This window comes from Loxodonta africana, chromosome 26, assembly GCF_030014295.1.
Source record: "Loxodonta africana isolate mLoxAfr1 chromosome 26, mLoxAfr1.hap2, whole genome shotgun sequence".
Classification (NCBI taxonomy): Eukaryota; Metazoa; Chordata; class Mammalia; order Proboscidea; family Elephantidae; genus Loxodonta; species Loxodonta africana.
Genome location: NC_087367.1, coordinates 27443343 through 27515431, shown reverse-complemented (window position 1 = coordinate 27515431; position 72089 = coordinate 27443343). Strand labels below are relative to the sequence as shown.

At 42.6% G+C, this 72089-nt stretch overlaps 1 protein-coding gene across 1 annotated transcript; it reads left to right on the top strand.

Annotated features, from left to right (window-relative positions):
• The first annotated feature begins 24286 nt into the window (after positions 1 to 24286).
• On the top strand, positions 24287 to 69046 carry VIT (vitrin). Its single transcript, XM_023555274.2, has 6 exons — positions 24287 to 24557; positions 33211 to 33276; positions 46413 to 46569; positions 53819 to 53952; positions 59164 to 59241; positions 68847 to 69046. Exons 1-6 carry the CDS (start codon positions 24458 to 24460, stop codon positions 69044 to 69046), a joined length of 735 nt encoding a protein of 244 aa, XP_023411042.2. The 5' UTR covers positions 24287 to 24457.
• The last annotated feature ends 3043 nt before the right edge of the window (positions 69047 to 72089 follow it).

Sequence of the window (72089 nt, the reverse complement as noted above, 5' to 3'; positions counted from 1 at the left end):
AGAAACACCTATCAATCTGCTCCTGTAAAGATTGAAGAAAAAAAGAAAAAAGCCTGGGAAATCCTATTGGGTGGTTCTACTCTGTTATGTGGCCTTGCTCTGTGTTGAAAACCAACTTGAAAGCACCTAACAACAACAAAGTCATTGCCTTCTGGTAATGCTTCATTGTCTCCAGGATGTTCCCCTTATGTGTGTCCACGTGGGCAACTGCATCTCTCTTTGCTGTCTTATGGAAGAACGAACCAGTGGTTAGAGCACTGGGTGCAGGACAGTGCACCTGGTCTGTCTGTCAGTAGAAAGGCATTCTAGCTGTGTGACCTTGGGGGGGTTATTCAACATCTCTGGGTCTCCATTTCTTCATGTATGAAGTGAAGAAGTTGGACAAGATAATCTCCAAGTTTCTCTCCCAATCCTGTGGTTCTAGTGAACCGGTACCTCTCGGATGTCAAGACATGGCCAGGTCCATTTCATTTTTTAGACTCCCTGTATATTACAAAATGAAGAAGTATAAAAACAGGGTTACAGAACCTGTGGTATATTTTAAATGTTCATGCTTAACTGACTAAAGACGACTCCACACAAAAATGTAATGTAACATAATTGTACCATTAACAAGACAATTAGAGGTATTATTGAAATATTTGCCATTCCCAAATACAGAGTAGTTAATGCACTCGGCTAAAAGAAACACTGGATGTTCAAGTCCACCCAAAGGTGCGTCAGAAAAAAGGCTTGGTGATCTACTTGCAAAAAGTCAGCCATTGAAAACCCTATGGAATACAGTTCTATTCTGACACACATGGGGTTGCCATGAGTCAGGGTCAACTCAATGACAGTTTTTTTTTTAATATATGTGTATATATATATATAGATACATATATATATATATATATATATATACACACACGCACCATACTTTTACACAAATAGCATGTACCTTCTATGTTTATTTGTCAACCTCTCCCTCACTAGGTATTTTGCTTATGAAAATACCTGGGGGCCTGGGGGTGGGGAGGGAGTGGTTGGCAAACAAACATAGAAGGCATGCATTATTTCCATAAAAATATGGTGTGTGTGTATATATATATATATATATATATATATATATATATATATATACACTATGAATAAGTATATGTTGAATATATCTATTCAATAGATCATGCAAATTTCAGTCTCAAGGGAGCTGGGATTGGAGTGAGTATAATTTGCAATAATTTATATGGATATATAAATTATAGCTTGTGCTAAGACATTCAGGTTAGAACTATTTTCACCGTCTTTAAACTGGCAATATCATGGTTAAAGTAATTGAAATGTATGATATTTGTGTAGAATTTTGAACTTGGGCCACATTGAATATATGAATATACATATTGGATATATATATGTATAATATATATCCAGTTTATATATGAATAGACATGAATTGAATATATATATTCATAGTGTACTGGGAACAATGTGGCCCATGTTGTAATGACAGACTTCTTTCAATTTTGTTGGTATGTTTCTGTGGCTGTCTGTGTAATCTCATCTCGAGATAATATCTAATATTTGAATTTAAGGCCTTCCATATGAGGCCAAAGCCAAATGGCCCTTCTGTGCTATGGGTCCTGGGATTTTGTCAGGCAGATGAATCCACCACTTCTTAAATGTGTTAACTTTGGCAAGTTCGTTAAACACACAGGGCCTTAGTTTTCTCATCTGTAAAAGGGGTCTATTATCAGTGCCTCCCTCACAGGATTGTGGCAAAGAGCTTAGATCAGTACCTGGCACACTGACAGCAGCCATTTTCTTTATTATATGTGACTAGAGTAAGGAAATCAAGTCAGTTGTAAAACAAGTCATTTGTAATCCTCTTCAAACTTTTAAACATTAATTGTTTGGATGTAGTAAACCAATAGATTTGTGGATTTATGTGATATATAATTATTAATATAATTATTAGAAACTAGTTGCCATCTCTTCACCCAGAGCATCTGAGCTAATCAACCAATCAGCAAATGATAAGCAAGAGAGGCAACTTCTGTGATGTCTATAATTTGAAGAACCCCCAAACTCTCTCTTGCTGTCTAGATATACGTCTCCCTGGGGTTGCAGAAGATGGTGAAATGCCTGGTCCTTGGGCACACACAGCATGGGAAAGAAAAAGTGCAAAAGGAGCCAACTAGTTTTTACAGGCATGAAAGTCATTCTGCAAGTGGCAGCAAGCAGCTTCTGTTCTTGTAGAGAATGGGACAAGAAAGGAAGAAGAGACCAGGACAAGGTTAGGATAGGCAACAGCAGTGACTCTTTGATAGTGCTGATTGTTAAAATTTTAATTAAACACACACATACACACACACATTTGAGTCCGTCTAGGATCATCCCCCTGAGTTCCTGTTTGCTGACCAGGAGAGGAAGGGCGGAATGGCAGGCCATAGCCCCGTGGGATGCCTGGAGTCCCACATTCGCAATGGAACAAAGACTATTTCCGTTTTGTTTATTGCATTTTCCTAAGGTTACCTCATTTGTGAAACACACAGTTGTGGATACAGGATTTAGAATTTGTTTTTAATCAACTAGAAAAATGTTCTGCTTCAAAAGGCTGTAAACTTTAGAAAAATCTTAGAGACTACCTCTTTGAAATGCTCGGGGCTGCCTCAGAAGTGCACAAAGCAGGCACCAGGCAATGGTCTGAGTGGAGCCATCTATAAAAGCTGGACTTTGTGTGGCAACCTGCAAAAGACAAACCCCACAGCAGATGTTCTGACTACACTGAAGTCCATTGCCACATTCTAGTGTCCTCAGAGAGAAAGGTGAACTGAGAGAATGAATGCCAAAGTCCTTTCCTGAGTCAAAACTAGAAACCAGAGTTTTGAGACAAAAAGAAATATTACTGTGGTTTAGATTCAGTTTAGAGAATATTTTGGTGTTTGTATTTTATTCCAGTCTTATAAATTTAAAAAATATTTAGGTCCATTTCTGGTTCATATTAATTCACTAGATGTTTTTTCAATTCTTTTTAAGAATGTTAGATGTCATTCATCAGCCATTTTGTGTGTGGGTTTGTGTGTGTGACTTCTTTTACTGTGCTAAAATTATACATAACAAAACATTAGCCAATTCAGCAATTTTTACAGTTCAGTAGTGTTGATTACATTCTTCAAGTTGTGCAACCATTATCACTGTCCTTTTCCAAATTATTTCACCACCACTAACAGAAACATAGTGCCCCTAAGCAATACCTCCTCCTTTCCCCTTCCCTCCCACCATTGGTAACCACGAATAAGCTTTGGTTTCTATATATTTTCCTAATTTCCTCAGCCATTTGACTGGCCAAATTGTCCTGCAACCTATCTAGAAGATTTTCATGAGAATGGGCTAAAGATCCTGTCTTGGTCATCTAGTACTTCTATAATAGAAATATCTCAAGTGGATGGCTTTAACAAAAAGAAGTTTATTCTCTCATAGTCTAGTAGGCTAAAAGTCCAAATTGAGGGTGCTGGCTCTAGGGGAAGGCTTTCTCTCTGTCAACTCTGGAGGAAGGTCCTTGTGATGCATCAGTCTTCCCTTGGTCTGGGAGCATCTCAGCACAGGAATCTCAGGTCCAACGGACACGCTCTGCTCCTGGCACTGCTTTCTTGGTGGTATGAGGTGGTATGTCTCTCTGCTCACTTCTCTCTTTTATATCACAAAAGAGATTGGCTTAAGACATTGTCTAGTCTTGTAGATCTCATCAATATAACTGCCACTAATCCATCTCATTACCTCATAGTGATAGGATTTACAACACATAGGGAAACCATATCAGATGACAAAATGGTAGACAATCATACAATAGTGGGAATAATGACCTAGCCTAGCTAGGTATTTTTGGGAGACACAAATCAATCCATGACAGATCCTTACAAATCTCTCAGCAAAGAAAAGAAGGAACAAGATTTCAGAATTGCTCCCTACTGGGACCCTAGGTTCATTTAGCTAAAATGGCAGTCAGAAACTCATATTGTTCCTTCACCAGGAAGTCCAAAATTCAGGCCATGGCCAACTCAGGGCAGCATCTTACTGAGATCAGACTAGCTGCTTTACCTCTGTTAAGTGCTAAGCTAATGTTTAAGTGGTCACATGTTACAAGAGGAGGAGGAGGACAGTGATTAGCCACCACTCCAACACGAACAGGAGTCATTGTTAACATTTACAGAGTGATTCGTATGTGCCAGACACTCTTCTGAGTTCTTTTCATGTATTTACTCATTTAACCCCAATAGCAACCAAATGAGATGGGCTGTTACTATCCCCATTTTACCAATGAGAAAACCAAGGCATTGAGAAGCTAAGTAAGCCGTCCAAGGTCACACAGTTAGTAAGTGTTGGAGCTTAACTTTGAACCCAAGCTGTCTAGTTCCATAGATCATGCTCTCAACCTACCAGGAAATAGTTACAGATGGTCATGGTTTTTCTATCCCTGCACCAAACTAACCTTTGCCATCCCTGAAAAAGTAATCTTCAAGCCAAGTCAAATTTCTAAGAAAAATATTCTTTGCAAGTACAGACACCTTCAGTAATAATAGTGGAGGGAGCGGAGGCAAGAAATTCATGAAAGAAGGGCTGTTTGGAAGGGAGGGTTCTTATTTCTGGCTTTCTTGAATAACCTGCTGTTATAGGGATTGCTCAGCAGGTGTGTCGGGAGGATGTGCCTTGGGGAAACGCCAGGGAGCTGTGTCATCATCAAGTCCCCAAAAGGTTGTAAGCTAGCAAACAGCACATCACAGAAAGGATCTTATTTCCTCAAGACTCAGACTACTTCAGAAAATCACTTTTCATGATAAGAGTCTGTACATTGACAAGACTCTAGTAAAAATTTCTTGAATTCTTTCCCTCAATTGCCGAAAGGCTAAAGTTTTGTGTGGTCATGTGATAAAAATTCAAAAAATTGTCCTTCAGGCTATAGCAAGAAGGAAATTCTTCCTTCTCAGATTTTAAAAGACAAACAATATATATTCCTTTGGGGATACCCTACATATAGCCCCCAAGTGACTGGGTCACTGACATCTCCCTGTGAAGTGAATTTCCTCCTCCAGGTTCCTGTGTGCCCCAGACAGAGAAAACATGCTCGGGACACAACGGTGCACATCAACTTGCCCAGACTGGCCTTGCTTTTATAATAGAGTGAGTCGATCTCAGAGATAACATGCAAGGACAGCAACAACAAATATTTACTGGGAGACTGCCATGTGCCATCCACAATTTTCTCTGGGCTGGGACAGAGCAATAACAAAACGGTCTTCCTTCTCCTGATGCTGCCAACCAGGGGGCAGAGAGAAGAGAAACATAGAGATCAGGTGGTGATGTGGGTTGTCACAAACATAATAAAGTAGGGCAAGGGGGCTGGAGAGAGCAGTGAAGCGTGGGTGGCATTCTGCATTGTCTGGTCAGTGAATGTCTGATAAGGAGACCTTTAAACAGAGACACTGCCTGGGGAAAGGGCATTCCAGGCAGAAGGAAGAGCAAGCAGATGCAAAGGCCCTGAGCTGGGATGGTACCTGGGGAGGCTGGTGTGTCTGGTGCAGGTTGAGTGAGGGGGAAAGGGATGAAGTGAGATCCAGGGTATGCTTCAGACAAGGGACAGAGACAGTGCCCTCCTATGCTCCTCGGTTTCCCCTACATGCCCACTCTCACACTCTCTGGGGGACAGTTTTTGCTCATGCCCTGGATGAGATCTGAGATGATCCTTGTCTTAGTTGCCTAGTGCTGCTGTAACACAAATACCACAAGTGGACAGCTTTAAAGAACAGAAATTTGTTTTCTCACAGTTCTGGAGGCTAAAAGTCCAAATCAGGGTCTTGGCTGTGTCGATTCCTTCCTTGTCAGTAGCCCTGGATGTTCCTTGGTTCTTGACAATCCTTACACAGCATCTGTCTTCCCCAGTATATGCCTGTGTCTCTGTGTCTATTCTGCTCTTTTTATAAGTTAGGAGTGATTAAGTTTACCTACACTGGTATTGCCCCGTTAACATAGTAAAGAAAACTCTATTTCCAAACAGGATCACAGTCACAGGAGTGAGCGTTAGGATTCCAACATGTATTTTGAAGGCACGCATTCAATGTATAGCCACTCCTTCACACAAAAAAATAACAGTTACCAACAAGTTGATTCCAGCTCATGGTAACTCCATGTCTTTCAGAGTAGTACTGCACTCCATGGGGTTTCCGTGGCTATGACCTTTCAAAAACAGATTGCCAGGTCTTTCTTCTGAGCTGCCTCTAGATAGGTTCAAACCATCAACCTTTCGGTTAGTAGCCCATCGCTTAATCAGTTGTGCCATGTAGGGACTCCCTTAGTTACAGGCCACACTCAGAATTTTCTTTTTTTGAATTCAGAATATTTTTTGAAAGATGTTGGTCACATTAAACTTCAGAACAATCGCAGCTCAGACATTAATATATATATAATACTTATAAGACTTATTACGTATATATTGCTTATTTTATACATGTAATACATGCATACATATTTTAAGGTAATTCTTAAAAACTACATTCCAAGTTTAAAGTTGCATTCCCCACCTCCAGGCTTGCTTTCTGAAGTGGGAAAGGGGGCATGATTGAATTCTCCCTTTTCCTGCCTTGAGCCTTTACCCTACCTAATAGCCCCAGTCTTTCTGTCTCAAGTTGAAATGGGTGCAGAGAGGAAACGTAGGGGGCAGAAAGATTAGTGCTGTTGTGAGCTGGCATCAGGATCCCTGGGCTTGGCTTGGCATTTACAGCTGGCTCTTGCTGCCATGGGACCCTTCCAAGGGTTCTCAGAGATCCCTCAACTCACCTGCAGTTCTCTGGATGCCGTTAAATGAATCTACTCCAAAGGTGGCTTACAGTTCTTCTCTCAGTCCCTGAGAAGTTGGCGCTCCGTCTCCAGTGCTTTCTGTTACAGTCTCCTCAGGCTTGCATGCACTGTCTTGGGCAGGTTCTGAAGCAATCCCAGGCTGACTCCCTCACGCACATGGTATCTTCTTTTGCTGCGAGCTATTCCCCTTCCCTTTAGATTAGTTAATCGTAAGTAGGCCCTACTGCATCTGTGGGACCCCAGTCCACTGCGCCCCCAAGCCCGGTTGTGTCTCCGATTCAGTCATTTCAAAGGATGTTGCTGGTATCCAAGCTAGATTTCCAAAGGAAGCAACGAAGAACTCAGGTCCTTACTGCCTCCCTCCAGGTTATACAAGAGGTTGTAGAAGCTGAGAAAGGAAATGGGAAATTGAAGAGTAAGAATTTCTTTAGGAAAAGTTGTTGGTATTTTCTCTCCTTCTCTGCAGATGGAGAAGGGGAACAGATTCTCCTCCCATCCCCTCCCACTTTAGACAATAATGAGAGGAGCTTCAAGGAGTCCTCTTTGGAATATGCAAGTGGTTGGTACCTACTGTCTCTGACCTCAGCTGAAACGAAGACAAAGGATCATCCCATTTTAATATCCCATTATACAGCCAATTACAATACACTCAAATGTTTATTTAGATGGGTGTGTTATGCCTGGCTAAACTTAAAAATATGCCTGGGGCATCATTTTACCCTAAGTAACATTTGTGAGGGAGAAAGTCATGAGTTCAGGCCCAAAAATGACTCTTGAAAAACCTCTTGGCTGTATAACAAAGACAACTTTATTGCACAATGGATGCGTGACTTAACTATTGCCAAGGATGCATTTCAAACAGCTTAGGATATACACGTCCACTAAAATGGAAAGTGAAACCATCCTGCAAAGTGATGAAACAGGGCAGCCAAGTTAAGAGTTTGAGCCTGGGACGGAGTTCTGGTTCTGCTACATATTAATTCTATAACCTTGGAGGTTGTTGCTATTAGGTTTCTTCAAATCAATTTTTTGACTCATAGTGACCCCATGCGACAGTGTAGAACTACCCCCTAGGCTGTAATCTTTACGGAAGCAGATCGCCAGGTCTTTTCTCCTGTGGAGCCACTGGGTGGGTTCAAACCACCAATCTTTCAGTTAGCAGCCAAGAGCTTACCTGTTGCGCCACCAGGGCTCCTTAACTTTGGAAGAGCTTAACTTCTCGAAGATTCACTTTCCTGCTCTATAAAATGAGTGTAATAGCACTCATCTGATAGAATTACTGTGATAACTAAATAAGATTACATATGCGCAGTGTGTAGCACACAGTAAACATTCTGCAAATGATAGTTATTATTATTGGCTGCCACCTACCTCTCAGTTTGCTGAACTGTGATGACTTGTGTTTTGCTATGATGCCGGAAGCTAAGCCACTGGTATTTCAAATACCAGCAGGGACACCCCTGGTGGACAGGTTTCAGCAGAGCTTCCAGACTAGGAAAAAAGACCCAATGATCTACTTTTCAAAAATTAGCCCATGAAAACCCTGTGGATCACAACAGAATATTGTCTGACCTGGTGCTGGAAGATGAGCCTCTAGGTTGGAAGACACTCAAAATACACAGTGGCCACAACAATGGACTTGAGCGTGCCAACGATCACGAAGGTGGTGCAGGACCGGGCCACCTTTTGTTCCATCGTACACAGGGTTGCCATGAGCCGGAGTCGACTCGACAGCAACTATCAGCAACAACATTGTTATTGAAGTGGACTCTGAACTTCTAAAACTTCCCACGAAGAGAAGCAAAGGAACCAATCAATCCCATCTCATGTTAACAGGCCACTATAAGGCTAGATCAAAATTGTCAGTAGAGACATGAAGGAGGGTCTGGAAGGCTCCTTCTTAGCTAGGATAGATGGGGAGAGCCTCAGAAGTGTGAAGCTGCACGGCTCTTGGGAGAGCTGGGTCTCATGCTTCTAAATGACTCTGTTTCTGCTGCCCTCTTGCAATTTCCAGGACTTAATCCTCTGCAACCTTCAATTCCAAAGCCACAGGCACTGCCCTCCTCCACACCCTCTTTTTCATCCAAGCCTGTGGATAGTAGGACTCAAGAATGTGCTTCAACTCATAGCTCCATGCCTACCTCTGAGCAGCGTGGGGAAAGCTGGAACCCTGTCATCTGAGATGAGCCCATTCTTTATCAACAGGCAGATGGGAAGCTAGCACAGATCCTGCAGACACACCTTAATCCTCCTTCCTATCTCTTAGGAAGAACATGCCAGAGCCAAAAATGTTTTTCAGTGCCCTGGAAAGTTTAGGCAGGCCAAAAAGCACAGAGTGTTCAGGCCAATTGAGGCTCCAGGGATCACAGCTGGAAGGACGCAAATACCCAGCTCCACATGCGTAGTAGACAACCCCTTAGCAACCACAGACCTCAAAGCCCAGAGGGAGAAATTCACTGGGAGGAGGCAGAGCTAATCCACAGTGTCAAACACATTAGGTAAAGAAGTTTCTGATGAGAGAAACTTGTCTTCCAAAGGATCATTTAAACTGCACGGTTTCCAGAGTAACTAAGAGACGCCGTCATGGCCCACCTCATCTTTCCTACTGAGGCCCTCACCCCCTTCCCCCAGATTTTCTGCTTTTCGTGTCCCCTTCCATTACAGAGGAAAAATAACTCTTGGAAGGAGTTCTTTGGAGCTCATTTGGGGGCATGCCTGCAAACTGGTATTTTTTTCCCACTGGCAATATAAGATCTGAACTACCACTTCAGAAATGTAATTACTGTTTGCAGTCTCACTAGAAATCACTATTGGTCGAAGCCTTTGTGGATGTGGTAAGCATTACCATATGTCAGGTTCTTAATGAGGTACAAAACGATGGTCCGAAATACTCGCACCAAAAAAGGCTTTCCCTTTTTGGTTTCCTGAGGTTGAGAAACGTGCCACATGGATCAATGGGCCTAATGGCGTAGGCATATAGCAGTCACTGCACACATAGATTAGCTCTTTAATCCACACAACTGCCCAAGAGTGAACATTTTTGCTTTAGGATTTTCCCCAACTGTATGTGGTGATCCAAACTGATCCTGGAGAAAAGAATAAATCTATGAGCAGTTAATACCCTAGTCATCAAAAAATCACCTACAGTGCTTATGGAAGGTACTTAGACTGGAACATCAGTGACATTCTCATAAATATATTGGGAAATAAACGTTCTCATAAATCCGAGTTTCTCAGTTCTAGCACCGTGGACATGTTCGGTTGCATAATTCTTTGCAGTGGAGGGCTCTCCTGTGCACCGTAGGGTGCTGAGCAGCATCCCTGACCTCTACCCACTAGAAGCCAGGAGCAGCTGCTTTCACCTCCAGTTGAGACAACCAAAAATATCTCCAGACACTGCCAAATGTCACCTGGGGAGCCAAATTGCCCCTAGTTGTGAACCTCTGCCATAAGGACATTTTCACAGCATAGTTTCAAGGTCACCGACTCCCATTTCTTCTTCGCCGAGCATCCCAGGCAGGAAGGCTGCTTTCCTCCTTCTTAGTGGCTTCTGCAGCTCCCTGGATTCCTTGCCACCCTTCCTCCCCAAGCCTGATTCCAGGGTTGACCTCAGCTTTTCCATGGACCCCCTGTTGTGATACTACCAACAGACAATCACACGCGCCCTTTCATGTGAAGTGTTTTCATCTTGCTGCTAGTTATTTTAGAGAAACAGGACCTAACTAAAACAACAAACACGAAGAGGGTTTTTAACAGAAACCAATTCAAACTGGCTCAAGTAAACGGACCAGAAGCATCTTGGATGTCATGCACAGGAGACCAAGTCCAGCTGGATCTCCTAGGACCTGGGCAGCGGCCAGAAATGAAGGTGTCCACTCTCCATACTTCTCCCAGGCCATGGGCTTTCTCTTCACCGTCTCTGTCTGCCTCCATTTTATCCATCTTATTAGGGCCCCATGTGACCTTCAGCTTGTCTCCCACAGCTTTCAAGGTGTTTCAAGGCATTAAAATCTCAATTCCAAAATCCCAAGGGAGGCTTGATTGGACTAAGTATCTGTTTTTGCCAGACCATATGCTTTTGACCCACTGAGTCACTTTATTTCCCTGCATTTGACTATAATATCTGAGCTGCCTGCTTCAGGAATCTTGTGAAATTAAAGTAAAAGATGTAACCAGGCTTTGAATGTGAAAAGTATGCTACAAATGAAGGGTGCAATTTTTATTTTATAATAATGTTACACTAGAAATCACAGAATAGTCTGAAATTATCAGTCATGTGATGAGTTTGATATAATAGAAAGAACGTAAGCTTAAGGTAGAGAAGATCTGTGTTGTGTAATCTTGGGCTAGTCACTGAACGGCTCTCAATTATAGGAATAACAATGTCTATTCTATCTTCTCACAAGTAGGTGGTTCAAGCAATAATGGCTGAGAAAACACTTCACACAATCTGGTATAAACCTGCATTATTCCATTCTTCTCCAGTTAAAACCACTGTGCGGACAGGCATTGTGAGTTAGGAACACTTAGGAATCGTTTTGCTGCAAGCCCAGCTGAAAGGGAAATTTATCATCTCACATAACAGTTGGTCCAAAGGTGGGCTCAGCCTCCAAGCACAAGACAATCAGAGCTCTATTTTCTCAGTGACTCACTTGGCTGCCCTTCTTCTCGTGTTGGCTTTTTGCTCAGACTGGCTTCCTTCATGGGCATAACATGGCCAAGGCACACCTGGAACTACCTGCTTCCTTGTTCATTTTCAACAGGAGAGGCAACCTCCCTCTCCCCTAAAAGATTAAGGTCTTTTCTGTCTGGCCAATACAACTCAGGATACCACCCACCCTTAGGCTAGTAATGGCTACCTGGAGAGTGCCTCGTGCTGAGGGACCCAAGCTTGAGCTTCTGAAGCCATCACAGCAAAGGGGAGAATATAACCATTCCTGGCTTAGACTCAGGATCAGGATCCACCTCAGGCACTGGGGATGGACCAGGCTTCTCGGAGTTCCCTGAATGCATAGTGTGGGTTTTATTTCCTTTGTTTCTGCTAACAAAGAGGAAAAGAGGGATGTGGGTGCTCTGCTTAGGCAACCAACCATGTCCAGTCCATATGCTCAGGCTCACAGCACACCTTCAAGTTGCCTTGTAGATATTTAGGAGCTGCCATATTAAGAAAAGGCAAAATCCTCCCAGCCTTCCTTGCCTATTTGGCTTACAACTTCTGTCATCATTTCTTTAAGGAGGAATGCAAAAAGGAAGGAAATGGAAAGAGGGGAAAAGCAAAGGAAAGAAAGAAAAATGACTCCCCTGTTTGGCTCTCTATCTCTCCTCTTCACAGAATCCTGGGGAATTATCACAGTGGCCTTGAGATGGTCCCTGGGGTCATGGTAACAGGAACACTTCAGGCCTAGCCCAGAGGAATACAGTCTGTAAAAGGTTTATATACAGATTGAGGCCACCTTCACATTGGAAAGGCCCCTTGTGCCAACCCTCTTTTCCTGATTCTCCCCATATTACCCACAGCGTTGACAAGTGGCTGAGGCTTCACACTTAGGCAAAGATGGATGGACAAAGCAAGGCTGCAGGTGTGGCCTCTCACCATTCAAAGTTGTCTGTCCTCAAGGAACTTTGGCCTCTTATAAATAAAAAACTGTTTCCGGATGGGCACTGGCTCTTTCTACCTCATGGACAAAGAGTATTGTTGGGTGCACCCACCTGTTGCATCACACACCAGACAAACACCACCATTACATGTCCACATGAGCAGATTTTTTCCAAGTGAGTGGTTCAACTAAGCTTCTAGGGGGGCTTATTAAAAATGATGAAAACCCAGTGCCGTCTGCAAGAATAATTTTTAAACTTCCTTTGTCTCTCTGTTTCCTAAAGGATCAAGTCCACATTCTTTAGAAGTGACGTTCAAGGCCAACATGGCTGAACCCTTTTTTTCCTCTGTCTCTGTCTGATTCCTCTCATATCCTGGCTAAGCAACAACCATTCCTGGAGCTCCACTGCCCTGGTGTCCTCTCTTTTCCTCTCCACACATTGTTCTCCAACCTCCCAGTTAAAGCTATTCAAGTCTTTTCCAATCCCTGTTCAACAGGCCTATTTGACCATCCACCCCTTTTTGCCACCACTGTACCCGCTACAGAGCTCTGGTGGTGCAGTGGTTAAGAGTTCATCTGATAATCGAAAGGTCAACAGTTCGAATCCACCAGCTGCTCCTTGGAACTACTCTGTGCTATAGGGTCGCTATCAGTTGGAATCAGCTTGATGACAACGGGTTTGGTTTGGTTTTGATTTTGTACCCACTAAAAAAAAAAAAAATTTTTTTTTTATTTTATAGCAGAGTCTTTCAATTCTGGCTGCTCAGTAGAGTCACCTGGAGGAGGTTTAGAACAATCCCGATGCCTGGGCCCCCCTCAGACCAGTTAAGTCAGAATGTGCCTGAAATAAGGTCCCTAGGTGGTGAAAATGGTTTGCTCTTGGCCACTAACATAAAGGTTGGCAGTTCAAACCCACCTAGCGGTGCCAAGGAAGAAAAGTCTAGTGATCTGCTTCCATAAAGATTACAGCCAAGAAAACTCTATGGAGCAGTTCTACACTGTAACACATGGGGTCACCATAAGTCAGAATCAACTCTACAGCAAAAGGTTTGGTTTTGGTATATTAAGTAGGTACATGTACTTGTTATGAAATAGCTACGGCAAGTGATGAAATGCAGAGCCTCTGGACTTGGAAAGCCTGGCTTGAATTCTAGTTCCTCTTCTTACCAGACTGGTGACATTGAGCAAATTACCTACTGTCCGTGTGCCTTCAATTCCTTCCTCTAAAAAGGAAATGCAGAAGGATTCCCTACATCATAGGGTCAAAGATTAAATGAGTTAATACATGTATTTAGTATATGCTCAATAAATGTTGCTTGTGATTGGCACAAGGAGCCCTGTTGGCACAACAGTTCAGTGCTCAGCTGCTAATGGAAAGGTTGGCAGTTTGAACCCACCCAGCAACTTTGCATTCACCCAGAGGCTCTGTGGGAGAAAGGCCTGGCAATTTGCTCCTGTAAGGATTACAGCCAAGGACAAAATAATTCTATTATAGAAACATTCTGCATCCCACTTTGAAGTGTGGCATCTGGGGTCTTAAATGCTAAGAAGCGGCCATCTAAGATGCATCAATTGGTCTCAACCCACCTGGAGCAAAGGAGAATGAAGAACACCAAGGTCACACGATAACTATGAGCCCAAGAGACAGAAAGGGCCACACGAACCAGAGACTTACATCATCCTGAGACCAGAAGAACTAGATGGTGCCTGGCCACAACCGATGACTGCCCTGACAGGGAGCACAACAGAGAACCCCTGAGGGAGCAGGAGATCAGTGGGATGCAGACCCCAAATTCTCATAAAAAGACCAGACTTAATGGTCTGACTGAGACTAGAGGAATCCTGACGGTCATGGTCCCCAAACCTTCTGTTGCCCCAGGACAGGAACCATTCCTGAAGACAACTCATCAGACATGCAAGGGACTGGACAATGGGTTGGAGAGAGATGCTGGTGAAGAGTGAGCTAGTTGTATCAGGTGGACACTTGAGACTGTGTTGGCATCTCCTGTCTGGGGGGGAGATAGGAGGGTAGAGAGGGTTAGAAACTGGCAAAATTGTCACGAAAGGAGAGACTGGAAGGGCTGACTCATTAGGGGGAGGATAAGTGGGAGTATGGAGTAAGATGTATATAAGCTTATATGTGACAGACTGACTTGATTTGTAAACTTTCACTTAAAGCACAATAAAAATTATTTAAAAAAAAAAGATTACAGCCAAGGAAACTCTGTGGAGAACTTCTGCTCTGTCACATGGAGTCGCTATGAGTCAAAACTGACTTGATGGCACCTAACAACAAGAACCCCCATGTGTCTGTCAGTTTGTTGTACTGTGGGGGCTTGTGTGTTTCTGTGATGCTGGAAGCTATGCAACAAGTATTCAAACACCAGCAGGGTCACCCATGGAGGACAAGTTTCAGCTGAGCTTCCAGACTAAGACAGACTAGGAAGAAGGACCTGGCGGTCTACTTCTGAAAAGAATTAGCCAGTGAAAACCTTATAAATAGCAGTGGAACATTGTCTGATATAGTGCCAGAAGATGAGCCCCTTGGGTTGGAAGGCGCTCAAAAGACAACTGGGGAAGAGCTGCCCCCTCAAAGTAGAGTTGACCTTAATGACGTGGATGGAGTCAAGCTTTCAGGACCTTCACTTGCTAATGTAGCATGACTCAAAATGAGAAGAAACAGCCGCAAACATCTAATAGTAACTGGAACACGGGACTGTTATGAAGTATGAATCTAGGAAAATTGAAAATTGTCAAAAATGAAATGGACACATAAACATCTACATCCTAGGCATTAGTGAGCTGAAATGGACTGGTATTGGCCATTTTGCATGGGACAATCATATATGGTCTACTCTGCCAGGAATGACAACTGGAAGAGGAATGGTGTTGCATTCATCATCAAAAAGAATGTTTCAAGATCTATCATGAAGGTCAATACTGTCAGGGATAGGATAATATCCATATGCCTACAAGGAAGACTGGTTAATATGACTATTATTCAAATTTGTGTACCAACCACTAAGGCCAAAGATGAAGAAACAGAAGATTTTTACCAACTTCTGCAGTCTGAAATTGACCAAACATGCAATCAGGATGCATTGATAATTACTGGTAATTGGAACATGAAATTTGGAAACAAAGAAGAAGGATGGGTAGTTGGAAAATATGGCCTTGGTGATAGAAACAATGCCAGAGATCACATGATAGAATTTTGCAAGACCAACAACTTCTTCATTCCAAATACCTTTTTTCAACAACATAAACAGCAACTATACACATGGACTTTGTCAGATGGAATATACAGGAATCAAATCAACAACATCTGTGGAAAGAAACGATGGAAAAGCTCAAGATCATCAGTCAGAACAAGGCCAGGGGCTGATGGCAAAACAGACCATTAATTGCTCATATGCAAGTTCAAGTTGAAACTGAAGAATATTAGAACAAGAAAATTTAAGCCTCATGTTGCAATATTGAAGGATTCTACCGGGAAAATATTAAACGACACAGGAAGCATCAAAAGAAGGTGGAAGAAATATACAGACTCACTATACCAAAAAGAATTGGTCGACGTTCAACCGTTTCTGGAGGTAGCATATGATCAGGAACCAATGGTACTGAAGGAAGAAGTCCAAGCTGCACTGAAGGGTATGGCAAAAAACAAGGATGTGGTGCTAGAAGTGCTCACTCGTCTATGCCAAGAAGACAACTACCTGGCCAACTGACTGGAAGAGATCCATATTTATGCTTGTTCCCAAGAAAGGTGATCCAACCAAATGTGGAAATTATTGAACGATATCATTAATATCACACACAAGTAAAATTTTGCTGAAGATTATTCAAAAGCTGCTGCAGCAGTATATTGACAGGGAACTGCCAGAAATTCAAGCTGGATTCAGAAGAGGACGTGGAGCCAGGCATATCATTGCTGATGTCAGATGGACCCTGGCTGAAAGCAGAGACTACCAGAAAGAGGTTTACCTGTGTTTTATTGACTATACAAAGGCATTTAACTGTGTGGATCATAACAAATTATGGATAGCATTGCAAAGAATGGGAATTCCAGAACACTTAATTGTGCTCATGAGGAACCTGTACATAGACCAAAAAAGCAGTCATTTGAGCAGAACAATGTGGTTTAAGGTCAGGAAAGGTGTGCATCAGGCTTGTATCCTTTCATCATATCTATTCAATCTATATGCTGAGCAAATAATCCAAGAAACTGGACTATATGAAGAAGAATGGGCATCAGGATCGGAGGAAGACTCATTAACAACCTGCTATACGCCTTGCTTGCTGAAAGCAAAGAGGACTTGAAGCACTCACTGACTGCAGCCTTCAATATGTATTACACCTCAACATAAAGAAAGCAAAAATCCTCACAACTGGACCAATAAGCAACATCATGATAAACTGAGAAAAGGTGGAAGTTGTCAAGGATTTCATTTTACTTGGATCCACAATCAACACCCATGGAAGCAGCAGTCAAGAAATCAAAAGACACATTGAATTTGACAAATCTGCTGTGAAGGACTTGTTTAAAGCTTGAAAAGCGGAAATGTCACCTTGAAGACTAAGGTGCACCTGACCCAAGTCGTGGTGTTTTCAATCACCTCATATGCGTGTGAAACCTGGACAATGAATAAGGAAGACTGAAGAAGACTTGACGCCTTTGTATTGTGATATCGGTGAAGAATATTGAATATACCATGAATTGCCAAAAGAACGAACAGATCTGTCTTGGAAGAAGTAGAACCAGAATGCTAGTTAGAAGATGGTGAGATTACATCTCACATATGCTTTGGACATGTTATCAGGAGAGATCAGTCCCTGCAGAAGGACATCATGCTTAGTAAAGTGGAGAGTCAGGGAAAAAGAGGAAGACCCTCAACAGGATGGATTGACACAGTGGCTGCAACAATGAGCTCAAGCATAACAACAATTGTGACAATGGCCCAGGACTGGGCAGTGTTCCTTTCTGTTGTACTTGGGGTCACTGTGAGTCAGGAACCGACTCGATGGCACCTAATAACAACAACAGTTAGTGCATATTGATCTCCTTCTGGAAGGCTCAATTTGATGATGGGATCTGCATCTTGTTCCTCTCTGTCTAGCACTCACATTACATATTCATTTGTTCGTTTGAATGATTAATGGATGTATGAATGAAGATAAGTTTTTACTTTCGGAGCTCAGGGAGAGTTAAATAGAGGAGGTGGCCCATGAGCTGAACCTTGAAAGATGGATAGGCTCACGAGAGGCAGAAGAGATGTGGGTGATAAGGTATTCCAGAGAGGACACTAAAAACAACATGAGCCAAGGCATCCATGTGCAAGGTATAGAGAAAAGACCAAAGACCTGGGGTGTGCTGGAGGCAGAAGAGAGGATTATAGAGGGGAATTGGGTTAGATGGAACAGGAAAGGTGAGTTGGTGCCACTTGGTAAAGAGTGTTTAATGCCTCACTGAGGAATTTGGACTTTATCCTGTAGGGTTAAGGGGATTGTGAAGAAGAGCTCTGAGCAGGTGAATGTCCAATCAGTCTTTTGCTTTAGGAAGCTGATCCTTTCCTACTGGAGGGAAGGGTGACTTGGAGCAAGGAAATCAAGGAGCAGGAGTCAGGTTAGGAGACTCTGTAGCTTCTCATTTGATGTCAACATTGTCTGTATATTTTAGATCTTCCTAATAGACCAGGTCTTGTGAAGCTCTGTGGCCCCACTTGGTTTATGTTAACTGAGTCACTGCTGAATTTGGTGGTAGTGATGATGGTGGTAACAATAATACCTCCTGAGTGCCCTTTCCGTGGGGTTTTGTTTCTCCTTGTTTTATTTTGACTTACATGTTACTAGTTTTTGATTTATTAATATATGTGCACAGGGTAAAGATTAAAATAGAACAAAACCGTAAGACTCCCCCATCTCTGATCACCACTTACTCAGTTCTCTTTCCCTGATGAAGGAAATTCTCACTACTAGAGATTTTTTGTGACTCCTCCAAGAGATACTGTATGTGTAAAGATGAAATGTGTACAAATACTCTCTTCACCTTTATTTACTGAGGTATAATTGATACATCAACTACACATGTTTAAAGTGTGCAAGCTGATAAGTTTTGACATACGTGTACCGTGAAACTATCACCATAGTCAAGGAAATGAACATATGCCTATCCCTTGTGCCCTTTGTCACCCTTTCCTCCTGCCCCTTCCTCCCCAGCCCCTCCTCCCCCTGCCCTCTGGCAACCGCTGTTGTGCTTCTTGTTGGTATAGATAACTTTGCATTTTCTAGGTGCAGTGTAAATGAGATAAAACAGAATGTACACTTTTTTGTCTGGCTTCTTTCACTCAGCGTAATTATCTTGAGATTCACACATATTGTCGCATGTGTCCATAGTTTGTTCCTTTTTATCGTTGAGGAGATTTCCATTGTATGGATATACCACAATTTGCGTATCCATTCTCCTGTTGGTAGACATTTGGGCTGTTCCAGTTTGAAGCTATTACAAATAAAGCTGCTAAGAACATTTGTATACAAGTCTTTGTACTTACATATGCTTTCATGTTTCTTAATAAATACCTAATAGCACTAGTGGAATTTCTGGGTTATGTGGTAGGATTATGTTTAACTTTTTAAGAAACAAACTATTTTCCAAAGCAGTTGCACCATTTCATATTTCCATGAGTAGCATATGAGAATTCTAGTTCCTCCACGTCCTCACCAACACTTGGTGTGGTCAGTCTTTTAATTTTAGTCATTCTAACTGCAAGTTGTTTTTGCTCACATTGTCACACTCGATTCCTGTATGGACTTTATACTTCCTAGTCATCAACGCTGATCTTCGTCAAGTCTTTCTTCCTCTTTCTTTTCCCTGTGGTCTTTGTTTTCCCTATTTAAATTATATCTATTCCCTATTTAAATTATATCTCTTTCTTTGCCCCTCTAGACTTCTTGCACTTTTAACAAAGGGCATTCCTCTCTCGTATATCTTTAGCTGATGAGCAATCTGCTCTCTTATCTGTAAACTTTAAACATCCTGATAAAAAGATACAAGGAAAGTTTCATTTTTTTTTTTTTTAATCTGTATCAATACAATCTGTAGATCACCTTATACACATCAGGGTGTTCAGAAAGGGGTGAAGAGCCAGGAGACACGAAACCTGGGCTTGACCTTGGGCATGTGACTTTGAGTAAGTCCCTTACCCACTCCAGACCTCAGTTTCTTTGTCTTTAAAATGGGGATTATGATGTTTGCCCCAACTCCTTCATAGGTTTACTGTGAAGAACAAGTTTATATTTATTCATTTTCTTAACAAACATTTATTGTTGCACCCAGTCACCAAACATTATCCCACGTTCGAGGAACAAAAGGTGAACAAGATAGACATGGAGCTCACATTCTAGGAATGCACATTAAATTGTTTTTTTTTAACTGTGAAGAATTATCTAAATATTAGGGGATATGATTATTTATTACCAAGCTACTCTCTTCTGACTCTGGGCAACAAGAGATCTCTTACATTGGCTGCGCTTCTCCACTTACACCAATGTGTCTTTTTCCTTTACAACTAGGCTTCATTTACCTCATTAGAACTTCATATTCAAGACTCTTCCTATTACCTCTCAGTGCAGAAGCCATAAATTTATGAATCAGAAACACATTCTTTTGGAAACCCATACTGCTCTGTTTTTGTTAGAACCCTGGTGAGCACATAAGGAATTAAGTCTTTGACACTACTGTTTGCCCCACGTCTCCGTGACATCTGTCCACCTGCAAGGACTGTTTAACAGCCATTGTCTTCATTCCCAGGATCTGGAATTGTAATGATGAGAAAGAAGCCTCAAAACATTCTGACTGCAAGAGCAGTGCTGATAGGCTTCCATTTCTAATGAGTAAGCACGTGGGTGAGCACTCCTCTGAGGCTAGAGCATTTCCCGGAATACTGTTGATTTTCATCATCCATCCCAGCGTGTAAAAAGCCATGTCTCGTCCTGACTTCTAATGCTATTGGACAGACCTGAGAGAATTTCCTCTGTTCTCAATCTTCCCTTGTTTGTTTGTTGACTATCAATAATGCTTCATTCATTAATTTTTTTATTGAGATATAATTCAAATAGCATACAATTCCATGGGTTTTAGCATATTCACAAGGCTATCTTTCCTTTGTTTTGTTTCCTTTTTTATTTCCTAGGGAAAAAAAAAAAAAGCCCTAATCACTCATTTATTGATTCAACACATATTCATGGAACACCTATGATGTACTAGTTATAAAAGTATAGAAGTAAAAAAAAAAAAAAAAAATCAGATTAAAAATCCCTGCCATCATGGAACTTGCATTCTAATAGGAGACACAAACAATAACCAAATAGAACAATGGAGTATTCCAGAGGTAATAAGTGGCATGGAGAAAAATAGAGTAGGAGAAGGATAAGATGTGCAGTTGGTGGTGGTTGGGAGGCGGACTTGTAATTTTAAATTGGGTGGTTAGGGGATGTCTCATGAGAAGGTGACAGTTAAGCAAAGACACAAAAGAAATGAGGGACAAGCTATGCGCTTATCAGGGAGAAAGGAGTTGAGACAGAAGAACGAGTAAGTGCAAAGGCCGTAAGTTGAGAGAAGTGTTCCAGAAACAGTCAGGGGCCAGTGAGGCTAGACCCCAATGAACGAGGGGGACAATCATGAGAAATGACCTCAGAGAGGGCAATGGTGGCCTGCAGGCACTTGTATGCAGACATTAGCTTTAATCCTCAGTAAGGATGGGAGCCATTGTAGAGTTTGGAACAGAGGAATGACATGATCTAACTTACCTCTTACAGAAACCTGCTGGCTGCTGTGTGGACTGTACAGGGCAAGGGAAGGAAACCACCTAGTTAGAAGGCTAATTGCAGTAAGCCAGGTGAGAGAGTAGTAACATAGACCAGGTAGATAGCAGTGCTATAGAGGGTGAGGAGTAGTCAGATTCTGGGTACATTATGACTGAAGAGACAACAGGCTGGACTGATGAATTGCATATGGGGTTTGAGAGCAAGAAGTCAAGGATGACTCATAGATGAAATCGGCAGTGCTGAAGGGTAACTGCTAATTAGTGGTACTGGGTAGGGGTACCACTAATTAGCAGGTGGATCCAGTAATGCAGCTTGGCATACGGCATTTATTCCATAGGAAAGATAAATATTTAGGCCTGAAAACCTGTGAATTGTTCTCAGCTTCTCAAATTAATAGAAGACCAAAAAAAAAAAAAAAAAAATCAAACATGACTTATTATCACACTATTTCTAAAATATGACCTAGCTATTTAGGCATCAAATTGTAAAGTAGATTGTATGTGTGATTTTATTTTTATTTTGAGACTAAAGACCATTATTTTGCTTTTATTTAATCAAATAGTCAACCACCTTAATTGGTTAACTGGAAAATTTAACATATTGCAGCTGTTGCAGGGGTTTAGAAAAGTGACCAGTTCTATTAGTTTATAACAACCTTCCATATGCTAAACAGTTTTATTTAAGTTAATAACATCAGTTGCTTGTATTACTACCTCAACCATAATATAATAATTGCTTTTTGTTAATACACTCTGCACAAAAACGTATCTAAATGGATGTAGGCTTACATCGGACCTAATTAGTACCTGGTTGGAAGAGTGAATTGTGTTCCTCTCTTTCAAAATCTCCATTCAGTGATGTCATTTTGGCAGCTTGAAATCAGCCATGGTGGGAGAATTTACACCACAGAAATTGGCAAATGATATAAATCAGGGGGAGGGCTGTTTGTTTCTTCACAGAGCAGGTTAACCAGACACCACTGGGCATAGCAGCTTGTAGGGTTATGAATGCCAGCTTTACGCCACACAGCAAGGGCATTGAGGAAGAAGGGTCGCGGTGGGTGCCATCTTCCCCAAAGGGTAGGAGTGTTTCATCTCTGACATTGTTTAGAATTTCCAGCTCAAAGTAATAGTAAGAGGAGATCAACTTTAAGTCTTTAAATTCTCTACAGTGTTCTCCCTATTGCCTACACTGAGGGAAGACACCTCCCACCCACTCCCACCTCCGTTCTACTTACTGGCTGGTGACTATGGGTGTTACATTTAACCTCTTAAGCCTCAGTTTCCTCATCTGCCAATGAGAATCATAAAGCCTACCATGCTGGTTTATTGTGAAGACTGGAGACAATAGAAAGTACACAGCATATGCTCATGAATGGTAATAAGTATGAATAAAACTTTGAGGGTTTCCTCATAGACTTAAAAGAGGGAGACAAAACAAAAAATTACAGATCAAAAGCAGCTTTGTATCTGATCTTCTTTCCAGCCTGCAGGCTTTGTTCATGCTGTTCCCCTCAACTGGAGCCACTTCTCCCCAATTTCTGCAGCTTCAGACTCTGTTCATTCTTCGAGGTTGAACCAATTGCTACCACCTCTGTGAGGCTTTCTCTTACTCCCTCAGCTGACAACATCTTTCCATCCTTCAAAATTCCAGGCCCCTTGGGAAATCTCTGGCACTACCCCAGACTTCTGGATTAGGATCTGCAGTTTAACAAGATCCCCAGGGGATTTCTGTGCACGTTAAGATTTAAGCAGCTCTGCTCTAAACCATGGTTCTCCATCTTGGCTGCACATTGGAATTGCCTGGGGAATTTTTTAAAATCTTAATGCGTAGGCCCCACCTTAATAGATTCTGACTCAGCTGGACTGGGGTGCAGCCTGGACATCAGGCCTTTTTTAAAACTCCCAGGTGTTACTAGTATGCAGCAAAGTTGGAGAACCACGGCTCTATAAGCTCCCCTCATGCTCTCTAATTGGCCTTAAGGCTCTCATGGGCTGGTTATTTGTGTCCATGTTTGTTTTCCCACGTCTATTAAACTCTAAGTCTTTTAAGAGCAAGATCTGTTGTTTTATTCAATTGCTATCACCTTGTCTCTAATCATGTAATACCTAGTATTTAAAAACCAAACCAAACCCACTGTTGTCAAGGCAATTCCAACTCATGGCTACCCCATGTGTTATGGGGCAGAGCTGCTCCATGGGGTTTGCTTGGCTATAAGCTTTACGAAAAGGAGCCCTGGTGGCTCAAAGGTTAAGCGCTTGGTTGCTCATCGAAAGGTTGGCGATTCAAATCCATCCAGCGGCTCTGCAGGAGAAAGACCTGGCAATCTGCTCCTGTAAAGATTATGGCCTAGAAAACCCTGTGGGAGAGTTCCTCTGTCACATGGGGTCACTGTGAATCAGAATCACCTCAACAGCACTCAACACCAACAGTCTTTATGGAAGGAGAGCACCAAGCCTTTCTTCCGCAGCACCACTGGGTGAGTTTGGACCACGAGCCTTTAGATTGTGCCGCCCAGGGACCTAGCCATATGAAAACCAAAAATCAACCCTTTAGAGGGGAGAATGCTGACATGTCGTGGGGTTGTTAACCAGTGCCATAGAACAATGGGTGTACTGATTATTTGACGAGAAACTAGTATGTGCTGTAAACCTTCATCTCAAGTACAATAAAAAGAAAAAAAAAAATCAACGCTTTGCCATCAAGTCAATTCCGACTCATAGCGACCCTATAGGACAGAGTAGAACTGCCCCATAGGGTTTCCAAGGAGCACCTAGTGCATTTGAACTTCTGATCTTTTTGCTCTTAACCACTCTGCCACCAGCGTTTCCAGCCATATAGTAGTCATTTAATAAATATTTATTGAATGGATGATGAACAAATTATTTATTTGTAATCTAAAAATTTTCTCCTCTCAATACCGGAAGAGTAGGTTTTATGCTAATTTGACGACTGGTTGGACATACTCTTGAAGTTGTGGAATTATTTCCTCTTTGGTTCTAAGTAAAGACTGAATCTCTGAAGAGTAGGAGGCTGGTGGCTAGAATGGTTTTTTAACTGAGAATAGATTTCCTGGGAACCAGCAAGGCCAGCCATGAGCTGCTTATAGAAAGCCACAGCGTGGAATCCGGAGACTCCAGAGGGCGATGCAAACCGGTGCAGCCCATCCCCACACACTCCCAGTTCGATTCAGAACCTCTGGCTGAAATATGATGATGTTTTTGTTTCTTCCTCTCCAGGGTGCCATTCGGATATTTATGGGGATTGTTGTTCTCACTATGAAGGCATCTGTTATTGAAATGTTCCTGGGTAAGTACTTTTATATGTGTATCTGGATACTCTTTGAACATTTTCCTAAGGGCCAAAATGCCTGCCAAGAAAAGTTTTAAACCAAGACAGAACATATAAATAATACAGTGTATCTTTTTACTATAAACATGTTGGAGAAAACTTTAAGTGAGAATGTTAAATGTAGATCAAATTCAGAGTGTGTGTATGTGTATACAAGGGAGGCTTGGTGGGACAATGGTTAAGCCCTAAGCTGGTAACCAAAAAAGGTTGGCAGTTCAATCCCACCAGCCACTCCATAGGAGAAAGATGTGGCAGTCTGTAAAGATTTACAGCCTTGGAAACTCTGTAGGGCGGTTCTGCTCTGTCCTATAGGGTTGCTATGAGTCAGAATCGACTGGATGGCAGTGGGTGTAGTTTTTTGGGTTTAGTATACACTTTTTTTTATACAAAGCAAATATCTGTATTATATATGTGGGTGTCTATATATTATGTATTACCCACCCAAAAACACATATATATACACATATCTGTGCGTGGATTCAGCAACTAAGAAATATTTTACATGGAGCCTATTTACAGATTCCTAATTTAGAGATTTTTGTTTCTTATTTAATTTTCAAAAAATACATACTATCACTAACAGACATGGCCTTACTTGTAACATTGGCAACTCACACTTTTAGAGATGAAACACTTCAAACTTACCCATTATCACCAGGGCTTCGGACCAAGCCCAACGGTAATCTTCTGTTAATCCTGGCCCTTCAGTGCTGTGGCCTTGTCGGGTAGGGTGACCCTGTGTGTCACTGTGAAACTGTTCCCAGGGGAAGGAGGAAAGGCCCTTCAGACAGTCAGAGTGTTTAAGATCTGTGCAGACAGAGTCTAAAGCTACACAGCGGAATTGGGAACCTGAGCAGAAAGAGGTAACACGGCCAAGAAGACAAGGAAGGTTCTGGGCATGGTGGAAGAAGCACTGGACTAGGAAGCAGGGGATTTGTGTTCTAGTCCTGACTCCACCATCAATTTGTTCATTCTGCCAAGTCTCTCAACCTCCCAGGGCCTCCATTTCCTTTTCTGTAAATTATTGTGGGTGAGGTATTAACCACCCAGCCCTAAAACTAATGTGGCTGCCAGATATCTAGAGCAGCTTAGTCAAATTTTCCTGTCTAAGTCACCCTCTCCTGTAGCCAAACATAAACCAGTTGGCATCCAGTCAACTCCGACTCATGGCAACCTCATGTGTTGTAGTGTAGAACTGTGTTCTATAGGATTTTCAATAGTCGATTTTTTGAAAGTAGATCACCAGGCTTTTCTTCCAAGATGCCTCTGGGTAGACTCGAACCTCCAATCTTTCAGTTAGCAGCCCAGCTTGTTACTGTTTGCACCACCCAGGAAGCCAAAGATACGGGCACTAATAATGTCTTGAGGCACACTACGATCTGGGCAGTATCAATCAGGCCTCCTCCCTGGCACTATCTCCTGCCCCTCTCAGGTCTGGACACCTGGGCCAGGAGCCCTTCCTCCATCATTGCTGCTGTATTAAAAGCTGGGCAAGGTCTAAGGTTTAGGGACCCTAACAGCACATCTACAGCTTTCAGTATACCTGGCCTGCATTAGCACACTGGAGAATATTCACCTGGGAAGCAAGAAGTCCTTCCTCTCCACCTCACCCTTTTGAGAGGCTATCTCCCCTCCCATACTAACCTATAGTTTGGTAGGTTTCTATCATACAGCAGGGGTAGGAATAGGAAGGATGCAGCTGGTGTAAAACAAAATGAATCAATCCAGCAAACAAACCCTGAAGCCACCTCGTGCTCTGCCAAGCTCTCCAGCACCACAGAATCAAGATGGATGATGCGACTACCCTTCCTTGTTCCCCTGTCCCTTTTGGCCTGCCTTCTGCAAAACTGGTTCCCCTTCAGGGTTGTTCATTCATGAAGCAAGAAATAAAAATGAAAAAAGGAGACCCCCATTCAGAAATTCCCTCTCTAAGTCCTCACATGTCTGCCTGCCGGCATCTCTCCAATCCACCCACGTGGCTTCATCCCAGGGGCCATTTCCTCCATTAAGTACCCCAGAACCCCTCCCCCGGGCACTGTGACAGCCTCCCTGCCGCAGATCTTTACCCCGTAACTGGTCTTCACCACACCCGATCAATCGCCCTGAAGCACACATCCCATCACCACTCTCCTGATTTAAGCTCCTTGGGGTTTTCCTGTTGCCTGTAGGATGGATCCCAAGTTTTAAAGCTCCTTGCTTGGGAGGCCTTTCTGATATGGCTCCTCCTGTCCTTTGCTATTCTCACCTCGCACCACAGCCCTCACCCTGGCACTGAAATTCTAGTTTCCCTGAAGTCTGTGTCATTTCTCACCTCCAGGCCTCTGAGCACTCTGTTCATTCCCTCAGAAGGCTGTTATCTCCCACATGCCACATACCCACACCTCCCTGGCCTGGCAAATCCTACTGGTTCTCCAGGAAGCTGCTCCCCCCACCCCCGCCACAATTAGATCCAGCTATCTTCCTGTGTGCTTCTTTGGCACATTGTATTCACCTTCTCTCTGGTCTGGCTCCCCCCAAAGACTGCAAACTCATTGAGGGCAGGAGTGTGCCATGCTCACTGTTGTATCTCCAGGGCTCAGCATATCTCATAGCCACTCAATAAATATTGAACATAAATGATTGTTCCTAGGGACAAAATGCTGGATTTTTAAAGTACCCAGGCCGTCCAAATGATCCCCAAAGCCCTCCTAATTAACACCAATTAAATGTTTCATTAGTCTGTGTCAGAACTAGCATGTTAGGTTTAGACATGTTGAAGTTATGATATAGCATGGTTTCATGTTGCCTACCGTCAGTGGAGAACACATATAATGAATGTGGGCACCGTGGGGAGCAAGCGGAATAAAGAGGCAAACTTAGATTCTAGTTCCAACTTCTGCCCCAGATAACTGCACACCTTTAACCAAGATGTTAACTTTGACCTTGTTTTCCTTTCTATAAAATTCAGGGATACCCTCCTAAGCTCCTCCCAGCTTGAACATGCTATGTTTTGAAGCATAATTTCATGGTTTATGGGATTATAGAGAATAAATTGTCATATCATTGCCATGAACCTCCACTTTATTTGGAGCTAAATGCTTCATTGAGTACATGATCCCAAATTAAACCCTGGGGAAGTTCAAACTGCTGTAAGATGATCTACCTTATACATCGAGTTTCTGGAGGGCATTGTGGACACTACTCATATCAGCATATTGGGGTTTCTAAAAAGATCTAAAAAGTTTATGGGATAGAATGAGGCATTTCTTTAAAAGTATTCAGTAAATATTTATTGCTTTAATCATTGATTAGTTGTTCTGGCATTTCATGTCTTTTCTTGAAAGTAGATGGATTCTGAATATGAATCATGACTGACAGGAAAAGTGGGAAATGTGAGCACAGATAACCATGCCACTGTTTTTAGAAATCACTTTTCATTATTATAAATCTATATGATTTCAATATGACAAATTAAAAAATAATCTATATAAAATATATACTGTATATATAAATAAAGCATAAAATGGAGAAAATACAGAAAAACATAAGAGATGATAATTCTGCCATTATTCATATTTTTGCAAATTTATTCCAGTTATTTCTCCCTGTGTATACTCTAACTTTATCAAAATCATTCTTTAGGTTAGAGCTGAACTCTCTCCCCATCGCTTAACATTGTCCTATGCATCACTTGTCTTAAATGCTTAGGATTTTCCTATTATTGGACATTTCTAGTATTTCTTTATTTTCAAATTGCCATTAGAAATAATGCCGTGATGAGCATCTTTGTACATAAATCTTTGTCTACCTCTCTGATTATAAACCAAAAGAAACCTAAACCCTTTGCCTTTGAGTTGATTCTGACTCATGGCAACCCCATGTGTGACAGAGTAGAACTGCTCCACAGGGTTTTCTTGGCTGTAATCTTTACCGAAGCAGATTGCCAGGTCTTTCTCGATTGTAACTTGAGGTATAACTAAGGGTGTATTTTCTAGGTCAAAAGATATATGTTCAAGACTCTTGAAATGTAGTTTCTTAGTTATCTAATGCTGCTATGACAGAAATACCACAAGTGGATGGCTTTAACAAACAGAAATTTATTCTCTCACAGTCTAGGAGGCTAGAAGTCTGAATTCAGGGCACCAGCTTCCAGGGAAGACTTTCTCTCTCTGTTCATTCTGGGGGAAGATCCTAGTCATCAGTCTTTCCCTGGTCTAGGAGCTTCTCTGCACAGAGGCCCCAGGTCCAAAGGACGCGCTGCACTCCCGGCGCTGCTTTCTTGGTGGCATGAGGTCCCTCTCCTCTCTGCTTGCTTCTCTCTTCTATATCTCAAAAGAGATTGACTCAAGATATAACCTAATCCTGTAGATTGAGTCCTGCCTCATTACCATAACTGCCTCTAATCCTGCCTCATCATAGAGGTTAGGATTTATAACATATAGAATAATCACATCAGATCACAAAATGGAGGACAACCACGTAATACTGGAAATAATCGCCTACCCAAGTTGACACACATTTTAGGGGGACACAATTCAATCTATAGCATGTAGTAACAAAGTGCTTTCCAGAATGGCTCTACCTGCTTAGACATAAAGATCAGTGTCTGGGAATACCTAACTCCAAATCCTTGCTGGGATTAAGTGTAATCTTATTTTCAGTATTTCCTGACAGGAAATGAGAAAACATTCCCTTGTTTTGCTTTAGCTTGCAATTTTTCTCATTAATGAGACTGAACATTGTTTCAAGCTTATTTATTTGCATTTTCTCTATCTATAAATTATCTGTATAATTAATGTTTTTTTTAATTGACGTAAAAAAGTTATACCTCCAGTATCTTAACTATACTGATTGAAACCCCAAGAAAAGAAATAGAGAGAGGGGAGTAGGGTGAATTTTTTTATTTGAGAAAGCAGTTTTAACATTTAAAGTGTTTTGAAATTTCAAGCTCTACTGAAGAAGGGTGTAAACTTTTCATGTTAATCAAAACTGGAGCATTGTATTTGAAAAGATTTGAGAAACATTACTGCCGAGTGAGTAAATCACATCACCTTGGAACTTTGGATTCTAGATTCAATTTCCTCAAGGCTTCTAGACACTCCTGGGCTTAGGAACCTGCAGAAGGGACTGGTTTTCATATTTGTCTGCCCTTTGTACTTGCAAGTGAGCACTGAGCAGCCCATCCTAACAGTGCTGAGAGTTGTAAACCACTTGCCACAGAAACGTAGGTGCAGGAGGGCAGTGTTTGGTTTTCCACAAGAATTGATATCAAAATTTATCACTATTTTACCTAGTCTCTCTACTTAACTTGCTTAATTTTTTTCTAGATATTTATTTAGTACTTGTAAAAATATGCTAGGATTCTAGATATTTATTTTTGTGCATAAAATAAATATGTGGCCTTTGCACAGAGTTTGATGACACAGAAACTACTATAAAAATTGGACCTCCAGGACACTCACACCTACCCAAGCCCCAGAGGTAAATAAAACCTAAAAAATACCTGCCTTCATTCTACTTGGCTGGGCTTTTGCTTCTCACTCAGTTCTCCTTCATGTTTCTGGTCTTGCGGGACATGAGTGTCAACTGGCCAGACCTCCATGAATGCTAATAGTCAAAATGGAGGATAATTCAGGGGCTGCATCATTGGCACAGATTAGCTCGATAATCAAAAGATAAATAACACTTTGTCTTAACGCTGTGATATTGCCACTTTTTCCTTCAAAACCCGTTGAAAATTTTTATTTTATTTGTACTAAGTCCATTTATACCTAAATCAAGCATCTGTTTTCTCTTAAAACAAACACGTAACCTAGGGGGTAAAATGTCTATTTTGAATGTTCTTTTTCCCCATGTTCATCTCCAGAGCACCAACACCATCCAGAAAGTGAGTTTCTCAGAAAAGTGGCTAAAATGGAAGCCAGTAGAGTGGCACCACCTTTGGGTGGGTGAGCTGGGAGAAGGCCCAGAGAGGAAGAAAGAAGAACAGAGAATTCACTAGCCTCTTAAAAGGAAAAACTGTGCTTTTCTGTCCACAAGAAGAATTAGTACAGATACAGAGAAGTGAGCATTTTCATACGTTACTACCAAAAAATAAATAAAACCAAACCCATTGTCACAGAGTGGATTTTGACTCATCATGACCCCTTGTGTTACAGAGTGTTGATCCCATCCACGTGTTACAAAGTAGAACTGAACTCCATAGGGCTTTCCTGAAATTAAATCTTTACAGAAACAGATCATCAGGACTTTCTTATGCAGAGACATTGGATGGGTTTGAACCATGACCTTTTCGGTTGGTTGTTGTTGTTAGATGCCGTTGAGTTGGTTCCGATTCACAGCAACCCTATGTACTACAGAACGAAACACTGCCTGGTCCTGTTCCATCCTCACAATTCCTCTTATGCTTGAACCCATTGTTGCAGCCACTGTGTCAATCGATTGGTAACCAAGTCCAAATAGTTTGAGCCATCCAGGGACTCCTTTGCGTAATAATAGTAGAAGTATAAATTGGTTTTAAAATTACTATGACAGATTTTCACAATATGTATGAAAATTTAAAGTGGCCATAGCTTTCAGACAAGAAATTTTATTTGGAAATTTATTTAAGAAAATAATAAACATAATATACAAAACAAAATTAATAAAAAAAAAAAAAAACATAAACCAGCCACTACATCAGCCTGAGACCAGAAGAACTAGATGGTGCCCAGCTACAACCGATGACTGCCCTAACAGGGAACACAGCAGAGAACCCCTGAGGGAGCAGGAGAGCAGTGGGATGCAGACCCCAAATTCTTGTAAAAAGACCAGACTTAATGTTCTGACTGAGACTAGAAGGACCCCGGAGGTCATGGTCCCCAGACCTTCTGTTAGCCCAAGACAGGAACCATTCCCAAAGCCAGCTCATCAGACAGGGATCAGACTGGACTATGAGACAGAAAATGATACTGGTGAAGAGTGAGCTTCTTGGATCAAGTAGACACATGAGACTATGTGGGCAGCTCCTGTCTGGAGGGAAGATGAGAGGGCAGAGGGGGTCAGAAGCTGGCCAAATGGACACAAAGATACACAGTGGAGGGAAGCAATGCACTGTCTCATTAGGGGGAGAGCAATTAGGAGAATATAGCAAGGTGTATATAAATTTTTGTGTGAGAGACTGACTCGATTTGTAAACTTTCACTTAAAGCACAATAAAAATTAAAAAAGAAAATAATAATGGACCTGTGCTATTTATAATAAGAAGTCTATTCATCAAGGATAGGCTAAATTATGCAAATCCAGCAGGCAGTTAAAATGATTGTGGAAAGAACATTTAACAACAAGGAAAACATATTGGTCTATATCCTTAAGCAGAATAAGTTATAAAATATTGTGAACAGTATGAGTATGATCAAATGTTTGTTTAAATTTACCCATGTAAGTATGCATACACATAGAAAAAGACTGGAAACTATTCTACTTCTGTGATCACCATATTTTCTGTACTGTTTTGAGTTTTTTACATTTCCTACTCGGAACATGTATTACCTTGGTAATAAGGAAAAATAAGTCAGCATTATTCTTTTTTAACCCAAGGCTTAACAGGAAAATATATTATTTTAGTAATAAGAAAAAATAAGTCACTATTTTTCAAAAACACAGGGCTCAGTTTCATCTTACCTGCTTGGAAGTAAACTGGTCATGTGACTATGAATTGAAAGGATAAAGAATTTCCCTTCCTTCCCCAACCTTTATGCTTCCTGAGGACCAAAAACAAACCAAACCCAGTGCCACTGAGTCGATTGCAACTCATAGCAACCCGATAGGACACAGTAGAACTGCCCCATAGAGTTTCCAAAGAGCACCTGGGAGATTCGAACTGCTGACCCTTTGATTAGCAGCAGTAGCACTTAACCACTACGCCACCAGGGTTTCCTTCCTGAGGACAGTAGTGTCTAAATGCCATCTAAGGCTCTGCTCTTGTTTCTGAGGAGGGAGCCCAGCCACCTGTAGTCGGCCTCCATGGGGCACAGAACCAAGGGCTGCTACAGTGGACACCAGGGCCCTCAGACTCACACCTCAGACCCCATGATGAGTCTCTCCCTCTTCTCTCCTACCTTATCTCCTTCCCTTTTCTTCCCAAACAGCCTCTCTTCTGAGCTTTTTTACATTTCCCCTCCATTCAGCCTTTCCTCGGTCATACTTGCACACACACACTTATGCACGCATACACATGCACACACACAATCCTCTACGCTGGTCGTTTGGAAACTCACTATGCGACAGTGGGATGAGCACAGGAGGGGCCTGTGTGCTACCTCTATCCTTCATTCCTGGGACCAGGCAGATTAGAAGCCTTCTCCAGGCCTTCATTCTCTTCTTTGGGAAGAAGAGCCTGTAGGGTTGGTATGGTGAAATTTAAAAACAGCGAAGCAAAGGGTAGGTGTCCAAGAGGTATTTTGGAAAGGAACTTTCAGCGGAGGTTAACAAATGCATACAAACTATACATCTTATTTCCCCAACCTTAATATAAGGGAAAATTATCTCAATGAGAATGGTTTAATGTGTGATTAAAGCAAAAACAATGGTCAAAAGAAAGTGTTCAGGTGAAATAATATTGATTAGATTTTTTTGTATTTCCTTCATGTAGTTTTTCTGGTGACTGGAATACATTCAAATAAAGAAATTACAAAGAAGATTAAAAGGCCCAAGTTCGGTAAGTAAAATTGCAACTCCTCTTTAGCATAGGCTTGTGTCTCCAATGTGGAAGGTCAATATGCTTGTTTTAGATAATTTGGAAGGTTTTTTTTTTTTTTTTGGTCTTTATCTCAATTACTTTCATTCAAACTAATCAGTGATGAATTTTATATATTTCCAACCTCAATCCAGAAAGAAGGAGTCCGATATTAGGGTAAAAGGTATTTAGTCCCATGGCACTGGAAAATCACAAAGTGCACATACAAAGACCAGAGATACTATGTGCCTGAGGCTAACTTAAGTAGACATTTTCCCGCTATTGAAATGCTGTCTCGATTCCCCATACCAGAAAATTTGGTCTGGCTCATACAAAGATCCAGCAAGCCTCCCCAGAAAAGCCCATGAGATTTCATACCCAGTCAGTAGAAAAATAACTTTCATTTTTGGGCAGTGCACCAGTTAAGATTGGATAATAGAAAATCTAAAATACCAGTCACTTAAAATAGATAGAAGTTTATTTCTCTCTTCCGTAAATATTGTCAGTCTGGGATTTTATGGAAGCTGCACAATCTTCTGGGACCCAGACTCCTCCTGTCTCATCGTTCTGCCATTCTCAACATGGCTCCCAATTCATTGTCTAAAATGGCTGCCCCAGTTCCATCCATTATGTCCATATCCCTTCACTCCAGGAAGGGATGAAGAAGGCCACATACCAGCCCCCTTTAAAGATACTTCAGAAAGTTGAAAACACCACTTGTGCCAATAGTAAGGGAAAATGTCTTGATTTCAAGCAGCCATGTGCCTAGTTAAAAATAAGGGGTCCTGTTACTAAGGAAGGAGGGAAGAACAGATATTGGGAGACATAGATTTTTAAGCTTGAAGGAGGCTTGAGTTAAGGTGTATTTATAAAAGGCCAGAAAAGACAAACTCTAGATATAGTCAGTATTCTATGCTCTTCACAACTGAAACTTTCTTTATAGGCATTAAATTTAAGTGCCTTGAAATCAGCAACATTAACAATTTGAAATAAAAGAAATTTGCTTCATATACCACCCTTTTTTCTTCTGTTCCTTTAAAACCTATTTGTGGAATTTCCTGTTGAAATGAAACCAAAAGGGCAGACAGCCACAGCCTCCTAGCCTGAAATACTAAAAAAAGAGTCGGTTGTTTATTTATTCCTGTCAGGACCAAGAGCCAAGAGGACTGGACCTGGGGCAGACGTGTGTTCAAAACAGTGATTGGATTAATATGGAGACAAATGCACAAACAAGTATGAATTCCCTTGGGCTGTTTCCGGTATCTTCATTAACTCATATACAAAAAGCATGAAAGGCTCCATGATTACCATGACAACAGTTTTCAATGACTATGAAAGCCTGTGCTAAATGACCCAAGAGCAAGCCTCTTTGTGAGATCTCAAACGGATTGAGTTTCCGATATGCTAAATTCTGACTTTATCCTCCAAATCTGCCTAGTGATGCAGCACATTTGAATCAGTAGATGAAAGAAGCCTTTTCTCTAATTAAAAACTCCGGCACAGTCATTAAATAAGGAAAAAAAGATGCAATGAAGGAATTGGATATTCCCAAACCATGGCAATATCTGATTCTTGACCTCAGGAGTATTTCCAAATCACAGTCTATAGCTTGAGGCCAAAATAATTTTCATTTTTTCTATTCAGTGTTGTCAGCTGCTGGGGTAGGTTACTGATGGCAAGGGAAGCACATCATTCATTCATTTGGTGATATTTATTGGGTGCTACATCAGGATAAATGGAGGAAATATTGAATTTGTCAAGGATTTCCTTTTACTTGGGTCTACAATCAATGCCCATGGAAACAGCAGTCAAGAAATAAAATGGCACATTGCATTCTGCTGAAAAAGACCTCTTTAAAGTGTTAAAAGGTAAGAATATCACTTTCAGGACTGAGGTGTACCTGACAAAATCCATGATATTTTCCATCACCTCTATGCATGAAAAAGCTGGACATGAATAAGGAAGAACAAAGAATTGGTGCCTTTGAATTATGGTGTTGGCGAGGAATGTTGAATATACCATGGACTGTCAGAAGAATGAACAAATCTGTCCTGGAAGAAGTACAGCCAGAAAGCTCCTTAAAAGCTAGGATGGTGAGGCTACATCTCATGTATTTCGGACATGTTATCAGGAGGGATCAGTCCCTGGAGAAGGACATCACGCTTGGTAAAGTAGAGGGTCAGCCAAAGAGAGGTAGACCCTCAAGAACATGGATTGACACAGTGGCTGCAACAATGGACTCAAACATAGCAACAATTCTGAGGATGGTGTAGGACTGGGCAATGCTTCTTTCTGTTGTGCGTAGGATCGCTTTGAGTCAGAACCAATTCAACAGCACCTACAACAACAAAAAACATCGGGTTCTCGCCAAATATCAGGCACTGTATTAGGCACTAGGATACAACAGCAACTGAGACTCCATCTTTTCCCTCACAGAGCTCACACTCTAGAAGCGAAGAAAGACAAATATAATGTAGTATGTATTTTTAATTTTTTTTTTTTAGGCCAGGGGGAGCTAAAGGTACTCTAAGAGCAAGGAGAAGAAGCTGTGTATCTGAGAGCCCTCCCTGGAGAAAGTGACATTCCCTAAACTGGTATCTGAAAGCTAAAAAGGGGTTGGCCAGAGACATAACCTTAGTTAATCTCTGGTTGACCTAGCCTAGAGGTCCCTCAGTAGTGCAAATGGTTTGCGCTCAACTACTAACAAAAGGTTGGTGGTTCAAACCCACCCAGCAGTGCTACAGAAAAGAGGCCTGGTGATCTGCTTCTGTAAATATTATAGCCAGGAAAACCCTTGACAGCACAGTTCTACTCTGTAACACATGGGATCTCCATGAGTCAGAATCAACTCAATGGCAATGGGTTTGTTTTTTGTTTTATTGTGGTCATAGTCTAATCCCTCAAACAAGGGGATTTGGAAAGTCTGACTCCCAAAGCTTGGAGGGAATGTTGTCTTCAGGCAACTTTTGTCCTCTCTCCTGCAACCTTAGGCTCAAGAGGTAGAAGAACATGAAAGCCAGGTACCTTTTTAGACTAGTAAAGGGGGAAAAAATACAATGAGAATAAAAATAAGTTAATATCTTCATAAATTAATCTTCTGTATAGTCCAAGGTAAAGTTTACCTTACTGCACAAGATGAACGTGTTACCACTTTATTATTAAAGGTAACTTTTCCAAGGTGCTCATTCGTCTGGTATGTTTTAGAGCCATAGATCTAGCCTTACCTAGAATCACAGTCATGGCAGGCTCAGTCAACACAAACTACTCAAGCAGTTTCTAACAAATGACCGAAATGCGATTGCATTTTTCTTGATTGTTTAAGGCTACAAATAACAACTAAAGGGTTTAGGTGTATGCATTACACTTTTCCTACGGCAATCATGACACCTATGGATTTTAAAGATTAACTTTATTTATTTGTGGCCACGAAGGCTACATATCCAAAAAAGGTCTACACTTCAATTCATGAGCCTTTCAGTCCAAGTTGTAATAAACACATCGTACATTTCCACATAAATTACGTCCGCCAAAGACTCTAGAAAAATCCCCGCCTGGCAGAGTGTCTGTGCTAGAGAAAGAAAAGCTTTTAAGCTTTAAAATCTCCTCAATAGCTTTTCTACATGTAAAGGAGCCCCAGAAGAGCCCTAGAAGGAATGAACTTAGCCCAAAGTGGTGTCAGGTAAGATAGTGTTACACAGATGAAAACCTCAATGATTAACTCCATACAACACATTGAGCAGCAGCCGTTGAGTCAATTCCAACTCATGGTTATCCCATGTGTGTCAGAGTTGAACAGTAGTTCATAGGGCTTTCAATGGCTGATTTTTTGGAAGTAGATCCCAGGCCTCTTTTCCAAGGAACCTCTGGGTGGGTGGACTCAAAATTTCCATCTTTCCAAGCTCATTAACCTTTTGCACCACCCAGGGACTCCATACAACTGGCTGCCTGTTCTGCAAAGTCTTTGACTTCAGTGAGCTTCCAATGTCATATGAGATAAAATAAAAGTATGCAAAGGAAAACCTTTCTGGACTCAACCCCCCTCCCCAACACAGGCCTATACAAATCTAGTTTAGGTGACCCCTGTATGCACTGTACTTCCTCTATCAAGGCTTACCGTATATCGTTATTAGAGCTTTTTCATACAGCCTGTCTTCCTAGCTAGACCAAAAGCCCCATGAGGACATAATTAGATTTTAATAGGTAATTGTTGGATGGATGGGTGGATGGGTAGGTGGGTGCATGGGTGAGTGGATGGACAGATGAATGGACAACAAAAAAGATTATAAAACAAAGCAAATGTGGTAAATAAATGCTACATAAGAAAAACAAGGAGTCTACGATAGGATTCATACCAGTTTCAAGAAACAGCCTTTAATATGAGGCATTAAAAATAAGTAGAGTTATACAGGTAGAGATAGGTGGGAGGGCTTTCTAGGTCAGCAGAGCCCAGATATCATGGGGAACAAGTAGAGGGGGAGGTCAGGAAACAAGGAGTGGCTTGGTTGGCTTAAGTGTTGAGGAGTCAAGGGAGCTGGAGCTGAAAGGTGGATTAGGACCACGCAGTGCTAGACTGAGAAGCTTGGTTCTTGTCATTGGCTAGAGTACGGAGCCCTGACTGTTTTCGGAGTGGGAGATTTTCATGGCAATGACAACAATCAGTGAGATAAACAACAGCAAGATACTCTCCAAGGGCAGTGAAGCTACATTCTAAAACATTACATTTATTTCTGTGGAAATAGATTTAACTTGGGGTGAAATGTGCAACCTTTCATTCACATAGTTCTCTTCAATAAATTAACCTTAATACCTTGTAAGGCATGGAAAGATTTTGCAATCATCCCTGAAAGGATGGATGATTCCCAGAGGCGCTGCTGTAGGCATGAAGAGGTGATTGTTCCCAGACTTAGTTACTTAGTACGTTGGGAACTGACAAAGAGAAATCCAACTCTGTGGTTGTAGGACTTTGGTAAGCTTCTTGGGTAAATTCACACATCGTTAGCTGTAGCAACTTGTAAGTAATCCCCGGGGTTTGCTTGCCTGTGCCTGGTGCCAACCTCAGTATCTTCTCCATACAGATTGGACTGTGTGTCCTTTCTCAGACCACAAAAAAGGAAAAAGACTTTCTACCCCTCCTTCTTATGTGTGGGTAAGGAGAAAGGCATATTCTCTCTGCGTTGCAGGTTTTCAGTTGTGTAAACGCTATCATGGCAATTCTCAGAAGTAACAGGAAGGCAATGTAAGGAAAATTATACCAGATAAGTTGTCTTGCAGGAATCTGGGGTAAATGCACACATACACACACACACTCTCTCATTCATATACACAACCCATTTGTCACAGGTATCCAGCATTTACCCACTGGCAGTTGTGTCAGCTGTCTATGAGTTCAGAAACGCCTATAGAATTAGAGTAGGAAAGCAGCAATTTAACTCCATATCGTCACTTGTAGAAAAGTGTGGCGAAACAGGTTCCTTTATGTAGACTTTTGCCTTGGTTCTTTGGAAAAACAGCTTGAGAGATTTCTCCCCTAAGCCCTGAGGAGTTACCTTTGCCCTAGTTTCTACCCCAGAGATTTTGTTACTTTTGTCCAGGTTTACTGGCATTTCCTGGGTAAGCTGTAAACAACTTGACTTTTGTCTGGCCTTGGGCTAGAGCGTGCCCGTTGATTGGTATGCACCTTTCAGGGATTGGACAATACACCCATGCAAATGAAGCGACTACAGACTATGCAAATAAGGTGACTATAGCCTACTATGAAGTGTCTATGGCATGAGGAGAGAGAATTCGACAGTTTGTGGCCCCCACTGGGAGGGACCATACCTTGAAACTGACAAAGAGTTGTGTATATATATGCAGCCAGCCCCACAGAGGTTTTTCAGACAGAAAGAAGCAGAAGAGAAGCAGCAGAAAGAAGCAGAGATAAAGAGAGGAGGCAAGCAACATTTTAAAATAGATGTAACACCAGCCAAGGGCTATAACAATGAAGACAACAAGAGGCCTGGAAGGGGCCTAGAAACAGAGCTGGTGGCAACATTCAGCAGGGCCAGGAGGAGTCTGTCTTCAGGGGGCCAAAAGGAGCCCTGCATGGCCCAGAGGAGCTGAGAGAGCAGTTCTATACTGAAGAAGTGAGACTTTGCCTACTTGTTTCCTGATCTAGATCCTGAGTTGTAGCCTGTTGATCCTGACCCCTTAATAAGCCTCTTGTCTTAGTTATCTAGTGATGCTATAACAGAAATACCATACATGGATGACTTTAACAAAGAGAAATTTATTCCCTCACAGTCTAGGAGGCTAGAAGCCTGAATTCAGGGTGCCAGCTCCAGGCGAAGACTTCGTCTGTCGGCTCTGGAGGAAGGTCCTTGTCATCAGTCTTCCCCAATCAAGGAACTTCTTAGTGCAGGGGCCCCAGGTCCAAAGGACGTGCTGTTCTTCTGCTCTTGTTTCTTGGTGGTATGAGGTCCCCATGCCTCTGCTTGCTTCTCTCCTTTATATCTCAAAAGAGGTTGACTTAAAACAGAACCTCATATTGTAGATTGAGTCCTGCCTCATTAACAAAACTGCCTCTAATCCAGCCTCATTAACTTCATAGAGACAGGATTCACAATACACAGGAAAATCACATCAGATGACAAAATGGTGGACAATCACACAACACTGGGAATCACGGCCTCGCCAAGTTGACACACATTTTTGGGGGACACAATTCAATCCATAACACAACTTAACTGTAAGTACAGTATGTGAGTTCTGTGAGACATTGCCGCAAATTGCCAAACCCAAACAGGGAAAGGAAGAGTACTGAGTGGAAGGAGTGTGGCAGAGATGGAGTGTGGACTTCTGGGATATATTTGGCCTCCACCTCATACTACAAATTGGCTTTGTGCTAATTCTTATATTTGAAGTTACTTGTACAAAGAAACAGCCAAGTATAGCTGGAAAAGCTTGGGTTTAGAGCCAGAGGGCCTGAGTTCAGGTCCTGATTTTGCCTGTTACCTAGTACAGGTAGTCCCTGACTTACAACGTATTGGAGTTATGACGAACCGCACTTAGGAATATTTGTTCTTTGTTTTGGCACATCTTATGGTCAGTGATATGAACTCATACAATGCTGCAGTGCATAATTTGCTAATGTTATCATCCTTACATGTTCACTTGCAGATGTTCAGTGTATCTGGAACAGTGCATCTTCCTGGGAGAAAGTTACAGGAAAATGCATGCAGGGGATATGGGAAAAAATTGCTGAGTTATGTGAATATGGTCCAAGCTTTTGATCAGGATAATACGATGGAAGAGATCGGTGGAAAAAGCATCCATACGGCAAGAATGCTGAATTTAGAGCTTGTTATTGTTCATATGGAACAGCTCATAGATCACGAAGAAGGGAAATTGACAGTCCAGGACTTAATGAATTTTGAAGAGGAAAGAAATGCTGACAAAGAAAGAAATAATGAGGAAGAAGGACAAAAGTAAAAAAAAAAAATCTACGGTGGACGCATTAGCTTAAGTTTTTTCTAAACTAAATCAGTAGCTTCAGTTGCTTGAAAACATGGACCCAAACGCTGATCACTTTGTTAAGTCAATAGGCAGGTTCAGGTAGCAGTGAGATGGTACAGCAAAATATATGAAGAAAATAAGGAAAGGACCATACAAACAACACTCACTAGTTTTCTGACTAGAAACACCATCCCCGTTCTCAGGGATAATCCAGGTGATCCAGAACCTTCCACAAGTGGAGTTATTACTGCAACTGACACATGCCAGCGTCGTCCATACCTTCTTCACCGTCAGAGTAAAGATTTATGATTTGTGTATTTTATGTATGAGTGTCTTAAAATATGTCTGTAAGTTTATATATAACGTTTCCAACCCCAAAGACAAAGATCGGATTTATAAAGAAACTGATAATAAAAAGCAATAATAATGAAAACTAAAAAAAAAGTATTCAACTTACATCAGAAGTGGCTTACAATGGAGTCATCAGAACAGAGCTCTGAACTTGAGCAAATCCATTTACCTCTCTGGAAAGTGGGGGCAATAGTGCCTTTCAGGGCTTTGTAAGGATCCAGTGGAAGAATGTGTATTAGGTAACAAAAAATAAGTTATCTTTTACAGCCCAAAAGTTGCGTTTATCACAAAGAAGTTACCCTCTGTCATCCAGTTCTCTGTCCTCCCATTGAATATAGATAAATGCATTTTTCTCATCCTGGCAAAAATGCAGGTTAGAATGATCAATTTTTATTGACTTTTTGGAGTGCTTACAGTACTTAAAGCATTCAGAGGAAATGTAAAGATAAATCATTTAGTTTGGATGGAAGATTCTTTGAAGGTTACAAGAAAACAGACTACTTCCCAAATAACTGAGAGAATATTGTAAAGAAATAAACCACGGTTTCAATATACTCAAAGAAGAGCTGCCAGAAAGATGCAAATGCTTCCTGCAGGCTAGATGTAGACTTTATACTTTCCAATTATTTTGGCAATTACTCTGAAAACTATGATTAGCTCACTCTCTCCAGCTTTATTTCTCTACCAATTGAACAAATATTTGACCTCCAGCCACATTATTTCACTACACCCTGTTTTTCCACAGTGCATGAGTATACATGTGTTTGAGATATACTTTTTGACTTCTTTTTTTCCCATATGGGATGAATGAATGAGTTAATCCACCAGTTGAGCTAATCCACTTGGGTGGAGAAGAAGCAGATCTTATTTAAGATACTTCCTAGGCCTTTGTAAAAAAAAAAAAAAAAAAGCCTTCAAAGGAAGAAGGGGAGGAGTTGATTAGCAGGAGGCAAAATATTCCCATGTGACATTTTCCCCTTGGTTTTTGCTTTTATTTATTTGCCAATTCAACATTTTTCACGTGTATAATTTAGTGACACCAATTACATCAATTATATTGTGCAAATTTTCCATCACCATAAACAGAAACTTAATGCTCCTAAATAATTACTCCTCCTTGTCCTTTCTGAACCAATGATTTCATGGAAAATCCTACTGCCCGTACTGTGTGCACTCTGCGGTCTCTCAGCAGGTTTGATTGGTGTACAATACTCATTCAATCAGCTTCTAGATGCAGCCCCACTTTCTCAACTCCTAAAGGGTTAGCCTGCCAGGAGATTAAAAATCTTAAGGTGCCAAAGTGACATCAAAATTTAATTCCAGTTCACAGAGCTTGTCTCCTCCTATTTCAAAGAACTAAGAGCCAAGAAGGCATGCTTTCATTTCCCTCTGTGTCTAAGGGAGAAGGTACATTTGGGAGCAAAGAGGTGATCTGTGGGAGGGAGGAGAGCTGAACACCCTCAGTTCTACCCAAAGATTAAGCAATTAACCAATTTAAGGGGAGAAGACACTGGCATTTTCAGCCCCAAAATTGCCTTTAAAAAAAAAAAAACACTCTTGAGACTCAAAATAGAAAATGCAGTTGAGTATCAGAGTTTAAAAGGATGAAAGGTAAAAAGAAAATAACTTTGGTGAGGAGGCAACCCTTGGTAGGGGGAATGAAACCACAAAGCTGTTACGAGCACAGTGTTCCTCTTCTTAACATAGCCCTAGAATTGTTTAAGCCTGTGATCAGAGGAGGATTTCCATGCTGGCCGAGCCCTGTGTGTCAGACTGCCTGGAAGGGGTAAGAAAGGAGTGGGCACCCTGACTTCAGTGCGTCCTCCAGCCTGAATAAAATGCAACTCTGCTCCATTTAAGTTCATAAGGGTTAAAAAAAAAAAAAAAAAACAGTATTTTTGTTTTGTTTTGTTTTTTGGCTACAGCTGGAAGCCATTAACAACTCTGAGTTTATCTCAGTAACCCAGTTAGAGGGTGGGTGGCCTGGCGGAGATTCAGAATCCGAGTATCTAATCACAGAATCTTAACACTGGGAGGGGCTTTGATTCAACTCCCACCCAATGGAGAAATCTCTTCTTCAACTGTTCAGCCTCTGCTTATGTACTTCTACCAAGAGCCCATTCACTGCTTCACAAGGCAGGCCATTCTTTCAATGGCAACTTCAATTGCTAGAAAGTTCTTCCTGGCAAAATCTGTCTCTCTACTAAGTCTATCCTTTAGATTCAGCTCAGCCGTCTGCTGTAATTACACACAAAAGTCCTACTTGTGAAGACAACTATCACTTGCTTCAGAATTCTTGCCTTCTCATGGCCAAAACATTCCTTTCTGCTAACCATCCCTCACATTCGGTGAGAAGACCCTCAGTAAGATGAATTGACACAGTGGCTGCAACAATGGGCTCAAGCATAACAACAATTGTGAGGATGGTGCAGAGCCAGGCAGCGTTTTGTTATGTTTAACACGGTGTCAGTATGATTTGGAACCGACTGACCAGCACCTGACAACAGAACCTGAGCCTGCCTACTCTCTTCAGATCGTCTCATGTTTCAGAATCCCTTCTGAAGAACAGGGCCCAAAACTGAACACATTCCCAGAAGAAAGGTGTCATCTCAGGGGAAAACCTTTGCAGTGAAGACATAGCCCCTCCCTGTGATGCAATGAATTCACTCTTACACGGCCTTTCTCACCACGATCTTGTGACTCCTACGAAATGATTGGATGGGACTATGCAGATAAGGTGCTTGTGGCCCACCAAGGAGATAGGACAGCTTGCTAATAATGCAAATAAAGTACAAGGAATCCTGCAGGGGTGGGACCATACAAATAAGATGTATGGAACCCTAACGAGGAAATTAGTCAGCTTTGCCATCCTGCTATGCTTAAAATGATCCATCCCAGAGGCAAAAAAGGGAGACCTCATTACCATCAAGAAAGAAGAGCCAGGAGTGGAGTGTGTCCTTTGGACCCAGGGTCCCTGCACCGAGAGCCTCCTGGACCCAGGAGGCAGAGAGCCATACATTGGAGATGGCATGAGATAAAGAGAAGCAGCAGCAGAAAAATGGTGGCAGCAGAACCAGGAGACCAGTGCAAGATGGTGAGGTGGGCTTCCTGGCCCACAGAGCAATGTGGCTAGAGTGAGCATGCCAGCCCTCGGAGTGATAGAGCTGAAGGCCTTTGGGCAGGAGGCTTCCTGGCAGAGTGAGGTGTCTCTGAGGGCTTGTTGGCATAGCTAGAGAGCTTTGTAGCACTTGTCCAAGCAGGGCAGAGACCAGGCCTGAGTGGGGTTCAAGGGCCTAGGGCTGAGGGAGGGGGCCGAGAGGAGCCCTGCACAGCCGAGAGGAGCTGAGAAAGCCATCCTACATTGAAGAAGGGGGACTTTGCCTACATGCTTCCCAATCCTGATCCCAAGTTGTAGCCTGTTGATCCTGATCCTGAGTTGTAATTTGTTACCTCCCTAATAAACCCCATAACCATTGAATATTGTCTGTGAGTTCTGTGTGGCCATTGCAACAAATTGTCAGACCCCCAGGGAAGTACAGAGTGCTGTGGGAGGGACAGCTGGTGTCAGAATTGGTAAAAAGATTGGGGGGTGGAGGTATGTTTGATTTCCACCTCCCAGGTATCAGCCTTGGGCTCATGCTGATCTTGATTCTCTTTCCTAACTATGTGAAGTTGATAGACGACCTCTGACACCACCACTCAATTTTTACACACCCCTTTTAGATACTGTCAGTAGCTCATCTACTCCACCCTCTCCCCAGCCATGAAAACCACGTTCATCGTATGAATGTTGGTGTTGTTGGCTGACTCATAGTGACCCCATGCAAATGGTCTTGTGCCATCCCCACGATGGGTAGAGGCACTGCTGAACCCTGTTCAGCATCATAGCAACACGCAGGTCTCCACTGACAGACGGGTAGTAGCTGTGCATGATGTGTGTTGGCTGGGAATTGAACCCAGGTTTCCTGAATGAAAGGAGAGAGTTCTACCACTGAACCACGACTACCCTCCTTTCCCCAAGCAAGTGGGAGAGAGAAAGTTTCAGCTCCAGAGGACTTTGTTTTTATATGGCGCTAGTCTGGCAATAGCAGTAACAAAGCCAAAAAGGAGGGAGGAAAGAACTAAAGAATTTCCCCTGGATGCTTACAGGTGTTCATCAAGGATTGAGGCAGACTCCCACCTTGACCCTAGATCTAGACCCTCTAGGGCCAAGACAAAGGATCACTTTTATTATATATCTCCCCAGTCCAAAGCCTTCCATTACATCCTCCCATCCTCCACAGAACACAAGCACTCAAGCCTCCTTAACCTGGCCCAGCCCTACCAATCCATTATCCTCTCTCCATGCTCTAACACACAGTCCCCACTGCAGCAGGCTGACCTTGTCAGGGTCATTCCTGCCCCCAAGGCCCATGCTCCTCATATTAGCCCTTCTTGGAACACCTTTGAGGATCCTTGGTGGTACAAGCAGTTTGTGCTCATCTACTACCCTGAAGGTTGGTGGTTTGAACCCACCCAACAGTGCTGCAGAAGAAAGGGCTGGTGAACTGCTTCTGTAAAGAACACAGCCAAGAAAATCCTATGGAGTTACTCTGTAATGCGTGGGGTCACTATAAGTAGGAATTGACAGCAATGGGTTTGTTTTTGTTGTTGTTGTTGTCGTTTTTTGGTTTTTGTAATACCTGCCCCTCCTCCGGAAACCCTGGTGGCGTAGTAGTTAAGTATGACAGCTGCTAACCAGAAGGTCGTCAGTTCAAATCCACCAGGCGCTTCTTAGAAACTCCATGCGGCAGTTCCACTCTGTCCTATAGGGTCGCTATGAGTAGGAATCAACTCGACAGCAGTGGGTTTTGTTTGGGGTCCTTCCTCCTATAAGGTGGCCTAAGAGTTTTCTCTTTTCCTGGGCTAGCTACAGAGGAGCTGAAAAACCATTACTCTTCTGCCATTGACTCGAGATTACATTTCTGGCTGCTGGAGGTGGGTCTTTTCCAAGAGTTCTCTACTTCAAATAATTGAGTGTCCAAATAAGCACAGGAATCAGCCTTTTGCTCTTGCACTCAGCAGGTTAAATGCGATGGATGGCCACTGTTATTCTTTTGGTTTGAGGAATGTCCTAATTACATCTTTGCTTTCATTATATGGAGGCGACCCAAGGTCAGTCCAGACTCTGGCTTTTAGAGATTAGGTAAATGAACAGTTATGACCTAGCAGAGTCACCCCATATATAAGCTGATCCCACGAGGTGTAATTCTGATCTCCTTTTGTATTCCCAGCTGTGCCTCAGATCAACTGTGATGTCAAAGCGGGAAAGATCATCAATCCTGAGTTCATGGTGCAATGTCCAGCAGGATGCCAAGACCCCAAATACCATGTGTACGGCACTGACGTGTACGCATCCTACTCCAGCGTGTGTGGCGCTGCGGTCCACAGGTGGGCACCGCTGACTTACTTCATATCAACAATTAGGGTGCAGGCAGGCGGCTCCTGGTGGAAGATTGCCAGCTTAGCAAACAAAAACTTACATGTTTAACTGAGCATTCTGTGTTTTATCTGACCACCCACCCCCCCGCCCCCCGCCATTCCTGATGGAATGACCCAGAAGCTGTGCACGGCCTGGATCCTCTTTCACAGCACTCCATGGAAAATAGGGCTGCTTTTTTTTTCTCTGTTCATCCTGATGGGGAGGGAGGGAGAATTCTATTCTTCTACCGTCATGACAAGGAGACCCAAGTTCTTCAGTATGTTGTTTTTTTTGTTTTTTTTTTCCTTCTCTCTATATGTGCTGAGCAAGGAAATGAGGAGGATTTAACCAAGGAAGGTCCATATGTTTGGAGGAAGGAATGTCACAGCTATGGCAATGGTGTGGGGACAAATGGGAACAGGGAAAGTAATAGGAGGCTGACAGGTGGAACCACTTGATCGGCTGCTGGTTTGGAATCCAGGAAGGCGGGCAGGAGGCATGACATGCTTTGGATTAAGTCATTGCCTAAATGAAGAGAGGCGAAAGTGACCTTCACAGAATCCTCACGTCTCTTTGGTTTAGGCTCAGAGTCAAAACACTGCGAAGTGCAAGTCTACTTAATATCCTCGATTATAAGGCTAATATTTATGTTCCAGGCACTTCACCTATGTTATCTTTCTTTTATTCTCACGGCAATTCCCATATGTAGTAGCTACTTTTATCATCCACATTTTAAGGTGAAGACAGGTTGAATAACTTTTCTAAAGCCACAGTATTAAAAAGTATCAGAGTGGCGGCTCGAACCCAAGTCCAGTTTCCTCCAGAGCCTGTGCCCCTAACCACTTCACGGCACTGCCTTGAGATGTGGCTCCCAAGTCAACACTTCGCTACTGGATACGAGACAAAGTTTCTGAATTAGTCGGGTTTCTGGTGCTTTTTTCCTTTACTTTCCCGGCATACCGGTCAGTGGATTGTTCAGTTGTACCTCTGCCAGTGACAGGGAAGAAAATGTAAATATCAGTCCCTTTCAAAGAAACTAATATCAGTAGCCTCTCTGAAATTTGGAGAAAGAAGTACGAAAAAATTATGTGTAAAATAAGCTTTAAGAATTGCTAGAAGATTCTATTGACCACACTCTTCTCCCCGCTACCACAGAGGGATGATGAGCTAAGTGGTTTTTCAATTGAAGCAGGACTACTAAAGCTCTATTAAAGATAAGTAACGGAACATTAAGGAAACTTGAGAGTAAATGCTGTCTTAACTCCAGACTATGGAATAAAAATATCTGGCTTTCACCCTGAAATCAATTTCAAGCAAAAAGGAAACAGGTATCCAAATCTACACAAAGACACACATGTGCACAAATACATGTGCCTGCCCTCCACACATGTGCTCACGTGCATGCATTTTCCCACATACTTGTACACACATGTGCCTGTCACCCCACATCCTTGCATACACAATGTGCACACCCATCCAGTTCCACCCACACCATCAGCACTCTCCAGTGTGTGCACACTACAGTGGAGAAACTGACATCCACCGCAGAGGCTGAGCCCATCTTCAGGTTACCTGTATTTTTCCAATTGTGATCTGATACGGTTGGCACTTGCTTCCTCTGGCACTTGCTGGCTCTCCCTTGCCTTTCCGTGTTTCCTATGCAGTAGACAGCTACATGAATAAATTTGACCTTACCAAAGATCTCATCATAATGACAGTAATTACACACTGTGATTCTCTCCTTCGAGCATCATCACAACCCTATTGCTATTAGCATCCCCATTGGTTAGACGAGGAACTGAGGCACAGGGAAGGAAATTAAATTCCTAGTTTGTTGCACAACTGGGATTACAATTCGAGTTCTGCCTTACAGCCCAGAGTCCAAGAAACACATTTACATAAGAACTGGGGATCCCCAGCACTGCTTAGAGTACCAAGTGAGGATGCGGGGGTGGAATATGGAGCAGTCAGAGCTGGGAAAGGTTTTATATGGATGGACACATCCCTGGGGAGAAAACAAGATGGGCATTGACAGGACTCCACATCCCAGTGTGGAAGTGGAGGAGCTTGGTGGGATGAGCGGAGACGAGGGTACAGGGGCAGAGAAGAGTCTGAATGTTTCAAAAACAGGATTTGCTACTTGAGCAACTGAATGTCATTGTCACTTCTTGAACCCATGACTGATGTAGTGGAAAAGGCTATCTGGAAAGAAGTGTCACTGTCCACAGGGAGGGCAGATAGAGAAGTCTTAAAGGAAAACGGATAGGAATTTTGCAGGCTATCAGTTTTGTTTTTCACAAACAGAAAGGGCTTGTTTTCAGAAGGCAGGGTTTAAAATGCTGAGGGAGACAAGAAACATGAGTAGAAAGTACCTGAGGGACCTACAGTCCTTGCCCTGACAGGACCTCCCTCAGTCAGACCTGGGGACTGGAGAGAGCATCCTTTGCTTAAAAATTTAGATTAACATGGATTAACGGATTTGATATTCATACCACATACCATGCTCAGATGTCTTATAATGGGTGATTCCTTTGATTCTTCCAAACCAAAGGGACAATGAACATATTTGAGGGATCATATTTTGGCTCAGTGTTGTCCTAAACTGGTCCCTATATTTAAAGTGGCACCAAGTGCCGGGGAGAGAGGTGCTTTGTCTGAGATGATGGCAATGAAAAGTCTCTCTCTGTACAGCACACTCTTGTAGGTAATTTCTGACTAGATACCCTCCCTCAGAACCACAGCCATTGGAAACCTGTCTAGTGGTAGGCAGTCCATTCTCTGTGAGCAAAGACACTGACCCTCTGCTCATCCCAGTCCCCCGGTACCCTGGTCAGGTAAGAGGTGAGGATCAAGGCCGTGCTCAGCATGGTACAGGGCACTCTGAGGAATGCAAAGGAATGGAACTTCTTTTGCTCTGTCAGGATATAAATGAACTGCCTACATCTGAGTGAGGGACAAATGAGATCACATTTACATGAATTCTCCAAATTACTGTGGCTCTGAGCACTCACCTGCCAGATGAATGGAACCACAGCCTCTCTCCCTCCTCTGGCATCTCTTACCTACCGGGGCTCCACAGGAGGGTCTCCCTCGTACTTCATCTCCTGTAGTTCACCCAGGATCTGCCCTTCTCCAGGATGATGCCTGGAAAGATCCATCCCCTCCAGTTCAATCCACCCACAAGATGAGGTTTTACTCTCTTCCCCAACAGGAAAGTCTCGCAGAAATACAATGGTTCTACATCTATCCATTTTTCAAAGTCTGGGGTTTCAGTCTCAGTTTCAAGTCAGTCTCTCATACAAAATCTTATATACACATTGTTATGTGACCCCAGCTGCTCTCCCCACAATGTGACAGCATACTTCTCTCCACACTGTATTTCCCCCGTCCATTCGACCAGCTCCTGTCCCCCTCTGCCTTCTCATCATATCTCTAGACAGAAGCTGCACACATAGTCTCAAGAGTCTACCTGAGCTAAAAAGCACGCTCCTCACCAGTACCATTTTTGTCTTATAGTCCAGTCTAATCTTTGTCTGAAGAGTTGACTTCAGGAACAGTTTCAGTTCGGTGTTAACGGAGACTCCTGGGACTGTGACCTCTTGGGTCCATCCAGTCTCAGTCAAACCATTACATCTGGTGTTTTTTACTAGAATTTGAAATCTACATCCCACTTTTCTCCTGCTCCACCAGGGGTTTTCTTTTGTGTTCCCTGTGAGGGCAGTCATTGGTGGTAGCCAGGCACCATCTAGTTTTTCCGTTCTCAGGCTGATGGAGTCTCTGGCTTATGTGGCCCTTTCTGTCTCTTGGGCTCATATTTTCCTCATGTCTTTGGCGTTCTTCATTCTCCTTTGCTCCAGGTAGGCTGAGACCGATTGATTTATATTAGGTGGCCACTTTGCTAGCTTTTAAAACCCCAGATGCCACTTACCAAAGTGGGATGCAGTACGTTTCCATAATACGCTTTGTTATGCCATTTGACACAGATGTCCCCTGAAACCATAGTCCCCACACCCCCCACCCCTGCTACTCTGTCCCTCAAAGTGTTTGGTTGTATTCAGGAACCTTCTTAGCTTTTGGTTTAGTCCAGTTGTGCTGGCTTCCCTGTATTGTGTGTTGTTCTTCCCTTTACCTAAAACAATTCTTGTCTACTACCTAATTAATGAATGCCCCTCTCTCTCCCTCCCCACACTTACAACCATCAAAGAATGTTTTCTTCTGTGTTTAAACCTTTTCTTGAGTTCTTATAATAGTGGTCTCATGTAATATTTGTCCTTTTGTGACTAATTTCACTCAGCATAATGCCTTCCATGTTCCTCCATGTTATGAGATGTTTCATGGATTCCTCATTGTTCTTTATCATTGAGTAGTATTTCATTGTGTGAATATACCATAATTTGTTTATCCATTCATCAATTGATGGGCACTTTGGTTGTTTCTATCTTTTTACTGTTGTAATGGGTTTTCAGTCTTATGCAACCCTCACAAGGGGTACCAGCAGCCCAGTCCAGCTTGACACTCCCCTGGGTCCCCCATTCCCTTTAAGCAGCCTGAGGCAAGCTCAGCATGTCCCACCCTTCCCTACTCTGAGTGGCAGCTAAGTGCCTCATCCATGACTCTTAAACAAGAGTGAACACACACACACATACGTGCACACATGCACACACACACAGACACACATACACAAGCATTTTCACAAGTGAAGTTTACAAGTACAAGGGAGTATCAATGCAAGGGTAGAATAATTTCTCTGGGGAAAAGAAAAATTACTTCCATTTTCCCCATTAATTATAAGTAAAGGGAACTTAGGGTCATTTTATTATTTTTTTAATTAGAATGTTCATCCTAGGCCAGTGGTGTGCTGCTGATAAATGTTTAATGACCAACTCTCCAAAAAGGAGGGGCAGTGGGTCCTGATTGGCCAACTTCAGTGGTATAAATATTCAACTAATTTTAAGCTGCCAATGTGAAGTCAACTGCTTATACAATTCTAAAAGTTTAACCACTGACCCTGGCCAGCTGTTGTGAGCAGCTCCCACACACCACTGGAAGGCCTTCTTATGCTAAAACATAACCTATTGTCCTTTCTGTGAGAAAATTCCCCCATCTAGTTGGGAGACAATTGACTCAAGAAGCCTTTAGGAAATAGTACTGGACGGAGTAAAATCAGAGTCTCCTTTGTGAACAGGTTCTCTAGCGTTAGAGAAGGAGATGGCAGAGACCTGTCAGTCTCTGTGGGAAAGAGCTGTTGGAACCTGAGCTGCCCTTGAAGGCAGCACAGGCCTCGTCAGGCAGGAGTGGAAGCTGGGCAACCAGGTGAAGAGCAGCCCGTGCAGAGATAGGTGAGTGGAACAGTGTGGCTTGTCAGGGGAGCACAGCCAGGCTAACTGCGGCGGAGAGAAGTGCAGGTGACCCAACTATGGAAAGTCCCTGTTGGAGACAGGGCAAAGTTGTAAAGACCCCAGCGAGTGATGAGGAGTTGGTGTTGGAGGTGCCTATGGTTTTGAACCATGAATGGCATCTGTGACTGAGTGGGACAAACCCAGGATTCAAGGTCAGTTGGACCTGGGTTCAAATCCCTGCCTTGCAATTTGTTAGCTGCAAAATCTTGAGTGAATCACTCAACCTCTCTAAGCCTGTTTCTGCAAAATGGGAATGACAGCGATTCTTCCACCCTACAACTCAGATTTGCTGGGAGGATCCCTTGAAATACTCTTTGTGGGAATGATTTTCAAAGCAATTAAGTGTTTTATATGTCAGTTCTTATTATCACTGTCTTTCCTTCATGGTCATTGGGAAGTTGAGTGTTGAAGGTTGTTGACTCACCATGAAGGCGGGAGGACAGGAAATAGCAACTCTCATTCCTGCTGGGGTGGAGGGGGACGGTGATGATACTTTTTTAGCCCCTGGGCCATAAATTACAGAGACCCAAAGGAGCCATTTTAGGCTCTGGGGTAATGAAATGACAAGATGAATGTGATATTTAAGAACCAGAAAGGAGCCCCTGACTAACATAGACAGAGAGAGGTAGATAAATCTCTGCAGGAGACATCATATCAGTATGTGAAACCTTGTAAAATGCTGAAAACTAAAGAAGCAATTTCCATTCTTTGGAGGACTCTTCTTAATGAGTTTAATTTAGCTCTACACTTCCCTCCTTGGCTGCAAATAAAAGGAGTAAAAATACTTTGCTTTTAAATTTTTCATACCATTCTTTGAAATAACTGGAGTCATTGTGTGACATCAAAAAACCAAATTGGAAATTGTCAAGAGAACTGTTTTGCTTAAAAGAATTAGTGAGGATTCCTAAAGAAATTAAACATAGAATTACCACACGACCCAGCAATTCCACTCCTAGGTATATACTCAAAACACTTGAAAGCAGGGACCGAAACAGAAAACCCGGACACTAGTCTTCGTTGCAGCACTAGTCACAATAGCCAAAATGTGGAAACAACCCAAATGTCTACCAACAGATAAGTATAAACAAAATGTGGTATATCAATACAATGGACTAGTATTTAGCCATAAAGAGAACTGAAGTTCTGTCTGATACATACTACGACATGGATCAATCTTGAAAACATTATGCTGAGTGAAATAAGGCAGACACAAAAGGACACTAATTGTATGATCCCACTTATATGAAATATCCAGAATAGGAAATGCACAGACTTTTGTTAGTGGTTACCAGGACAGACGGGGGAAATGGAGGGCTATTGCTTAAGGGGTACAGAGTTTCTGCGAAGGGTGATGAAAAAAATTAGAAATAGATAGTGGTGATGGTGGCATAACGTGATGAATATAATTAATGTTATAAATTGTAAAAATGGTTGAAATGGCAAATGCTTTTGATATACATATTTTACCACAATAAAAATATTTTTTAAGTAAAATTTCTAAGTGAAAAAAAAAAAAACTAGTGGGGATGAGGAAACCAAGGAAAGGAAATTTGAAACATGGTGGAAGAGAGATTTCTGACTGGCAAAACAATCGAGTCATTAATAAGAGAGAGGGTATTTTACCTGGGAGGGCAAATGTCAGGCTGTGTAATGGGGGCACCATTCCCAAGATCTGGGCTGCAGTCATGGTGAACCTTTTCTTAATCTCACTGCTTCAATTGTTTCTAAATAAAGATGAAGGCTGGTTTGATGGTCTGTTGATCATATCAAACAATATTTTTCTGCTTATTCTTTAAAAATTATTTTTTTCTCTTCACAGTGGTGTGCTTGATAATTCAGGAGGGAAAATACTTGTTCGGAAAGTTGCTGGACAGTCTGGTTATAAAGGGAGTTATTCCAATGGTGTCCAGTCATTATCTCTACCACGATGGAGAGAGTCCTTCATTGTCTCAGGTATCCCCACGCTCTAGAAATGTGCTAAATGTGGTATGGGTTAAGTGGCCTCAAAGGGAGAAATGTGTTCTTTTCAATGCGCTGATAAGTTTTTGTTTATGTTTTTGTTTATGACCCACCTCATTGCATAAAAATTGGAACCATTAGCTCTTCTGATAATTAGAATCAAGGAACAATGAATTATAATTATCAGTGACAAATCACCACAAAATCAAACCTGAAAATGTTAAAAGGCCTCCAATTGCTCATTTTAAACACATCGCAGTTATAAGCTCAACCAAGCTTTTAAGTAAGTGAATTATGTTTTAAAAACCTGGGTTGTTGAATAGTCCTGTAGTTAGGACAGATGTACCTCATATCTGCCTCATTCTTCCCTGAGGTTTCTGGTAAGTGACTGGATAGGGACATACGTTCTTCAAAGCTGAGCTGCAACTTTAACTTAGGTTTTTTCAATTTTTTACTTACTTCATTTCATTTCACTCCTCAGTCACTTCTTCCTGTCCAGCACCACAGGAATTTGATAGACAATCGTATTTCACTCTTTTTTCTTCTTCTTCTTCCAAAGAGGTAATGTCAATGAGCTAGTGACTAGTGTAACTTTACAGTGAAAAGATAACCACGAATCTTTGTCCACCTTCCCTTTTCTATTTTTGAAAATTTCCCCCAATGCACATTTTATTTTGAAAATTTTTACATTTACAGAGAAATTAAAAGACTAGAACAATGAATTCCCTTCACCTAGCTTCACCAGTTGTTAATATTTTCCTACATTTGCTTTATCTCTCTCTCTCTCTCTATTTTGTCCCGAACCATGTGAAATCAAACTGGAGACATCATGCTACTTTACCCTTCAATACTTCAGCACACATCTTTTAAGAAAATTTTCCTAAATAACCACAATATAATACCAGTATCACACCTGTAAAAATTAACACTAATATAGTAATAGTATCTAATATACAGTTCTTATTCAGTTGTATTCAATATCCCCCAAATAGTCTTCATAACATTTTTTTTTTTTTTTCGGATCCACAATATGATCAAAGATCATGAATTGTATTTACCTGTCATGTCTGTTTAGTGACATGTGGAACTGTCCCCCATGACCACTACCTATTTTGTTTATTAATGGCATTGACATTTTTTAAGAATCCAGGACAGTTGTCTTATACTTGGTCCCACGAACTGGACTGGTCCAACTGTTTCCACATGACTAGATTCACGTTAAATTAAACATTTTGGCAAGGATGCTACATGGCCAGTATCAAAGCGTACCCATCGTGTCATATCACAATAGCTGTATCAGGAAACATGTAATGTCATTTTGTCCAACTGTTGGTGATGCTAAATTTGATTACTTGGCTACTTTACCATATCTCTCCATGGGGAAAAAAAAAAAAAAACCTTGTAATTAATAAGCGATCTGTAGGGTGATACTTTGAGATAGTGAGACTAGCCTGTTTCCCAATAGATGTCACCCAATGGTTTAACATCCGCTGATGATCTTTTCTATAGCATGTATTACGTTAGGGATTGCACAATTATAGTTTTTCTAATTCGAGTATTCCTTTTACAATTGATAGTTAGCATCCTAACTAACTTTCTCCACCTTTTTTTGTTTTAATTATAGCATGTTTTAATCCATATCCTCATTATTCTTTTTAATGCTCAAATTATCAAAGTTTAACCACTGAAAGTCCTTCAGACTTTTGACATGTCCATATTAGTCTTTGAGCACAACACAATGTTTTATTCCCACCCTAAACTTACTTAACCGTAGATCTTGGATCTCCCGTTATCTCCAAGGAGGTTCCATGGGGTTTTAAACTAGATTCCAGCAAACCTTCCTGGTATCCTAACAAGAGGTGCCATGGGACTTTTCTGAGAAGGAACCACCCGTGGAAGGCCGGTTGAGGCAGGGTAAGAGAGAAGTATCTCCGAATGTAGAAGGTCTTCAAATCAAGTGACTTTCAGGCACATTTATGCACCCCATGCCCCAAGCCCCATTATCTGCCATAGATCAGAGTTGTAAAAGGACTACAGACAGACTTTTTAGGATTTTCTCAATTTGAGTAATCCCTGTTTCCTCCTGCCTGCCGAATTCTACTCTCTCAGGGTTCAAATTAGACTGGTTACTATGTAAGCTAGTGGGGGGAATCAACCACAGCACTGTGGTAACAAAGAATTCAGACCAGGGCCTGTAAAAATGCTAATGTCTAGAACACAAAGTTGTTGAGCAGAGGGAGAAACAGAATCTCCACATAGGTGTTTACCAAGTCACTCCTGGCTAAGAGTGTTTCACTTCTAACTGCTTCGCCTGCAATCCAGGAATCCCAGTAGAGGTTTAAAAGAAAATTAATTCCATGTGAGTAGAGATGTTTGGGGGTTTTTTAAGTGAAAATCAATCTGCTGAGATTATTCTCTATAAATCTCAGCTTCCATCTCCCCTCATTTCACCTAGTGACATTTAACCGAAAATATTTCTTGCCAATGATAATAAACGTCTCTGCTTCTGGAATGGCTCTTTCGAATGAATGAGCTGGGAAGAGTGCACTGCAGCGTAAGGATATCACCTGGCCGCCAAGGAGCACGGCGCCCCTTTTTCAGAGGCTGGCGGCCAACGAGTTTAATTGGATTGTGTCAGAATCCTTCTCTGAAGGCTCACATGCCCCTGTGACCTTTCACTGGGTTTTTATTTCCAGTTTTCACACGTAACTGTGCTGCTTCAATTAATGACTTTGGTGGGCTGGGAGTGGACTGTGCATTTTGGGTCAAAATGATCTTTCCCCAGTCCAGGAATGGGGTGGGCCATGTGTTCTTTGATCCCCGCATTTCAGAAAACTGAGCTCAGACTTCTGCTCCTCCTGAGCAGAAACAGAAAAGGCCGTAGGATTTCAGATGTGAGAAGAAGAATAAACACACGGAGATGATGCCTTTGCACGGCTCTCTGGTGAGGAAGTGTGGCCCGCAGCCTCAGGGACCTCACCGAGTGTGAAACAAGCCCTAGTGTGGCAGGCTTGGACAGGAGCGGAGAAGCCGGAAATACCAAGCTCTAGTTGAGGAGCCCTGGTGATGCAGCGGTTAAAGCGCTCTGCTGCTAACAGAAAGTTTGATGGTTCAGTGGCTCTGCAGGAGAAAGACGAGGCAGTCTGCCTCCACAAAGATTACAGCCTTGGAAACCCTGTGGGCAGCTCTACTAAGCCCTATAGGCTAGGTACACCCTGGAATCAACTCCACGGCAACGGGCTTTATGATTGTCTTGACAACAGTGGGTTGGGTTTGGTTGGGTTTGGTTTGGTTTGGTTAGAGTTCTTAAACATTTTGGGCTTTTTTTCCCCCATTAGATCCCTACAACTTTGTGTAGTGAATAGGGTCATGTCATTATCCATATTTTCTGAGTAAAAAAAATGAGAATATCAGGAGCTGAGCCAGTTAATCCATGGCAAAATAGAAACAGAAACCTAGATTTCCTTACTCTCAATTCCAGACCCTTCCTAAAACCCCGTCTGCTTCTAAAGTCCTTTGTGCCAAAAGGATGTTTGGCAAAATCAAGGACTAAGTTCTGTTCCAACCCCCCAGCTCCTATGCCCCAACCCTCTCTATCTCCTCCCCAAGCCCCAGCCTGTAACAGCATTCCCTCGGTGGACAGCTGGAATGCTTTCATTATTAGAAATAAATATTCAATAATGAGGATTTTCCTCCCGTAGGTATTTGAATTTTAGCAAAGATCTAAGTATTAAGATATTCATTTGCTCAATAAATATTTATTGAGCACCTACTACATGCCAACCACTGCTCTAAAAAAACAGCAGCCGTCCAGTCGACTCTGACTCATGGTGACCCCTTGTATGTCAGAGCAGAAATGTGCTTCGTAGGGTTTTTGGTGGCTGATTTTTCTAAACTAGATAAGCAGGCCTTTCTTCTGAGGCTCCTCTAGGTGGACTTGAACCTCCAACCTTTCAGTTAGCAGCCAAGCATGTTAACTGTACCTCCCAGGGTCTCCTAAACACTGCTCCTCAAAAACCAAGAAATCCATTGCTGGTTAGTTGATTTCAACTCATGGCAACCCCATGTGTTATCAAATAGAACTGTCCCACTGGGTTCTCTTGCCTATAATCTTACAGAAGCAGACCGCCAGCTCTTTCCACACAGCTACTGGGTAAGTTTGAACCACCAGCCTTTGGGTTAATAGCCAATTGCAAACCACTTGCACCACCCAGGAACCTGTAAACACTAATCTCAACCCATTGCCCAGTCAAGTTGATTCTGACTCATAGTGATCCTATAGGACAGAGTAGAACTGCCCCCAAAGGGTTTGCAAGGAGCGGCTGGTGAATTGGGACTGCTGACCTTGTCATTGTTAGCAGCCAAGCTCTTAACCACTGCATCACAAGGACTAGGCCCTGGGAATTCAACAATCAACAAATCAGACAAATTACTTGCCTTCAGGGGGCTTACGTACAATCCAGTAGTGCTTTCAGTTTAATCTCAGAACAAAGCTTACTTGATGGAATTTCTCGCATCACTTCAGGGTTGTAGGAAGGCTTTGCAGGCAGCAGCCTTCTCAGGCAATTCTTCAGTCCTGTGAGACTTGGTTGCTGCTTTAACCAGCCCCAACCACCTGAAAACAGTTTGTTTTGTTTTGTTTTAATGCTTTCATTATTTCCCATGACAGGCATTAGCGTTCCTCCTCCTCACAAATTTCTCTCCGTGGGAGGGTAACAAATAGTTAATTCAGGTTTCTTCAGTGCCATGGAATTCAGATAGATCCACAGGGTCAGTGAAGGGGAGAGGTAGCCATCCACCCCATAGCTGGCTGCGACCAGGAGAGCGTACTCTGTCATCTAACAGGACAGCAGCGTGGAATAGTTTAGATTCGTCTAAGGACTTAATTAAACATTCAAAGCCACATATATGAAAACCTTAGCTGACATGTCATCTTCATGAGCGAAATAAAGATTGCTAATGTGAAGCAGCTCTGAATCATGGAGATTTTATTGCTTCCATTCTGATATTAATAAAATGCAGGCTATACAGGGAGGCAAAATGCCACTTTGACTTTCTTATCGTAATCAACAATTCAGCACAAGGAAGACTGGTTTTATTGAACTCCAGAGAGATAAATTGGAAGGAAGGAATCAGCTTATCAGTACAGGACCATCTAAACCTCTCACTCTAGAAATAAATCAATTTTCTTTTTCTTTTTTGCAGAAGGTAAACCCAAAAAGGGTGTAACCTACCCAGCGGCTCTTACATATTCATCATCTAAAAGCCCAGCTGCCAAGGCAGGCAAGTGTTTGCGTGTGATTTCATCGAAATCTTCTGAGTTCGTCAACATGCAGTGTTGTGTTTCAGGAGATAGTGCAGAAATTAACATCGTCCCCAATCAGGCTCCACTGTCTCCAGTAAGATTTTAACAGATGCCAGGAACATGGGCACAGAAATCGATGGGATCAGGTGGCTGGGGCTGAAGAATGAAGGCCTTATTTTTTCTGTTTTGTTTTGTATTGTTTTAGCAATTCCAAGATTGTCTCTGTATTTGTGCCATTTTTGTTCAGAATGACTATTGCCTTGAATTTTACTATATTGTTGCTTTAGAAGATGACATGACATTCTGTCTGGAAGTGCTTCCTGGCAGCTGGAAGAGAAAAGCTGTATCTACTTAGGTAGGACATGAAGGGAAGCAAAGACAATGATGTGGCTTATGTGATAACGGATTCCCTCAGGGGACGGCACCCGATCCAAACAACCCAGGCCAAAACCGACCCTGTCTGTGGGTTGGTTGTGCCCACCCAGCTTCCATGTGAATTGCAAAAGGGGGTGCAGATAGACCTCAGGCAAAGGAAATGCCTTTTTATAGATTTCTGTGCTAAAGTGAGAACTGTGCCGTGCAATACTGTGTCTGTGGGGTGCTATGATTTCCCACACGGGCAAAGAGAACTTGGGAATTGCTTTCTAATGGGATCTTGCATGGTTTCCAGAAACTTGATGGGCTAGCTGATTTTTTATTTTGTTCAGGTTCTATTCATGTACTTAAAGTGAACAATGGTTTAAGAATAGCAATAGAAGTTAGCATCTATTGAGCACTGCTGTGCTCCAAGAGCAGGATAATCACGTGTTTAATCACCCCGACACCGTAGGTAAGTACTATTCTTGTCCTAATTTAGAGCTTGAGGAAAATGCAGCACAGAGAGTTTAAGTAACTTACTCTTTGCCACACAGCTAGTAAGTAGCAAAGCTGAAAATCAAACCCTGCATCCTGGCTCCAGAAACCCTTTTCTAAACCATGATACTATGTTTTCTTACGCTAATAATATTGTCCTAATTTGAGGAGCCCTGGCATACAATTAAGGAACGATGCCCCCCTTCTGTAACTGTCCCCAACTACTATTATCTTCAATGACTTATTAATTAGTCCAGAAATCCAGACTCTGGATAGTTCGCTTCAATTGTAAGGATATAGTTGTGCACCCACCCTCCACCCCCCTACCCCATGCTGGCAGCAGGTGGAGGTGCCTCATCATCCATTTCTGAGACATCACTTTTTTCTTCTTTCAGTATGGATACAGGGAACAGGAAACTGTCACAGAAATCTCCTTAAGTGACTGGGCAGTCGGTGGGGGAGATGTCCTCTCTGTTATCTCAGCTAGGCTAACACAGTGACTTCTGAATAGGTGCTGTGTGTGGATATCAGGGGCAAGGGGCAGTGTTCAGCCAGAAGTCTTTCTCCAAGTTAGGTATGCCATCCCTTGGCCCAGCACCCCTGGGCAGCCCCTCCTCTCCTGCCCCCTAGCAGAAAGCCAAGGGAGCAGCTGGGGCTCTCTTCCTCCTCCAGGTCTGAGGAGAGCTGAGATAAGGCGAGGTGGCATACTTCTTCCCATCACTTTCAGCTTTGGCCTCCCGAGCCCTGCTGACCTGGGCCACTCCAGCACCACCACCACCACCGCCCCCCCATATGCACACACTCTCAGAGATCCCTGGTACAGAAACTGTCACTATATTCAAGCAAGCCCCCCAACTTCTGGGACGACATGTCAAGCACCTCCTATTTTTACCATGAGGGAGAGAGTGCTTCTAGGATCCCAGAATACTCCAAAACCTTCTCTCCAAACTCAGATCCTGCAGTACATAAGGGTGGACCTCTGATCCCTGCAACTCAGAACACGTCAGCAGGACTGAGACGCCCACCTCCTCTCCCATGGGCCCAACCAACCTTGATGAATGTCTCTCTTGAAGCACCTGATTTGGCTTGGGGAGGACAGAGCACATAGGAAGAGAGGGAAAACCTCTTACCCTGAATACCGCACTCCCCAAAAGGTAGCTCCTCTTCATCTGGCCCTGTCCTTGCCCTCACTGGCCGGGGTGAGGTAGGGGGTGATTATGCCAGTTCTCCTGAGATGAGCTATAAGCGAACCTCAGGGAGAGCAAACTGGCCCCACTTGGGGGCAGTTCAGGCTGTGGTGAAATGAGATCCTTTAGGTGGCCTTTTGCCTTGGTTCTTTGGAAAAGCAGGTTATTTTTCCCTTAAGCCCTGAGGAGTTACCTTTGCCCTACTTTTCTACCCCAGAAGGTTTGTTACTTTTGTCCAGGTTGATTGACCTTTCCGGGTTAAGCTATAAACAACTGGATTTGATGCTTTTTGTTTGGTCCTGGGCTGCAGCCGACCCGTTGATTGGTATGTACCTTGCAGGGATTGGTCAATAGACTATGCAAATGAGATGAGTTGTAGCCCAACCTTGCCTAATATGCAAATGACATGTCTGTCACCTACAGAGAGGGGCTAGGTCAGTTCATGGCCCTGGTGAGAGTGCCATGCCTTGAAATTGACAAGGAGTTTATGTATTTAAGCAACCAGCCCCACTAAGGTTGAGAGACAGAAAGAAGCAAGAAAAGAAGCAGAAGGAAGAAAAAAGGGAGAAGAAGCAGAGACCGAAAAGAGGCAAGGAACCTCCTAAAAGAGCTATAACATGGTCAAGGACAATGACAGGCCCAGTGGCAGAGACTGCAGCAACAGGACCAAGAGGATCATGTCCTGAGGGAGCCGAAAGGAACCTGTCCTCGTGGGGCCAAGAGGAGCTGACAAAGCTGTCCTACACTGAAGAACGAAGACTGCCTGCATGCTTCCTGATTCCTGAGTTGTAGCCTGTTGATCCCGATCTCAAGTTGTTCCTCAACAAACCACTTAAATAAAAGTACGGTCTGTTGCTACCGGAGAATAGCCTCTGTTCTTGTCTTCGGTGTAGGAAAGAATTCAAACCCTGAGACAAATAGTGTCAAGCAAGCAGAGGTTTATTAGCTAACAGAGGGTTAGTAACAAAAGTACACTTGACTAGGGAGCACCAAGCAGGCTACTCAGATATAAAGAATCTGAGAGCCCCGATAGTTGTTTTCTTAGAATTTTTTATCCTTCTTGTCTCTTATCTCTCCATGTTAATGTTTAATTAGCCAAGACAGGGACCCCTAAAGAGATTATTTCCTTGGCTTAAGGTTTAATTACCAAGTTAGGGACTTTATCAGGTTAGGGACCCTTATAGGGATCATTTCCTTGGCTTTAAGTTTAACTACGTAGGGACCATCTTATTGAGGAATGTCACCACCACCCCTTTTCTCTTCCTCTTCTCAAGTGCAAGCTTTTCCCCTTGCCCACACTGTGCGTTATGTGTGGCCATTGCAACAGATTATCGAACCCAATGGAGAATAGAGAGTGCCGTGGGAGGGACAGCTGATGTCAGAATTGGTAAAAAAGGTTGGAGAGTGGAAGTATGTCTGACCTCCACCTCAGAGAGATCAACCTTGAGCTGATCTTGACTTGCAGTATCCCCCCAAAGTTAAACACGTTCTGACATTATTATTATTACTGCTGCCATTTCACACAGGGGCACCCCTGCACATTCAGAACAGGGGTACTTGGGAGCATCTGATTTTAGCTTTGAGCCTTAACCAGAATCCTAGGATAACAGGAAGAATCTCTAGGACCCCCTGTGACTGTGGCTATCAGCTTTCTTTGTGCCAAGCACTGTGTTACACAGCAACCCTGAGGCAGAGTCCTGACATTGTCCCCATTTACAAATATTCTTAGAGAAGTTTAGTAACTTGCCCAAGGGCACAGGACTACCCAGCCCAAATCGCACTCAAATTCTGATTGTATCACCTTAAAGCTGATAAAGTGTGTGTGGGGGGCAGGGGGAGCAGGGAGATATAAAGGGTGGAAGAGGAAGAAAACCAAAAACAAAGAAACCCAGTGCCTTCAAGTTGATTCTGACTCCTAGGGACCCTATAGGACAGAGTAGAACTGCCCCTATAGGGTTTCCAAAGCTGTAAATCTTTATGAAAGCAGCTGGTGGGTTCAAACCACCAACCTTCCAGTTAGCAGCTAAGTGCTTAACCGTGGTGCCACCAGGACTCCCTGAGAAGATAGAAAGTACAGCCAAATGATGCCTTCAATTTTGAAATCCACTTGGTTTGCCGATCATTTCTATAACTTCATCTCTGTCTACCCAAGCACCAGAGCCCAGTTGACCACGTCCACCCCCAGCAAACACTGGGTCCATGTGGCTGAGTGACTGAAAGAAGGAGTACTGTAAGCTGGGGCAATGTGCTGCTATGAAAATTTATAAATGTATGGCAAAAAAAAAAAAAAAAGTTGCTATCGAGTTGACTCCGACTCCTGGAAAACCCATGTGTGTCAGAGTAGAATTTTCAATGGCTGATTTTTCAGAAGTAGATCTCCAAGCCTTTCTTCTGAGGCACCTCTGGGTGGACTCGAACATCCAACCTTTCAGTTAGCAGCCAAGCATGTTAACTGTTTGCACTTCCCGGGGCTCCTTATAGCAAAAGTCCTAGTTATAATGCCAGGCTCTACTGATATCACTTGTCCCCTTTACTAAACCATCTCATCCTTTAGGTATTACTTTCAGCCTCCTATTACTAGATCATCCATGGTTATCAGAGTTAAAAAATTAAATGCATTCCTTCATGTATTCATTGATTCAATAACCATGCAGTGAGCACCTCCTATGTACCACACTCTGAGCAAAACTCCAAGGATTCTAACATAAGAGGGATACTTGATGTTATGGGTTGAATTGTGTCCCCAAAAAGTTTATGCTGAAGTCCTAACCCCTGGTACCCAGGAACGTGACCTTGTTTGGAATAGGGTCTTTGAGGGTGTTATCAGTTAACATGAGGTCATCCTGGAGTAGGGTGGATCTTAATTTAATATGAGTGGGGTCCTATAAAAAAGAAGACACTTAGAGACAGAGGGAAGACTGCACTACGATAGCAGAAGCAGAGATTGGAGTTATGCTGCATTTGCAAACAAAGAAATGCCTGGGGCCACCAGAAGCTGGAAGAGATAAGAAAGGATCTTCATTCCCCTAGAGCCTTCATAGAGAGACCCTGCCAACACCCTGGATTCTGACTCCAAGTCTCTACAACTGTGAGACAATAAATTCCTGCTCTTGTAAGCCACCCAATTTGTGGTACTTTGTTGCAGCAGCCTAGGAAACCAGTACCCCTGGTGTCTTGCCAGGCGGTCTACTTTCAAAAAACCAGCCACTGAAAACCCTATGGAGCACAGTTCTACTCGAACACATGGGGTCGCCATAAGTCAGAACTGATGTGACAACAACTTTTTTTTTTTTCTTGCTGTGGTACCAGGGATGTGCCTTCCCAGGTATTGGTGAATGTCTCCACACCAACACTTATCTAATTTTATTCAGCTCGGAGTAGCTTTAGGCTCCAGCCAAGTAACAGCTGCTGCCTAATGGCTGTTAACTGCCTGCTCAGGAACAGCATTTATGTCTCAGGTAATGCCTGTCTGCTGTGTGAGCTGCACAAGGTGAACCAAGATGCCTTCTGTTTTTCAAGTGTGATGATTTCCCTTGGAAGAAAGTTCTCATGCTTTGGGGGGTCATCCTAACCTGATTAACCTGTTAGCTCACATTCTTGGAGAGACCAGGAAGCATTTTTCAGGGGCATGCTGAAACCTGCCAGCTGCTACCCTCAATCTCTAAAAGGAATTCATAATTCAAGAAAAAGTAGCAACAAAGAGGGGTATCCCTTTATGATTTTTACTGGAGTTTTTCATTTAAATTGGTGAAAACTTACTCCACAGTGGGACTGCCACTTTAAAGGGAGGTTTATCTAGCTTGAAGCCTAGCAAGACTCCACGTATGCTGGTTTCCAAGGCTACAAAACCGGTGTTAACATTCCCAGTTTACAAAGAAGGGAGCCAAGCTCACAAACCTTTAGCGACCAGGAGTCAAGCCTGGTACTGGCAGTGGTTCTCTAGTCAGTTTTCATCTCCAGATCTGTCTCTGAGCAGGGCCCTGGCATCGCCATTTTAATGCCTCCACCTCAGTTCTGATGATGAGCCAGGTATGTGGAGCTCTGACCCACCTCCTGCTGCTGTTGAGAAGGTGGCTGTCCAGAGCTGCTCTTGACCATGTCCAAGAGAGTAATATATTAAGGGCCTAAGGGAAGTTTTTTTTTAAGGGAAGTTATATAAATTTTTCCTCTTAAAACTTTTAAAAAGAGACCAAATTTCCACCCCTCTGAGATTGTGTGAAGAAACTGTTTTACTTCAAATTACTCAAGAAGAGCCTGTCCCATGAATTACATCAAGGGCTTTAAGTTCAGTTGGGAACTGTGAGCAATTGGGGTAGAGTGATTTTCTGTCTCCCTTTTAAAGACAGATCTGATCCACACAGGACAGAGGGCAAACAAAAACAATAGCCCATAGATAACACTGCAAAGAATGGAAATACTGGAACAGTTAATTGTGCTCATAAGAAACCTGTACATACACCAAGAGGCAGTTGTTCGAACAGAACAAGGGAATACTACATGGTTTAAAGTCAGGAAAGGTGCGCATCAGTGTAGTATCCTTTCACCATACTTATTCAGGCTGTATGCTAAGCAAATAACCCAAGCAGATAAACTATATGAAGAAGAACACACCATCAGGATTGGAGGAAGACTCATTAACAACCTGCTTTATGCAGATGACACAGCCTTGCTTGCTGAAAGTGAAGAAGACTTGAAGCACTTACTGATGAAGATCAAAGACCACAGCTTCAGTATGGGTTGCACCTCAACATAAAGAAAACAAAAATCCTCGCAACTAGGCCAATTAGCAACCTCATGATAGACAGAGGAAAGATTGAAGTTGTCAAGGATTTCATTTGACTTGGATCCACAATCAACATCCACGGAAGCGGCACTCAGGAAATCAAACAACACATTGTATTGGGCAGATCTGCTGCAAAAGACCTATTTAAAGTGTTAAAAAGCAAAAATAGCACTTTAGGACTAAGGTGTGCCTGACCCAATCGCCTCATATGGATGTGAAAACTGAAAAATGAATAAGGAAGTCCAAAGAATAATGAATGCCCCTGAATTTGGCATTGGTGAAAAATATTGAATATAACATGGATTGCCAGAAGAACAAATAAACCTGTCTTGGAAGTACCCCTAGAATGCTCATTAGAAGCAAGGATGGCGAGGCTTCGTCTTATGTTTTGGACATGTTGTCAGGAGGGACCAGTCCCTGGAAAAGGACATCATGTCTGGTAGAGAAAGCGAAAAAGGGGAAGATCCTCAAGGAGATGGCTTGACATAGTGGCTGCAATGGTCTCAAACATAGCAGTGATTGCGAGGATGGTGCAATACAGGGCAGTGTTTTGTTCTGTTGTAGATAGGGTCATTATGAGTCAGAACCAACTCAATGGCACCTAAAAACAACATTTCGTAAAATCCACAAGTGATTCTACAAAATGGCTTTTCCCTATACGATGTCGCTTGAACCCGGGCCTGCATCTCCCTAAAGAGATATTAATGGGTAGTAGCATTTACCACAGGGTAAGACAGAGGAATACTTTGGAGAAATTAGAAACTTCTCTAGGACTTGTTACGAAAGCTCAATCCCTTTCAAGTAATGGAAATGTCTTAAATCATGCAGGTTCAGTTTTGCCTGAGGATGGTGCCATGACTGGCTGAACCCTGGAGGCTGCTGCCGGCTCTTTAGTAATTTGTCTAGCACAGTACACAGGCATATGTAAAGGTGACCCACTTGTAGGCAAGAAACAGGGTGCCTTAGTTATCTAGGGCTGCTGTAACAGAAATACCACAAATGGATGGCTTTAACAAACAGAAGTTTATTCTCTCACAGACTAGTAGGCTGGAAGTCCAAATTCAGGGTGTCGGCTCTGGGGGAAGGCTTTCTCTGTCAGCTCTGGAGAAAGGTTCTTGTCATCAGTCTTCCCCTGGACTAAGAGCCTCTCCACGCAGGAACCCTGGGTCCAAAGGACGCACTCTGCTCCGGCGCTGCTATGTTGGTGGTATGAGGTCCCTGCTCTCTGCTTGCTTGCTTCCCTTTCCTTTCATCTCCTGTAAGATGACTCCACGGCACTGGTTTTTTCTGGTAAGATAAAAAATGGTGCAGGCCACACTCCAGGGAAACTCCTTTGACATTGGATCAGGGATGTGACCTTAGTGAGAGTATTACAACCCCACCTTAATCCTCTTTAACATAAAATTACAATCACAAAATTGAGGACAACCACACAATACCAGGAATCATGGCCTAACCAAGTTGACACATATTTTTAGGGGACACAATTCAATCCGTGACACATGGTAAGTGAGGGAGCCACTTCCTGCCTCACCAGCTAATGCCTGCAGGAGCACATTGAACAGCTACACTCCAGCCCAATTCCAAGGCACAGTGCGTTGACCTGCTCTCCCTTGTCACTGCTGTGACCCCACAGGAGGGGACAGCATCAGGGTGGGGAAATGAGCAGGTACCAGCACTGGGCAGCGGGTCTGCACATCCAGCCGCATGTTTGTCTATGTGGCCTTTCCCGGGCGACGGTTCTGTCACTGTTCTCCAGTGTCAAGAAAGACAGATCCCACAAAGAGGGCACAGCCTTCTTATCTCGGACTCTATTTCCCTTGACTTACTCTCCTGTGTGCCAAAAACACATCAGTCCTTAGCAGAGTTAAGGCTGGAGCTGGGATGCTGCAGTAGGCTGAGAAACGGCCTCCAAAAGATATCCACGTCCTAATCCCTGAATCCTGTGGACATTACCGTCTATGGCAAAAAAGGCTCTTTGCAGACGTGATTAATTAAGGGCCTTGAGCTAAGAAAATGTTCCTGGATTATCCAGGTGGACCATAAATGCATTTACATGCTCTTATAAGAGGGAAGCTTTTTTATAAGAGGGAAGCAGAGGGAGATCTTACCACACACAGAGGAGGAGGCAGTGAGATTGATCACTGAGGCAGTCACCCACACACACACATACACACACACACACCAGCTGCCATCGAGGCAACTCTGACTCATGGTGACCGCATGTGTGTCAGAGTGGAACTGTGCTCCACAGGGTTTTCAGTGGCTCATTTTTCAGAAGTAGGCCACTGGGCCTTTCTTCTGGGGCACCTCCGGGTGGACTCAACCCTCTAAACTTTCAGTAAGCAGCCACCTGCATTAACCATTTTCACTACACAGGTACCCTATCCCGAGGCCAATGCTGATTGAAACAGCAACAACAATGTGTCTATGAACCATTGCTTTTGGCTTCTTTCAAGTTAACTTGACCATTGATCATATTCTGCCTTGCCTATTTTGTTGTTTTGAGATGTCATTTGAATATTCTATTGTTATTTCATCTTTGGTTTGCTTATTGGCTTATCTCTTCATCCAGATTATACCTTGATTTAGGGCGGGAATGGTGGGTCATTCACCCAGATTTTGCCCCCTGCAGTGCCTAGCACAGGTCTTTGCTTGTAGCTGGTGTTCAATAAACACTTGTTCACTTTATTTTATTTCTAGTCCTATAAGAGCCTACCTGCTATTTTGAAGGCCCTGATGTGATTCTGTTTTCTTACAGGTGAGACAACAAAAGCCTATCAGAAGCCATCAGTTCCAGAGACAGCCACAATGCCAGTCACCCTGACGCAGGTGCCGACGACCACTGCAGCCAAGGCCACCCACACCTTCTTGCCAAAGGCATCCCCATCTGCAGCCTCAACCACCGGCAGCCCCAGACCACAGCCCATTTTCCACAGGAGCCAGGAGCCGGGTCAGTAAGCAGATCACTGTTGCTGTAGACTAGACAAGCAGGGGGTTGAATTTTAGAGAAAACAGCTCCATGTGAAGACCAGTTTGCAGCAGCCACCTCCCGCCGTTTCAGCTGGGTGAGTGGGGAGCACCTGAAAGCTGGGCCAGGGGTGTGTGGCTGACGTCCTCCCAGACACAAGGGGTAAACTTGAGCCAATAAGAGCTAAGCAAACCATGCAGAGGAGCTTAATAGAAATTCAAAAATAAGACTGCTGTTATTATACTTTTGAAGGTAGGCTATTATATAAAAAATTTTCCCATTGCAAAATCCTCATTTCTCCAAAAGTTCAATTCTAAGAACAGTAGATTTCTATGAACACTGGTGTTTTTGTTTTGCTTTGTTTTGTTGTGAAGTGATGAACGGTACACCCTGAAAGCCTTCAAATATTAAAAACAAACTAAACCAAAAGAAGCCCTTTAGGAAAACTCACATAGCTCAAGTTTTTATCCCTTTTCTGATTGTTTTTGTCTTATTTCTTAAATCATGCTTTAGGTTTTAGCAAAGTTCAGTTTATGTAATTAATCTCAGTGTTACATCAAACAGGACCTGAAGTGCTGATTTGATAATCCAATCTCAAGTTTCTAGCAGGCTTATATCTAAACTACCCTGGGCTAGAGGTCTTCTGGAAAGGGGGTGGGAAATTCCACAACAAATGCCATGATTACCCCAGCAATTTTTTCTAAATATTTCCCACCTGGTCCCTGCATTGTTTTTTTCTTTCAGAAGGAAATGCCCAAACTTGTTCTTTTCTGCCTCACCTCCAGCTTCCAGACATAACTGTCACATACATGGCTTCCACATCACAGCTCAGCTATTTATCCGTCCATTCATTTCACAAATACGAATTAGCGCTTACAACGTGGCAGACTGTGTGCTGAGCATTTTACCGATATTAGCCTATCAAATCCTCATAACAACCTTCAAAGTACACGTGTGACTTCTAAGGTGATTAATCCAGTGTACTGATGAGAAACCCAGGAGGAGAATGGTGAGGAAGCTGGCCCCAGGGACACAGCTGTGAAGCAGCAGGGCTAGGATTCCCACCCCGGTGGAAGCCTGCCTCCCTTGCAGGAATCATCTCTGCCATAAACCAATACCCCAGGCACCAATGAAGCATCACAGCACCAGGGGCCTGACCGTCAAAGAACGACACAGACACAGCGGTGAGATTAGAGGGTGCCCACAATAGCCAGCTTCTGCTGTAATTGATAACAAGTAACAATACAATGGACACATTCCATATTTACCATGTGCCGGGCACACCGCATGCATTTAATCTTCCCAGCAATCCTATGAAATAGGGTTTTTTATTCCTATCCCATTTCATAGACAACTCGTGGAAGAAACTGTCATAGAAAGTTCCAGATCAAGGATATCAAAAAATTAATTTATTTGGGTTTCTGAAACCTATCAGACACCCCCCTACCACCCTATTCCTGTTTAACTCAGGCTAATATTTCATTCCTTCTTTTTTATTATTTGTGGTAAATATATAGGTAACAAAACCTTTGTCATTTCTATAATCTTCGCATGTACAGTTTGGCAATATTAATTATATTCATCGTGTTGTTCAACCACCAGCCTTGTCTGTTTCCAAACAGAACTCAGGCTAATTATCACCACAGACACACAACACCTGACAACAAAGAGGACACAGCTAGGAAGGATGCTGGCTGGCTGGGTTAACAAGGGCCTCGGAGCCAGAAGTTTTCCTTTTTTATTTCAATCTCTTGATTTTTAGAAGCTGTGATTCTTTCAAAGATTTTTGAGTAGCTGAGTGCATATTTGTAAGTTGTTTTCTCCGGTTTCTTCTTTAGAGGACGTCAGCTCTTATCTAACACATGTAATTAAACATATGGCATATTTACTTGCTGTACTGGGAGCTTTGAAATCCTGTTACAAGTTGGTCCTGAACTTGTGGAAAACCGCAAGAAACTTGAAGAAGTGACGCCCACCCTGGCAAAGCTGCGTTGTTCCTGGCGTGGGGACAGGGGCTTTGGACAGCAGCCTCCCAGGCGACCAGCCTTCCTTCTTCATCCTTGTCCAGCACCGTCTTCCATGCTGACCCACGGGCTGCTGGGCAAATACACAGAGCAGGCCTTCCAGGCAGCACACGCGGCAATCGCTAAGAAAGCAGCCAAGATGGAGTGGAAGGAAACTTTTTTACAAATTGTATTGCCTAGTCAAAGGATTTTCTGTAGTCATGGAGAGAGTTGAAAACTGATGTTTGGGGTGCTTGTGTCTTTTGTCTAATAACAGCTTTGTTGAGATCTAATTCACATATCATACAATTCACCCATTTTACAATTCAGTGCTTTTTTGTATATTCACTGGAGTTGTGTAATTGACTCACCAGGATCAATTTTAGAAGATTTTCATCACCCCGTAAAAAAAAAACCCCTGCCCATTAACAGTCATCATTTCTCCTAATACCCCTCCATCCCAATATAAGCACCAATCTACTTTCACGAAGACCTGTGTCTTAACACATGGTTATAGATATTTGCTGTGAGATTTTAAACCAACTATATTAAATAATGTTTGGTACTTAAATAACTTCTTTTTTCTTCAAATGAGCTCAAAATATTCTGCCAATTATAAGAGAACAACACTCCTACTGCTGTAGACAAGTGAGTTGCTATTACTGCATTTATTGAGTATTTTTCTATTTTCTCTGATATATGTGACTATAGTTAAAAGATTCTGGAAGTAGATGGGGTGTTCAAGCAAAATATAAGTCATGTATTCACTCAACAAATATTTACAGACTGCCTCCTATATGTTAGGTACCATTCCAGGATCTTGGGCTACATCAGGGAACACATCCCACCAAGACCCCCCACAGCAGAGCACTTCAGCTTAGGACACCTGAGAAGTATGTGGCTAAAACAGGAGTGACCTGTGATTGGGGCTTAGGGTCCATGAGTCATCTTTGTTCCATAATGAGGTAAAGAGATGCCCTCTCAGACAGGACACGGGGGCTTGGAGGGAATCCAGTGGAAAGTAGGAACT

Excerpts from the sequence above, each read along its gene's own strand:
- VIT (XM_023555274.2), top strand. The coding sequence starts at position 24,458 with ATGATGATGTTTTTGTTTCTTCCTCTCCAGGGTGCCATTCGGATATTT. Across the intron at positions 46,570-53,818 it reads TGTGGCGCTGCGGTCCACAG|TGGTGTGCTTGATAATTCAG; the intron begins GTGGGCACCGCT and ends TTCTCTTCACAG. Across the intron at positions 53,953-59,163 it reads AGAGTCCTTCATTGTCTCAG|AAGGTAAACCCAAAAAGGGT; the intron begins GTATCCCCACGC and ends TCTTTTTTGCAG.